At 47.7% G+C, this 71,151-nt stretch overlaps 4 protein-coding genes across 9 annotated transcripts; 2 read left to right on the forward strand and 2 right to left on the reverse strand.

Moving 5' to 3' along the window:
• Positions 1 to 17,662: 17,662 nt before the first annotated feature.
• LOC125536722 (translation initiation factor IF-2-like) lies at positions 17,663 to 24,289 on the reverse strand. The gene is made up of 2 exons (XM_048699964.1): positions 23,587 to 24,289; positions 17,663 to 22,542 (listed from the first exon to the last, which is right to left on the reverse strand). Exons 1-2 carry the CDS (start codon positions 24,272 to 24,274, stop codon positions 22,517 to 22,519), a joined length of 714 nt encoding a protein of 237 aa, XP_048555921.1. The 5' UTR covers positions 24,275 to 24,289; the 3' UTR covers positions 17,663 to 22,516.
• Positions 24,290 to 24,364: 75 nt separating this feature from the next.
• On the forward strand, positions 24,365 to 34,366 carry LOC125536721. Of its 3 annotated transcripts, none has more exons than XM_048699963.1 (4): positions 24,365 to 24,921; positions 25,874 to 25,946; positions 32,554 to 32,610; positions 33,927 to 34,366. In XM_048699963.1, exons 1-4 carry the CDS (start codon positions 24,875 to 24,877, stop codon positions 34,182 to 34,184), a joined length of 435 nt encoding a protein of 144 aa, XP_048555920.1. In that variant the 5' UTR covers positions 24,365 to 24,874; the 3' UTR covers positions 34,185 to 34,366. The 3 variants fall into 3 exon arrangements, with proteins under 3 accessions (XP_048555920.1, XP_048555919.1, XP_048555918.1); XM_048699962.1 differs by lacking the exons at positions 32,554 to 32,610; positions 33,927 to 34,366 and adding exons at positions 25,394 to 25,671; positions 29,348 to 29,778 and having other exon boundaries at positions 25,874 to 29,072; XM_048699961.1 differs by lacking the exons at positions 32,554 to 32,610; positions 33,927 to 34,366 and adding an exon at positions 25,394 to 25,671 and having other exon boundaries at positions 25,874 to 29,778.
• Positions 34,367 to 35,279: 913 nt separating this feature from the next.
• LOC125536723 lies at positions 35,280 to 56,601 on the forward strand. Of its 4 annotated transcripts, XR_007295206.1 has the most exons (6): positions 35,280 to 35,802; positions 35,902 to 35,964; positions 37,470 to 37,583; positions 38,182 to 38,255; positions 38,346 to 38,602; positions 51,921 to 53,290. XR_007295206.1 is itself a non-coding variant. In XM_048699966.1 (4 exons), the coding sequence occupies exons 1-3, from the start codon at positions 37,425 to 37,427 to the stop codon at positions 38,557 to 38,559; spliced, it is 447 nt and encodes a 148-aa protein (XP_048555923.1). In that variant the 5' UTR covers positions 37,407 to 37,424; the 3' UTR covers positions 38,560 to 38,602; positions 56,542 to 56,601. The 4 variants fall into 4 exon arrangements, 3 of the variants coding, with proteins under 3 accessions (XP_048555923.1, XP_048555924.1, XP_048555922.1); XM_048699966.1 differs by lacking the exons at positions 35,280 to 35,802; positions 35,902 to 35,964; positions 51,921 to 53,290 and adding an exon at positions 56,542 to 56,601 and having other exon boundaries at positions 37,407 to 37,583; XM_048699967.1 differs by lacking the exons at positions 35,280 to 35,802; positions 35,902 to 35,964; positions 51,921 to 53,290 and adding an exon at positions 55,156 to 55,211 and having other exon boundaries at positions 37,407 to 37,583.
• LOC125536720 (phenylalanine ammonia-lyase-like) lies at positions 38,674 to 41,263 on the reverse strand. Its single transcript, XM_048699960.1, has one exon. It carries the CDS (start codon positions 41,018 to 41,020, stop codon positions 38,897 to 38,899), a length of 2,124 nt encoding a protein of 707 aa, XP_048555917.1. The 5' UTR covers positions 41,021 to 41,263; the 3' UTR covers positions 38,674 to 38,896.
• Positions 56,602 to 71,151: the final 14,550 nt, after the last annotated feature.

Here is a 71,151-nt window from a genome sequence, read left to right on the forward strand (position 1 = left end):
AATATGTCATTCACATATACTTATCAGAAATGTTGTAGTGCTCCCACTCACTTTCTTGTAAATACAGGCTTCACCGCAAGTCTGTAAAAAACTATATGCTTTGATCAACTTATCAAAGCGTATATTCCAACTCCGAGATGCTTGCACCAGTCCATAGATGGATCGCTGGAGCTTGCATATTTTGTTAGTACCTTTAGGATTGACAAAACCTTCTGGTTGCATCATATACAACTCTTCTTTAATAAATCCATTAAGGAATGCAGTTTTGTTTATCCATTTGCCAGATTTCGTAAAATGCGGTAATTGCTAACATGATTCGGACAGACTTAAGCATAGATATGAGTGAGAAACTCTCATCGTAGTCAACACCTTGAACTTGCCGAAAACCTTTTTGCGACAATTCTAGCTTTGTAGATAGTAACACTACTATCAGCGTCCGTCTTCCTCTTGAAGATCCATTTAATCTCAATGGCTCGTTGATCAATGGGCAAGTCAATCAAAGTCCATACTTTGTTCTCATACATGGATCTCATCTCAGATTTCATGGCCTCAAGCCATTTTGCGGAATCTGGGCTCATCATCGCTTCCTCATAGTTCGTAGTCTCGTCATGGTCAAGTAACATGACCTCCAGAACAGGATTACCGTACCACTCTGGTGCGGATCTTACTCTGGTTTACCTACGAGGTTCGGTAGTAACTTGATCTGAAGTTACATGATCATCATCATTAGCTTCCTCACTAATTGGTGTAGTAGTCACAGGAACAGATTTCTGTGATGAACTACTTTCCAATAAGGGAGCAGGTACAGTTACCTCATCAAGTTCTACTTTCCTCCCACTCACTTCTTTCGAGAGAAACTCCTTCTCTAGAAAGGATCCATTTTCAGCAATGAATATCTTGCCTTCGGATCTGTGATAGAAGGTGTACCCAACATTTTCTTTTGGGTATCCTATGAAGATGCACTTCTCCGATTTGGATTTGAGCTTATCAGGTTGAAACTTTTTCACATAAGCATTGCAACCTCAAACTTTAAAAAAGGACAGCTTAGGTTTCTTGCCAAACCATAGTTCATACGGTGTCGTCTCAACGGATTTAGATGGTGCCCTATTTAATGTGAATGTAGCTGTCTCTAATGCATAACCCCAAAACGATAGTGGTAAATCGATAAGAGACATTATAGATCGCACCATATCTAATAAAGTACGGTGACGATGTTCGGACACACCATTACACTATGGTGTTTCAGGTGGCGTGAGTAGTGAAACTATTTCACATTGTTTTAACTGAAGGCCAAACTCGTAACTCAAATATTTTACTTCTGCGATCATATCGTAGAAACTTTTATTTTTTGTTACGATGATTCTCCACTTCACTCTGAAATTCTTTAAACTTTTCAAATGTTTCAGACTTGTGTTTCATCAAGTAGATATACTCATATCTGCTCAGATCATCTGTGAAGATCAAAAAATAATGATACCTGCCGCGAGCCTCAATATTCATCAGATCACACACATCAGTATGTATGATTTCCAACAAATCTGTTTCTCGCTCCAATGTTCCGGAGAACGGAGTCTTAGTCATCTTGCCCATGAGGCATGGTTCGCAAGCATCAACTGATTCATAATCAAGTGATTCCAAAAGCCCATCAGCATGGATTTTCTTCATGCGCTTTACACTAATATGACCTAACCGGCAGTGCCACAAATAAGTTGCACTATCATTATTAACTTTGCATATTTTGGCTTCAATGTTATAAAAATGTGTATCACCACGATCGAGATCCAACAAACCATTTTCATTGGGTGTATGACCATAGAAGGTTTTATTCATGTAAATAGAACAACAATTATTCTCTAACTTACATGAATAACCGTATTGCAATAAACATGATCCAATCATATGCATGCTCAACGCAAACACTAAATAACATTTATTTTAGGTTTAACACTAATCCCGAAAGTATAGGGAGTGTGCGATGATGATCATATCAATCTTGGAACCATTTCCAATACACATCGTCACTTCACCCTTAACTAGTCTCTGTTCATTCTGCAACTCCCGTTTCGAGTTACTATTCTTAGCAACTGAACTAGTATCAAATACTAAGGGGTTGCTATAAACATTAGTAAAGTACACATCAATAACATGTATATCAAATATACCTATGTTCACTTTGCCATCCTTCTTATCCGTCAATTACTTGGGGTAGTTCCGCTTCCAATGACTAGTCCCTTTGCAGTAGAAGCACTCAATTTCAGGCTTAGGTCCAGACTTGGGTTTTTTTCACTTGAGCAGCAACTTGTTTGCCGTTCTTCTTGAATTTCCCCTTTCTTCCCTTTGTCCCTTTACTTGAAACTAGTGGTTTTACCATCAACACTTGATGTTTTTCTTGATTTCTACCTTCGTCGATTTCAGCATCACGAAGAGCTTGGGAATCGTTTTCGTTATCCCTTGCATATTATAGTTCATCACGAAGTTCTACTAACTTGGTGATGGTGACTAGAGAATTCTGTCAATCACTATTTTATCTGGAAGATTAACTCCCACTTGATTCAAGCGATTGTAGTACCCAGACAATCTAAGCACATGCTCACTGCTTGAGCTATTCTCCTCCATCTTTTAGCTATAGAACTTGTTGGAGACTTCATATCTCTCAACTCGGGTATTTACTTGAAATATTAACTTCAACTCCTGGAACATCTCATATGGTCCATGACGTTCAAAACGTCTTTGAAGTCCCTATTCTAAGCCGTTTAAGCATGGTGCACTAAACTATCAAGTAGTCATCATATTGAGCTAGCCAAACGTTCATAACATCTGCATCTGCTCCTGTAATAGGTTTGTCACCTAGCGGTGCATCAAGGACATAATACTTCTGTGCAGCAATGAGGATAAACCTCAGATCACGGATCCAATCCGCATCATTGCTACTAACATCTTTCAACTTAGTTTTCTCTAGGAACATATCAAAAATAAAACATGGGAGCTAAACGTGAGCTATTGATCTACAACATAGATATTCTAATACTACCAGGACTAAGTTCATGATAAATTTAAGTTCAATTAATCATATTACTTAAGAACTCCCACTTAGAAAGACATCCCTCTAATCTTCTAAGTGATCACGTGATCCAAATCAACTAAACCATAACCGATCATCACGTGAAATGGAGTAGTTTTCAATGGTGAACATCACTATGTTGATCATATCTACTATATGATTCACGCTCGACCTTTCGGTCTCAGTGTTCCGAGGCCATACTGCATATCCTAGGCTCGTCAAGTTTAACCTGAGTATTCTGCGTGTGCAAAACTGGCTTGCACCCATTGTAGATGGATGTAGAGCTTATCACACCCGATCATCACGTGGTGTCTGGGCACGACGAACTTTGGCAATGGTGCATACTCAGGGAGAACACTTTTTATCTTAAAATTTAGTGAGGGGTCATCTTATAATGCTACCGTCAATCAAAGCAAGATAAGATGCATAAAAGATAAACATCACATGCAATCAAAATATGTGACATGATATGGCCATCATCATCTTGTGCCTTTGATCTCCATCTCCAAAGCATCGTCATGATTTCCATCGTCACCGGCATGACACCATGATCTCCATCATCTTGATCTATATCAATGTGTCATCACATGGTCGTCTCGCCAACTATTGCTCTTGCAACTATTGCTAACGCATAGCGATAAAGTAAACCAATTATTTGGTGCTTGCATCTTATGCAATAAAGAGACAACCATAAGGCTTCGGCCAGTTGCCGATAACTTCAACAAAACATGATCATCTTATACAACAACTTATATCTCATCACATCTTGACCATATCACATCACAACATGCCCTGCAAAAACAAGTTAGGCGTCCTCTACTTTGTTGTTGCAAGTTTTACGTGGCTGCTATGGGCTTAGCAAGAACCGTTCTTACCTACGCATCAAAACCACAACGATAGTTTGTCAAGTTGGTGTTGTTTTAACCTTCGCAAGGACCGGGCATAGCCACACTCGGTTCAACTAAAGTTGGAGAAACTGACACCCGCTAGTCACCTGTGTGCATAGCACGGCGGTAAAACCAGTCTCGCGTAAGCGTACGCGTAATGTCGGTCCGGGCCGCTTCATCCAACAATACCGTCGAACCAAAGTGTGACATGTTGATAAGCAGTATGACTTATATCGCCCACAACTCACTTGTGTTCTACTCGTGCATATTACATCCACGCATAAAACCAGGCTCGGATGCCACTACTGGGGAACGTAGTAATTTCAAAAAAATTCCTACGCACACGCAAGATCATGGTCATGCATAGCAACGAGAGGGCAGAGTGTTGTCTACGTACCCTCGTAGATTGGCAACGGAAGCCTTGACACAACGTAGAGGAAGTAGTCGTACGTCTTCCCGATCCGACCGATCCAAGTACCGAACGTACGGCACCTCCGAGTTCTGCACACGTTCGACTCGGTGACGTCCCTCGAGCTCCGATCCAGCCGAGTGTTGAGGGAGAGTTTCATCAGCATGACGGCGTGATGACGGTGATGATGTTCTACCGACGCAGGGCTTCGCCTAAGCACCGCTACGATATGACCGAGGTGGACTATGGTGGAAGGGGGCACCGCACACGGCTAAGGAACGATCACGAAGATCAACTTGTGTGTCATGGGGTGCCCCCTTGCCCCGTATATAAAGGAGGGAGAGGGGGAGGTGCGGCCGGCCCTAGGGGTGCGCCTGGAGGAGTCCTACTCCCACCGGGAGTAGGACTCCCCCCTCTTGCCTTGTTGGAGAAGGAAAGGGGAAGGGGGAAAGAGGAAAGGGGGGCGCCGCCCCCCCTTCCTTGTCCTATTCGGAGAAGGGGGGAGGGAGCGCGCGGCCTGCCCTGGCCGGCCCTCCTCTTCTCCCTTAGGGCCCATGTAGGCCCATTAACCCCCGGGGGGGTTCCGGTAACCCCCCGGTGCTCCGGTAAAATCCCGATTTCACCCGAAACGTTTTCGATATCCAAATATAGGCTTCCAATATATCAATCTTTATGTCTCGGCCATTTCGAGACTCCTCGTCATGTCCATGATCACATCCGGGACTCCGAACAACCTTCGGTACATCAAAACACAAAAACCCTAATTACGATCGTCACCGAACTTTAAGCGTGCGGACCCTACGGGTTCGAGAACTGTGTAGACATGACCGAGACATGTCTCCGGTCAATAACCAATAGCGGAACCTGGATGCTCATATTGGCTCCTACATATTCTACGAAGATCTTTATCGGTCAGACCGCATAACAACATACGTTGTTCCCTTTGTCATTGATACGTCTCCAACGTATCTATAATTTATGATTGTTCCATGCTATATTATCTACTGTTTTGGGCAATATTGGGCTTTAATATACACTTTTATATTATTTTTGGGACTAACCTATTAACCGGAGGCCCAGCCCAGATTTGCTGTTTTATGCCTATTTCAGTGTTTTGAAGAAAAGGAATATCAGACGGAGTCGAAACGGAACGAAATCAACTGGAGAAGTTATTTTTGGAAGGAAACACACCCGATGAACTTGGACCCTATGTCAAGGAGGGAACGAGGTGCTCACGAGGGTGGGGGCGCCCCCCCTAGGGTGCGCCCCCCTGTCTCGTGGGACCCTCGTGGCTCCCCTGACGTACCTCCTGCACCCATATATACCCATGTGACCTAAAACTTCCAGAACGCAACATAGATCGGGAGTTCCGCCGCCAGAAGCCTCCGTAGCCACCAAAAACCAATCGGGACCCTGTTCCGGCACCCTGCCAGAGGGAGGAACCCTCACCGGTGGCCATCTTCATCATCCCGGTGCTCTCCATGACGAGGAGGGAGTAGTTCTCCCTCGGGGCTGAGGGTATGTACCAGTAGCTATGTGTTTGATCTCTCTCTCTCGTGTTCTTGAGATGATACGATCTTGATGTATCGCGAGCTTTGCTATTATATTTGGATCCTATGATGTTTCTTCCCCCCTCTACTCTCTTGTAATGAATCGAGTTTCCCCTTTGAAGTAATCTTATTGGATTGAGTCTTTAAAGACTTGAGAACACTTGATGTATGTCTTGCCGTGGATATCTGTGGTGACAATGGGATACCGCGTGCCACTTGATGTATGTTAAGGTGACCAACTTGCGGGTTCATGAACCTATGCATAGGGGTTGGCACACGTTTTCGTCGTGATTCTCCGGTAGATCTTTGGGGCACTCTTTGAGGTCCTTTGTGTTGGTTGAATAGATGAATCTGAGATTGTGTGATGCATATCGTATAATCATACCCACGGATACTTGAGGTGACATTGGAGTATCTAGGTGACATTAGGGTTTTGGTTGATTTGTATCTTAAGGTGTTATTCTAGTACGAACTCTAGGGATGTTTGTGACACTTATAGGAATAGCCCAACGGATTGATTGGAAAGAATAACTTTGAGGTGGTTTCGTACCCTACCATAATCTCTTCGTTCGTTCTCCGCTATTAGTGACTTGGGAGTGACTCTTTGTTGCATGTTGAGGGATAGTTTTATGATCCAATTATGTTAGTATTGTTGAGGGAACTTACACTAGCGAAAGTATGAACCCTAGGCCTTGTTTCCTATCATTGCAATACCGCTTACGCTCACTTTTATCACTTGCTACCTTGTTGTTTTTATTATTTCAGATTACAAAAACTATTATCTACTATCCATATACCACTTGTATCACCATCTCTTCGTCGAACTAGTGCACCTATACAAATTACCATTGTATTGGGTGTGTTGGGGACACAAGAGACTCTTTGTTATTTGGTTGCAGGGTTGCTTGAGAGAGACCATCTTCATCCTACACCTCCTACGGATTGATAAACCTTAGGTCATCCACTTGAGGGAAATTTGCTACTGTCCTACAAACATGTGCACTTGCAGGCCCAACAACTTCTACAAGAAGAAGGTTGTGTAGTAGACATCAAGCTCTTTTCTGGCGCCATTGCCGGGGAGGTTAGCTCTTGAAGGTATATCTTTAGATCTTGTAATCGAGTCTTTTAGTTTCTTGTTTTATCACTAGTTTAGTTTATAAAATAAAATTACAAAAAATGGAATTAAGTTTGTCTCATACGCTTCACCTTTATAATATCTTTCGTGAGTATGATGGAAAGGATAATTGTGCTCAAGTGCTAGAAGAAGAAATCTCTAAAATGTTTGGCACTAAATATTTGAATGATGAGCATGATTGCAATGTTGTTAGTACGAATTCTTTGAATATCCATGATGCTAATGATGATTGCACTAGTTATGATGAAAATGCCTCCTATAAACATGTCAATTTTTGTGGAGTAGACTGGGTTTGCAAGTACACACCAAATAGGGAAGATAGATATTGCAAGAGGCATAAGTATTTAGAAACTAAATTTTTGCAAGAAAGTCTTGATGTGAGTGCTGAAAATTTAAAATATCTTTACCGTACTTGTGAACTTTGCAATGAACATGGTCATTTAAATATCAAATGCAAATTGTTTCATGACCGATTCGTGTCCAAAAATTGTGATGACTTGATTTCCCTTGTGCATTATAATGAACTAACTTTGCTTTTGGGTTATGAAGAATTGAAACGTCAAACTAAGCATATTCCAGAATATAACCTTGAGAAATTCCTCGATATTGATCTAGAGAAGGTTTATATGTATTGTGCGGTGAATTGCATTGAAAATCCTTATATTGCCAATTACATAAAGAAAAGAAAACAAATATAGGATGAAGAGAATACTAATGAAAGGGAAGAGACTTCCCAATATCCTCCTATTATTTCTTATGATGAATCAGGTAACGAGGAGGAGCCTTCTATTCAACCAATATCATTAATAAGGAGCTCTAAAAAGAGGATTGAACTCACACATGATGTGAAGAAGAATAAAAGAAAAAGGAAGAGAGGTAAAAAGGTATCTCTCCCAAATAAAGTTGCTCCTATTATTGCTGTGCCTCATGAAAATAAAGATGATACACTTGATGATGATCTCGTTATGCCTATTGCTTGTTGTGATGATTATGATTGGGAAGATAATGATACTTCTTATGATCTTGAAAATCTTTTTGGCACTTGCTTGAAATAATATAATAATTGCTATACTATTGGTGCTATCCATGCTATTAATGATGAGAGTGATTATGCTTATGATACGAAAAGGCCCAAGCTTGGGGAAGCTATGTTTGATAAGGATGACATATTTGAGAATATATTTGCTGCAATTAATGTTTGTACCAAGCTTGGGGATGCTACGCTTAATGAATATTATATTTTTAGTCTCCCAAGTTTTGATATGCAAATTCATAATGATAATAACATGCCTCCTACTTATGATAATTATTGTGATGATACATATGCTATAAAAAGTAGTGAGGTTTATATTTATAAAACTTGTCATGATTATGGTTACCCCTTTTCTGAACATTACTCTTTTAATGTGGAAACAATTTATAGTATCCAAGTCTCTTATGATACTCCCACTATCTCGAATGAGAAGAATTTTGCTTATGTGGAGTGTAATAAAATTTCTATGCTTGTAGATCATGAAAAGAATGCTTTAGGTGATGGTTATATTGTTGAATTCATTCATGATGCTACTGAAAATTATTATGAGGGAGGAACATATGCTTGTAGGAATTGCAATAATATCAAGTTCCCTCTCTATGTGCTTAAAGTTTTGAAGTTATGCTTGTTTTACCTTCCTATGCAAGTTGATTCTTGTTCCCATAAGTTGTTTGCTCACAAAATCCCTATGCATAGGAATCATGTTAGACTTAAATGTGCTAGTCATATTATTCATGATTCTCTCTCAATTCTTATCTTTTATGTGAGCATCGTTGAAATCATCATGCCTAGCTAGGGGCATTAAACGATAGCGCTTGTTGGGAGGCAACCCAATTTTATTTTAGTTCCTTGATTTTTGTTCCTGTTTATTAATAAAGAATTCATCTAGCCTCTGTTTAGATGTGGTTTTATGCTTTTAATTAGTTTTTGTGCCAAGTAAAACCTTTGGGAAGACTTGGGGAAAGTCTTGTTGATCATGCTGTCAAAAACAGAAACTTTAGCGCTCACGAGAAGTGCTGCCATTTTTATTTGGAGAGTGACCTTTAGTTAATTATTTTTGAAGATGATTAATAGATAAATTCCTCAGGTCCAGAAATTTATTTGATAATTTTATGAGTTCCATAAGTATACGTTTAATCCAGATTACTACAGACTGTTCTGTTTTTGACAGATTCTGTTTTTTCATGTGTTATTTACTTATTTTGATGAATCTATGGCTAGTAAAAGAGTTTATAAACCATAGAGAAGTTGGAATATAGTAGTTTTAACACCAATATAAATAAAGAATGAGTTCATTACAATACCTTGAATTAGTGTTTTGTTTTCTTTCGCTAACGGAGCTTATGAGTTTTCTATTAAGTTTTGTGTTGTGAAGTTTACAAGTTTTGGGTAAAGATTTGATGGACTATGGAATAAGGAGTGGCAAGAGACTAAGCTTGGGGATTCCCAAGGCACCCCAAGGTAATATTCAAGGACAACTAAGAGCCTAAGCTTGGGGATGCCCCGGAAGGCATCCCCTCTTTCGTCTTCGTTCATCGGTAACTTTACTTGGAGCTATATTTTTATTCACCACATGATATGTGTTTTGCTTGGAGCGTCATGTCATTTTCTTTAGTTTTTCTTGCTGTTTGAATAAAATACCAAGATCTGAAGTTATTAAATGTTAGAGAGTCTTCACATAGTTGCATAATTATTCAACTACTCATTGATCTTCACTTATATCTTTCTGAGTAGTTTGTCATTTGCTCTAGTGCTTCACTTATATCTTTTAGAGCGTGGTGGTAGTTTTATTTTGAAGAAATATATGAACTCTCATGCTTCACTTATATTATTTTGAGAGTCTTAAATAGCATGGTAATTTGCTTAAAATCCTAATATGCTAGGTATACAAGATTAATAATAAAACTCTCTTATGAGTGTGTTGAATACTAAGAGAAGTTTGATACTTGATGATTTTTTTGAGATATGAGGATGTTAATATTAGAGTCATGCTAGTTGAGTAGTTGTGAATTTGAGAAATACTTGTGTTAGAGTTTGTGATTCCCGTAGCATGCACGTATGGTGAACCGTTATGTAACGAAGTCGGAGCATGATTTGTTTATTGATTGTCTTCCTTATGGGTGGCGGTCGGGGACGAGCGATGGTCTTTTCCTACCAATCTATCCCCTAGGAGCATGCGCGTAGTACTTTGTTTCGATAACTAATAGATTTTTGCAATAAGTATGTGAGTTCTTTATGACTAATGTTGAGTCCATGGATTATACACACTCTCACCCTTCCACTTTTGCTAGCCTCTCTAGTACCGTGCAACTTTCGCCGGTACCATAAACCTACCATATACCTTCCTCAAAACAGCCACTATACCTACCTATTATGGCATTTCCATAGCCATTCCGAGATATATTGCCATGCAACTTTCCACCGTTCCGTTATTATGACACACTCCATCATTGTCATATTGCTGTGCATGATCATGTAGTCAACATCGTATTTGTGGCAAAGCCACCGTTCATAATTCTTTCATACATGTCACTCATGCATCATCGCACATCCCGGTACACCGCCGGAGGCATTCATATAGAGTCATACTTTGTTCTAGTATCGAATTGTAATCATTGAGTTATAAATAAATAGAAGTGTGATGATCATCATTCAATAGAGCATTGTCCCAAATAAAATAATAATAATAAAAAAGATAAAGGCCATAAAAAGGCCAAAAAAATATATAGAAAGGCCAAAGAAAAAAAGAAGGCCCAAAAAATAAATAAATAAATAAGGGGCAATGCTACTATCCTTTTTCCACACTTGTGCTTCCAAGTAGCACCATGTTTTTCATATAGAGAGTCTCATATGTTGTCACTTTCATATACTAGTGGGAATTTTACATTATAGAACTTGGCTTGTATATTCCAATGATGGGCTTCCTCAAATTGCCCTAGGTCTTCGTGAGAAACCAAGTTGGATGCACACCCACTAGTTTCTTTTGTTGAGCTTTCATACATTTACAGCTCTAGTGCATCCGTTGCATGGCAATCCCTACTCACTCACATTGATATCTATTGATGGGCATCTCCATAGCCCGTTGATACGCCTAGTTGATGTGAGACTATCTTCTCCCTTTTTGTCTTCTCCACAACCACCATTCTATTCCACCTATAGTGCTATGTCCATGGCTCACGCTCATGTATTGCGTGAAGATTGAAAAAGTTTGAGAACATCAAAAGTATGAAACAATTGCTTGGCTTGTCATCGGGGTTGTGCATGATTTAAATATTTTGCGTGGTGAAGATGGAGCATAGCCAGACTATATGATTTTGTAGGGATAACATTCTTTGGCCATGTTATTTTGAGAAAACATAATTGCTTTGTTAGTATGCTTGAAGTATTATTATTTTTATGTCAATATGAACTTTTGTCTTGAATCTTATGGATCTGAATATTCATATCACAAGTAGGAAGAATTACATTGAAATTATGCCAAGTAGCACTCCGCATCAATTTTTTTTTCATTTACCTACTCGAGGACGAGCAGGAATTAAGCTTGGGGATGCTTGATACGTCTCCAACATATCTATAATTTTTGATTGCTCCATGATATATTATCTACTGTTTTGGGCAATATTGGGCTTTAATATCCACTTTTATATTATTTTTGGGACTAACCTATTAACCGGAGGCCCAGCCCAGATTTGCTGTTTTATGCCTATTTCAGTGTTTTGAAGAAAAGGAATATCAGACGGAGTCGAAACGGAATGAAATCAACTTGAGAAGTTATTTTTGGAAGGAAACACACCCAATGGACTTGGACCCTACGTCAAGGAAGGAACAAGGTGCTCACGAGGGTGGGGGGCGCCCCCTCCCTAGGGCGCGCCCCCTGTCTCGTGGGACCCTCGTGGCTCCCCTGACGTACCTCCTGCACCCATATATACCCATGTGACCTAAAACTTCCAGAACGCAACATAGATCGGGAGTTCCGCCACCAGAAGCCTCCGTAGCCACCAAAAACCAATCGGGACCCTGTTCCGGCACCCTACCGGAGGGGGGAACCCTCACCGGTGGGCATCTTCATCATCCCGGTGCTCTCCATGACGAGGAGGGAGTAGTTCTCCCTCGGGGCTGAGGGTATGTACCAGTAGCTATGTGTTTTATCTCTCTCTCTCTCTCTCTCTCGTGTTCTTGAGATGATACGATCTTGATGTATCGCGAGCTTTGCTATTATATTTGGATCCTATGATGTTTCTTCCCCCCTCTACTCTCTTGTAATGAATCGAGTTTCCCCTTTGAAGTAATCTTATTGGATTGAGTCTTTAAAGACTTGAGAACACTTGATGTATGTATTGCCGTGGATATCTGTGGTGACAATGGGATACCGCGTGCCACTTGATGTATGTTAAGGTGACCAACTTGCGGGTTCATGAACCTATGCATAGGGGTTGGCACACGTTTTCGTCGTGATTCTCCGGTAGATCTTTGGGGCACTCTTTGAAGTCCTTTGTGTTGGTTGAATATATGAATCTGAGATTGTGTGATGCATATCGTATAATCATACCCACGGATACTTGAGGTGACATTGGAGTATCTAGGTGACATTAGGGTTTTGGTTGATTTGTATCTTAAGGTGTTATTTTAGTACAAACTCTAGGGCTGTTTGTGACACTTATAGGAATAGCCCAACGGATTGATTGGAAAGAATAACTTTGAGGTGGTTTCGTACCCTACCATAATCTCTTCGTTCGTTCTCCGCTATTAGTGACTTGGGAGTGACTCTTTGTTGCATGTTGAGGGATAGTTTTATGATCCAATTATGTTAGTATTGTTGAGGGAACTTACACTAGCGAAAGTATGAACCCTAGGCCTTGTTTCCTATCATTGCAATACCGCTTACGCTCACTTTTATCACTCGCTGCCTTGCTATTTTTATTATTTCAGATTACAAAAACTATTATCTACTATCCATATACCACTTGTATCACCATCTCTTCGCCGAACCAGTGCACCTATACAAATTACCATTGTATTGGGTGTGTTGGGGACACAAGAGACTCTTTGTTATTTGGTTGCAGGGTTGCTTGAGAGAGACCATCTTCATCCTACGCCTCCTACGGATTGATAAACCTTAGGTCATCCACTTGAGGGAAATTTGCTACTGTACTACAAACTTGTGCACTTGCAGGCCCAACAACGTCTACAAGAAGAAGGTTGTGTAGTAGACATCAGTCATCGGTATGTTACTTGCCCGAGATTCGATCGTCGGTATCTCAATACCTAGTTCAATCTCGTTACCGGCAAGTCTCTTTACTCGTTCCGTAATACATCATCCCGCAACTAACTTATTAGTTGCAATGCTTGCAAGGCTTGAGTGATGTGCATTACCGAAAGGGCCCAGAGATACCTCTCCGACAATCGGAGTGACAAATCCTAATCTCGAAATACGCCAACCCAACAAGTACCTTCGTAGACATCTGTAGAGCACCTTTATAATCACCCAGTTACGTTGTGACGTTTGGTGGCACACAAAGTGTTCCTCCGGTAAACGGGAGTTGCATAATCTCATAGTCATAGGAACATGTATAAGTCATGAAGAAAGCAATAGCAACAAACTAAACGATCAAGTGCTATGCTAACGGAATGGGTCAAGTCAATCACGTCATTCTCTAATGATGTGACCCCGTTAATCAAATGACAACTCATGTCTATGTCTAGGAAACTTAACCATCTTTGATTCAACGAGCTAGTCAAGTAGAGGCATACTAGTGACATACTGTTTGTCTATGTATTCACACATGTATTATGTTTCCGGTTAATACAATTCTAGCATGAATAATAAACATTTATCATGATATAAGGAAATAAATAATAACTTTATTATTGCCTCTAGGGCATATTTCATTCAGCGACGGCGGGCGCGGCGTGCAGAGGCAGTTGCAGGCGCGGGTGAGCTCGACGGGGCACAGGGACGGGCGTGCACGGGCGAGGCACGGGCGCGATTGAGTTCGGCAGGCCGCAGGCGCGGCGGTCACCGGACTCCCGAACACGCGCCGGTCGCGGACGGCGACGCGGGGCTCCTTCCGTGCGGGCGCGGTGGCAGGAGCTCGGCGGGGCATGGGCGAGCGTGGTGCGGAGCATCACCCAACATGCACAATCGCAGGACCCTAGCAAGCGTGTACGCATTCGAGGCCCTGGCCGATGCTCGCGTATACGCACCTGATACGAAACGCAGCGAGCTGCTGTGTGCTAGCTAGCTAGCAAGTAAGCTAGCCCACGCTGGGCAGTTTGGCCATGTGGCCGCGATGAGCGACAGGACGAGCGCGGGCGGGGCGAGGCGTGGCGACCAGTGGCGGTGCACGGGTGGGTGCTGCAAGGAGCTGTGACGGCTGCTGGCGTGACCGCGAGCTAGCGTGATTGCAGCCACGCAGGAACAGCGGCAGGACCGAAGCAGGGCGCGGGCGGGCGGCCTCGACGAGCGAGCGTGAGCAGCCATGGCGGGTGCGGCGCGGCGACGAGATGCCAAGGCGAGCGCGGATGCAGCGGACGTTTTGGGATGCTCCGCCGCGTTGGGTGCCTCCAACAGAAACCAGACACACATGTCCGTTTTGATCCCATTGCCACCCAAACGGATGATATCCGGATAAAATGGACGTCTGTTTAGAGTCGTGCGCTGAAGTTTACTACTCCTGTCTTCCGGTTTCCAATGTCTCGCGCACACTCGGGGGCACACAATGCATATACTCGTCACTGCACTGCTGTGTCCGATGCGTCGCTTTCTCAAGTGAAAGAGTGAAGCCAAAGGGGTCAAGGCAACCCAAACAAGAGAGCATGGACGGAGGAGTCATCGCCACACCAGATGAAACAAAACAAGATGATGGTATCAACCCTTCTCGATCTTTTCTTTTGAGACAAACCCTTCGCTATATGAATAGCATCAATCGAGGCCGGCCAGTTTCTGCCAGGACAGGCCACCAAAACCGAAGGACCACAGATGCAACGCTGGTTGTTGTAGAGAGCGCAAATCCTTCTCAGCAGTGTTGTACTACGTTCCCCCGAGATACTATTGCTAGATTTTATGCGCCTCCTGAAGTACCCACATGGGGCTCTGATGCATGGGTGCTTAGGCTAGTCATAGTGGGAGTAACTTAGATAGTAACATAGCGCACTCCAAGAAAATTTTGCTTATGTGGCATGTAGTTAGGCCTCTTTTGGTTCATAGGATAGGATTATTATAGGAATAGGAATCTTATAGGAAATGAGATGACATGTATCTCAAATCCTATGAGTAGGAATAGGAAACAAGATGTCATTTGGTTGACACCAAAGGAATTTTTTCATTGAGTCTAGGCTCTTTTTTTATTTTCCTATGAAATGTGAAGGATAGGAACCAATCCTATGTAGGAATAGGAATCCATTCCTATGAACCAAAGGGCTCTAAAGGAAAAAATCCTATAAGAATCTTATCCTCTAGAATTCCTATGAAATTCCTCTAAACCAAAGGAGGCCATGAGGAGAGAGGTGTTTAGAGTAACATAATATGTTACTGTAACATAGCGCTTCCCGAGAAAGGATGTGTCTATAAGCTAATAAATGAAGCCATCTATGACACTACTACTATATTACTTTGCACTATGGAGATAGTAACTTAGACTAGTGTCATATGCATGACACTAGTATAAGTTACTCCCCCCTATGACCAGCCTTAGATGAGATGCTAAGCACATTAAATAGCTTAGCAACTATACTCCTCAATGCATAGGTGAGCTTGTTTCATTTAATGATTTAGCAACTAAAGATCTTCATGTATTGGTGGACTTCCTTCCTTTAAATGTTTTTCCTAAGTTCACGTGCTTAGCATTGTTTTTTTCTGGGGTCACCGCACTCATCTCTCTCCTCTTAAATAACTTGCCACATCAGATTTTTTGCCTACATGGAAGGCTTAGCACATGTATAAGGTGGAGCATTGGGAGGGGCCTCACACAGTTCCAAGACCATTCTCCTGCATGGATGCATGGACGGCACCTGCTACCCTAGCTAGACACGCGGGTCCGGTTCACATACAACATGTTTGGTTGCATGCATTAATTTTGGCTCGCTTGCATAGTTGCATTTGTGGCTCGATAGCAAACACACAAGCCTGACCTACAACATGTTTGGTTGCGTGCATTAATTTTGGCTCGCTTGCATAGTTGTATTTGCGGGCTGATGGAGATTTGTGAAGTTTCTTTTTTCTGGCAACTATAGAGTTTTTTTTTGCGGGATAAACTTCCGATCTATTCATCTTCAATCATGGCAGTACAACGAACACAAGAAATAAAAATTACATCCAGATCCATAGACCACCTAGCGACGACTACAAGCACTGAAGCGAGCCGAAGGCGCGCCGCTATCATCGCCCCTCCCTCACCGGAGCCGGGCAAACCTTGTTGTAGTAGACAGTCGGGAAGTCGTCGTGCTAAGGCCCCATAGAACCAATGCACCAGAACAGCAACAACCGCTGATGAAGAGTGTAGATAAGAAGGATCTAACCTGAAGACACACGAATAAAGACGAACGACGAACAGATCTGAGCAAATTCCACCGGAGACATACCTCCACACACCCACCGACGATGCTAAACGCATCACCGAAACGGGTGCTAGGCGGGGAGACTTTTATTTCATCTTCAGGGAGTCGCTGCCGTCTCGCCTTCTTGAGTAGGACACAAACCTTAATAAACCTTGGAAAAGATCTAAAAACGGAGCCCCCCACCGGCAAGGGCCGGGATCCACTCCGCCCCATGGCCCTAAGGCCATGGAAGACGGGGCGGACCGGCGCCGACGCCGGCGGGAGGTAAAGGAACCCTAGCTCTTTGCTTTTTGGGTATGCGGCGGCTGGCTAGGGCAACTATAGAGTTTGGTGAAGTAAGAACCCTTTGCTCGTGTTTTGGGGTTTTTGGCTGAGTTGATACACTACGTAATTTTTGTTTGCACACATTCAGCCTAATGTAGTATATCCCAATGTGGTGAGCTTATCTATCTAATTAGTCTTGTCATTGTATGTTATACTAGTGGACCCGTTGCACCAAATGGCGCAGAGATACGATAAACCCATGTTGGCGATGAAAAGAAAAACCATCGCTAAAGCCATATCCGCGATGACAAAAAAATTCATACTTTAGTCCCCTCTAAGAGGAAACAGGTAGAATGGTGTGTATGATGATATGAATATGCACGGCTTAACTTAATAGTATAGATTCCAATTTAAAACAAAAAAAATGCCTTGATAAGAATAATTAAGATAAAATTGCCTTTCAAAATATATACAATGAGTATTTCGAAAAGGTTTGTCTTTCTCGATAAAAATATGTTTTAGCAATCACTTAGGCGTAGTGTCCCATTTTAAACGATGATCGCTTTGAAAATTGTTGTATACACACACACACATTTTTATTTGGTGGTATAATTGATCCTTATGTATGAAAAGAAACACATATTTATGGTGTGTGTTAAAAAACGTAAAAGAAAGTACATGTCTTGTTGCTTAAAAACATATGCACGTCTTTTCTTTACTCCTTTATTAATTAGCTAAAATATTTTTCTTGAGACACATCTAAAATATATTTTTTTGAGAATCCGTACCCAGTTGATTAACTCAGAATATTGTCAGGGATACAGATTAAGTTTGGCTTCACAGCCAGCCAAACATGTCTACCAAAAGGTAAAGAAAGAGCAGCTTTAGCTAAGGAATGTGCTTCTAAATTTGAGTCTCTCTTCTCGTGCAAAACATCGGCCGAAGCAAAATCCTTCAAACTCCTCCTCAGCTCAAAGATGATTGCTTTAGAAGCTCCAAAATAATCAGACTTGAGGTGGATCACTGTATTCAGACAATCAGTAGCCACCACAATCCGAGTGCAGGCAAGATCCTTTGCTAGAGAAAGAGGCTCATTTGCTGCCATGGCCTCCAGAACCTCCGGCAAAATGAGTTCAGCAACAGAAACCGCAGACGCACCCAAAAAGTTACCTGAATCATCTCGGCAAATACTCCCTCCGTCCCGAAAAACATGTCGCAGGGTAGTACATTTGATTTTTTGCATTTTAGTCCTTCCACTTTCAAAACTCTAGAAATTAAGCCCCCATCTCCCTCCTCCCGTCGCCCGCGTCGCCAGGGCCAGCCGTCTCCAATCGCCAGGGCCAGCTGCCGCAGTTCCTGAGACACCGACGAGCCCACCCACGAACAAGACCTCCGCTGCCCACGAGGAGGATCTCCGCCGCCCGCCCACGAGGACTCTGCCGCCCGCCCAGGAGGAGGATCTCCGCCGGCCACCGACGAGCGGATCCTCCGCCGGCCACCGACGAGCGGGTCCTCCGGCGCCCACCGACGAGCGGGTCCTCCACCACCGACCGCCGCCGCGCTGGTCCACTCCGCCGCTCACTGCCGCCGCGCTGGTCGCCGTGCTGGTCCACTTTGGCTCGCCGGCTGGTTGAGGTGGTGGTGGCGGGCGACGCCTCTGCTGCCGACGCCCTCCGATCCCCGCCCCCGACCCCCGAGGCCTCCGGCTCTACCTCTGCTACTCCGCTCTGATCCTGCAGCTGATACATATTGAAATTGATCTGCAGCTCGCTTGTCAGTGCTCCTCTGTTGATACAGAGTGAAATTGATCCGCAGCTCGATATTCGTGTTGACCAGCAGCAGCAGAGCTCTAGTAGCAGCTGCCCTGTGCTTCTCTGGCCTGCTCCTTGTGTTGCCGCCAGAGCTCGTGTTCCTAAGGAAGGAAGAAGGTAAAATTCAGTTTAAATGTCAGGTTTCAGTAAAATTTACTGTCAATTTTCATGGTGAACTGATAGTCATCTGGTGAAATTGAATGTTTGTCTAGATCAATTATTGCTAGCATTGTGGAATTAGAGCAGATAAGCCAATTTTGAACATACGCAATCACTATACTTTGCTAACTGTGAAACTGTTATGTCAATGAGCATATGCAGTCACTAATCATATGCAAATTTGGAGTACTGCTGGAATTACTCTAGTTTGGAGTACTCTAGAAATCAAATTTGGAGTACTGCTGGAACATGTTTGCACTTTTTGTTTAATCTCTCTGCAGGACATGTGTAGGCAAGTGCCCTGTTTTACTCATTGTCAAAAAGTGCCCTATTTTACTCACTGCAAAGCAAGTAATCCTTCTGTCCTGTTTTACTCACTAGAGTAGATCTTCTCAACTGAGGTCCCTAATTAACTTGTCTAAGTACCTACACAAAATTCCCCATGGAGAAAAGGATCTAGCTCCTCCTACACATGTATAGATCAATCAGTTTAGTCCTAGTGTTGCTAGACTTTTGCACCCACACAGAATTGTAATACTCAGCATGGATGTTTTGCTGCCATGACTTGTGTTTGCAAATGTTTCAGCAAACATGATACTCCCTAGAATTCAGTTAAACTACTGCACAAAAAATTCAGTTATGAGCCTATCTGTGTAAATACATTCACAGGAATCTAGCTCATCTTGTGGGAAAATCTAGCCAACCTTGAGTAAAATCCACACCAAAAGAAGCAAGCAAGCAAGAAAGGATCAAGACATGGTCAAAATTCATTCAGTTAAGATACATACAGTAAAATCTGAGTTGGATATTGACAGAGTACAACTGAGTTGATCCAGACTCAAATCTGAGTTTTTAAATGCAAAATATGGATGAACATTGGTGATTACCACTACACTACATCCAATTGTATTGTGTTTGGAGCAAAGTGTTTGGCTACAAAAAATGGCTTATGGTTATGGTTAGAGCAAAGTGTTTGGCTGCCATGGCAGCATTTCTTGTTTGGCTACCGTGGCAACCAAACTAGAAATGGTGCCATGGCACCTATTTCTTGTTTGACTTGCATACTCATTTTGTGTGTGTGTATTCTTGTTATGGTACCATGGTGTACTCATCTTTTGTCATTGATGGCAGGAAACATAACTATGGATTTGAACTTGATGCCTCAAAAGGAAGAACATGAAACTATTGATTTGAACATGATGCCTCAAGAGGAAGACGATGAAGGTATTAATTTGAATTTGATGCCTTAAGAGGAGGAACCTCAAGTGGCAGAGAATGTAGTTATGGATTTGAACTTGATGCCTCAAGAGGAAGACGATGAAGATATGAATTGGATGCCTCAAGAAGATGAAGGGAAAGAGGATGAAGCTCAAGAGGAAGAGGATGAAGTTATGAATTGGATACTTCAAGAGAAGAGAAGAGAATTGTCAGATAAGGAGAGGCATGGTGTTTACTTCGCCTTGCTGGTAATCGAGCTCAGAGATGGGTCTGTTCAACCAGACGACAAGCTGCTAGTCTCAAACCTGTTGGACATAAGTGTACGATCTGTTGAAAGAATCTGGGAAGACGCCAAAAGGCAAATTGCCGATGGCAAAGAAGTAGATGTCTCAAGCAAGAAGCCGGGAAGATCTGGCCGAAAGAGAAAGGAGCTAAATCTAGAGAGGACCTCAACAATCCCACTGAATAAAAGAAGAACAATTCGATCTCTAGCACGGTCTCTAGGTGTGGCCCGATCGACCCTACATAAGAGGTTCCAGTTGAATGAGCTCAACCGCATCACAAGCACCGTGAAGCCTCACCTCAAGCTAGAGAACAAGCTTGCAAGATTGAAATTTTGTATGTCCATGGTCGATGACAATTCGATATCAACTTCTCATGCTATGTTAAAACCAATGACGAATATGGTTCACATCGATGAGAAGTGGTTTGACATGATGAGAGTGAAGAATAGTTACTATGTACTTCCAGGAGAACCTGAACCGAAGCGCACCGTGTCAAACACTCACAGCATTGGGAAGGTGATGTTCCTAACAGCCATTGCCAAGCCTCGATATAACAATGAGGGGGAGCTAACATTCGATGGGAAGATCGGCATTTGGGCATTTGTCGAAGAGACTGAGGCAAAGCGGACAAGTCAAAACAGAACAAAGGGAACAAAAGTGTTGACATGAGTGAAAGTAACTAGGCCTGTGTGCAGAGATTATCTAATCAATAAGGTTATCCCGGCAATTCAGGATAAGTGGCCTGACGATGATGAGGGAGCGACAATATTCATCCAACAGGATAACGCAAAGCCTCATGTCCTTCCCAATGATGTAGCTTTTCGAGAAGCTGTGGAACAAACTGATCTTGACATCCGATTGCTACAACAGCCCCCAAATAGCCCCGAGTTAAATTGTTTGGACCTCTGCTTCCATACCTCTCTCCAGTCTCTAACCGACTGCAGGTCACCTACAAACATCCAGGAACTGGTACAGGGTGTGGAAGAGGAATTCGAGAACTACGATCCCGACAAATTGCACAGAAGCTTTATCACATTAGAAGCAGTTATGTTTGAAGTTATGAAAGCCAAAGGAGGAAATCAATATAAGTTGCCCCACTTGCACAAGGATCGCGTTCAGAATGCTGGAATGGAAATAACCGGTGTATATTGCGACAGTCGGGTAGTTGTTGATACTAGGGCCGTTATAGAAGAAATGGAAATTGCAATAGGAAAAGAAAATGAAAGGAAAGAATTAGCTAGAGAAGGTAAAGGAAAGAAAAGTAAAGGGAAGGGAAGGGAAGAAGTGGCCAAAGAAAGGAAAAGAATGTAGTCAAGAGGGGACAAAGAGGACCTTATGTCATGTAGTCATGTGCTCCTTGTGTATGTCTTGTGTAATCTTGTGTCAAGAGGGGACAAAGATGCCCTTATGTCATGTGTAATCTTGTGTCAAGAGGGGACACAGAGGACCTTATGTCATGCCCTTGTGTATGCCTTGTCTAATCCTTGTATATAAACTAAAGGAAAGTTGTTCTAGGAAAGGGGGAGGCATTCTCATCTTGTCATCTTGACATAATTCATAGTAGTTCAAACAAGATCCACTCTACTGTAAAAATCAGATAACTACTGATTCTTGTGTACACCATTTAAAATGATTGCTATTGACTGAATTAGGTGAAATTTGTCAAACTGAAAATGGAAAATACACTTCTACTGTACTACAGTTTTGCAAACTGAAAATGCTCCAAGCAGATCTTAGTTTCAAAATGGAAAATATTCCAAGCAGGAGTACACTTCTCAGTTTTGTCAGTTAGTGATCAGGTATGAACCTAAGTTTTGTTAAATGGACAATTTGTTACAGTTTGATTAACTAAATTTTGATAGCTAGGGATCAGTTATGAACCTAACTTCTGTTAAATGGACAATTTGGCTGAATCTCTGGATCAAACTATAAATGCTCACATCAAGGAGAAAATTGACAGTTTTGACAGTAACTTCAGTCTGAATCTTAGCATCAAGTAGTTTCAGTACTCATCTCTGGATCTGAAATCTTGAACAGGAGCTCCAGGCGATGTCGGCCTTGAGGTGCTGGACGATGGTGCAGTGGCTGAACAGGAGTGGACGGCGTCTTCTACCTTCTGGCGACGGTGACACAGGGTGGACGGCGTCTTCTACCTTCTTGAAGAAGCCAATTGTCCTGTATAGAAAACAAAACCGAAATCAAAATCAATGCATGAATATGCTGTCAGTTATCAAAATCAAAATGTACTCCAGTTTAAAGTGTACACATGCACTAATTAAATTTCTAAGATGAAGCTAGTGTGGAATGTGCTGCTCGGAATTTACACTGAATGCATTTACACTGAATCTGTGAGAATTTACACTGAATGTGCTGCTCGGAATTTACACTGAATTTACACTGTATCTGTGAGAATTTACACTGAATGCATTTCTCTGAATGCACTGCTCGGAATTCAAATCTAGTCTGACTTTACACTGAAAAAAAGATTTACAGAAACCTTGTATGGAGTTAACTGAACCAAATTTCAAGCTGAGACTAGTTCACTGAAACCTGGACACTTTGAAAGGTTTGCACATGATCTTGGGACACTGGGTGGCCGGTACTTGTTTGTGATCAGAAATGATCCCCGAGAAGAAGTTAAAGCAAGATCATTAAGAATTTAATCTAGCACTTCCTTGATTTAGTTCAGATATGATGACGCTGCAGAATACTTTAGGAAAAAAACAGAGCACTTGATCTGCTTTTGCTTAACTTCACAAGGAAGATATAGCTGCATCACAACAACCAGTACCTAGGATATTTTACTAGTACCAGGAAATAAAGCCTCTATTTAAACTGGGATTCAACTCTCCGAACCAAATTTAGACCAGAACTATTAGTGGTGATAGGAGATGACCACAGAGGCTTTATGTCAAATATCTCAATTCAAAAAGGGAAAACCATGACTTGTTGCACTATTAGGGCCTGATGTGCAGATGCCCAAAAAACAAACATACATGACCACAAACATCTTTCAGAGTATTTTGTCAGGTTGTTGTAACATAGCTAGTTCAGATCAAAACATCTCACATTCATTAAAATTCAGTAGATCTTCAGTGTTATAAGCATGATTCAGCTTCATACATGCTGATACACAAATTTGCAGTTCAAACTTAATTTCATTTTCATCATATACTGGTAGGAAGAACAGCAGAAAGAAGAGCTTTCTCAGAACATTACCCTTGTCCCAGCCTGCTTGCAGTTTGTTGACAGCAAGTCTTGGGCGACAGAGTTCGGCCGAGCAGGCGAGCAGCACCGGGATTGGTCGGAGCAAAGGGCCAGAGCCGGCGCGGCGGGCGGCTACCCCCGGCTGGAGCAGGCGCGGAGCAGCACGTCCCTGGCGACCAGGCAGAGGGCCAGGGACGGCCGAGGAGCGCCGGAGCAGAGGGGCTAGGCGCAGTCCTTGCGGAGGGCATTCACCGGCGGCGGACGCGGCGTACTGGCAGGACCAGTTGCAGGGGGCAGGAGATGGGGTTGGTCGCTGGAGGCTGTGGAGATTGGCAGGGGCGCCGACCTCGGTTCCCTCCTCCTCTGGTGGCGCGTGGGTCGTCGAGCTTAAGCTGGGGAAATCAAAGATTTTTATGAGGAAGCGGGGAGCTTGGGGAGGCAGGCGAGCGGCAGCTGCGGCGCCGGAGCAGGAGGCAGCTGCGGCGAGGGAGAGAGGGAGCAGGGGAGCCGCGGCGGCGGGGAGCAGCGCAGCTGCGGCAGGGGAGCGGGGAAGCGACGGCGGCGGGGAGCAGCGCAGCTGGGGATTCTGTCGAAGGAGGACGACGAGGAGTGCGGGTTTGGTCGGGAGAAACCGAAGGTTTTTTTTTGTAAAATTGCCCTTACGACATGTTTTTGGGGACGGAGGGAGTATTAAAACCATTCAGCTGCGCATCAAGTACGCTAGCTCGCGATAGCCACGTCGGCGCTGGTCATTTTGCAAAAACGACCTCGTCTTTTCCGTATTCAACCCGCACTCCCCGACTCGTCCCTCTCACTCTGCTCCATTCACTCCCCTCGCCTCGCAGCCGCTGCCGCCACGCTCCTCTCAGCTCTCGCCTCTCCCCCCGCCTCTCCGCCGTTGCCGCCGCGGGGCTCCTCTCAGCTCTCGCCTCTCTCCTTTCCCCTTGCTGTGTCGCCTCCCCTCGGCGCCGCCGCCTCGCCTTGCCTCGGGTCTCCGTTCCACCTAATTTTTTTTTAACTTTTTGCTCCAAGCCAGCGACGAATCCCCGGATCTGGCGTCAGCGAGGAAGGATATGGTGGCTGCGAGGACGTACACGCCGGATCCGGGCCAGCACAACCACCAGATGGGGGCTGCGGCGGCTGGACACCTTCGAGGTGCTGCCGCGGGCAGGAGAATATCGCTGCAGCACCCTTCGCCGCTGCCAAGCTCCTGGCGCTGGTGGACGCGAGACCCTAAGTTGCCGTCCACCACGAGGTGCTGCTACGGGTAGGAGGAGCTGCTGCCGCACACCACTAAGTGATGCTACGGGCAGGCGGAGGTGTGACCACGACGACGTACCAGACAAGGTACCTGCTCCCTGTCCAATTTCTAGCAATCCAATTTTTTGTGTTAGTACTATGATTTGTGATGGCAAGGAGTGCTGTGGTTTTCTCTAGAGTATTGTACCATTTTTGATGGCAAGGAGTAATCTGTAGCTGTAGCAGTAAATCATTAGAAAATCTGGGCAAATCTGTAGCTTTTGCTCTAGAGTACTGCTCAAGGAGTACAAACTGCAACTACTCCAGCAGTACTCCCTGTATTGTGTTATTGTGTACGCAGGATTTAGATGTGTTGTACTCCTGCCCACTGTAAAATGATCCTCTAAATCATATAGACAGAAGTAGGAGTACTTGTCGAGGGAAATGATGATGGTGGTAAATGATCCTCTAAATCCTGCCCATTGCCAAATGATCATCTAAATCCTGTCCACCGTTAAATGTTGATGGTAACCACCTTGCTTGTTACTCCTTGCTGGAGTACTGTTAACTGAAAATACAGAACAAACAAACAAAATGCATTTGAAGTGGCGTGTCGTGGCCGTGCTGGGATGGTCGATCGATACCGCGCCGATCCGGTTCGACGGGGTCGTCGATGACGTGCTGTGGGAACAGGAGACCGGGCTCTGGTCCCGGCAGTCCGGGGCATGCTGCTGCTCGTGCAGCAGAATGACGGCCGCATCGGCGCGTCCGGGGAGAGTTGCGTCGACCTGGTGGGCAGGTGAATTCGTTCGACGGCGTGCAAGAGTTCTTCGCCCAATTCCACTACCCCAACGCACAGTACGCCCTCATCCCATCTCATCTCCTGCTTAACTGTTTTGCTACTTTTAATTATTCAGTGCTTTCATTTCACACGTATTGAATTATGCAATACTCCATGTGAAAATGGAATGGAGGGAGTACTAAATTTAGGATCAATTTTTCACTTCCTGCCAACAAGTGTGAATTATACTGACATGTCCTGAACTCTTTTGCTGGTCAGGAGAGGCGCAGTGAATGAGAATGTTGGCTTAGAAATTCAGAACATCCAAGAAGTGGTCGGGGGACTGGTTTTGTTAAGTGAACACGGTACAAAGTTAGTTCGGTTTATGATTTGGACGTGGTTTAATGTCATGAACCATCTGTTTTGTTTTTGTAATATCTTTTTTTCCTATCTAACAAGAGGTTGTTATTGTTCATTGCCCTGCATTGGATGGTTATGCAGTAAGCCAGTAAGATGCTTCTGTGAACAAGCAAACATTGATGTTTAGATCCTTTACAACAGTACATGTAAATATCATTTCACTTATTTGAAATTCCACACACCCAGTTCATATATATGAGGGTATCTTGAGAAGATCAGTTCTGCCACTGTTGTTGTTGGAGACAGAATTGAACGAGCTCTTCCTTTGTATCATCTTTCTTATATTGATTAGTGAATAGTTGTTGCTGCTTTTAGCCCTCGTTTTCGTGAGAACTTGTTCAGAGTGTAGAAAAGAAAATTATGTGGCTATAGAAGCATATATGCCATTCAGTAAAACATCAAAGAAAAATAACTTTGAAATCTATATATTTATTGACTGTGCACCTATTCCATCTTCCAAGTAACTTCTGTGGGGTCATCCTGATCAGAAGTTTATCCACCTAAAGAAAAATTAATTTTATCCGAACTTCATTTCATTTATTATGTTCTCTCACATTTTTTCATTGTATTTATACATGAGGATTTTTTTGTTTCTCTTGTTTATTTTGAAAGTGAGTACCAGTTTTGAATAGGCATTATCTTTGACCATTTGATAGTGAGTTGAAAGAATATTTTCTCATTTCCAAGTTCCTCGCTACCCCCTCTCATGTTTGAAGATTATTCTATTCCTTTTGTGAATTCTCTTCATGTCCTGAAGAGGAGGTTTCTGCACCCTATTATGCTTCATGTCCTTTATTCAAAAATTAGTTTGATGCCTGGCTGATTAGTGCTGAATCAGATCTAGCACAGAATTACATTTTACAGCACTACCATTATTTGTATGTTTATACAGTTGTTGAGTACCTTTGATTGAATCAGCAGATTGTCTCGTCTACCCTTTGTGTATTAGTTATCCTTATGGTGTTTTGATTGAATAGAAGCAGATCAGGAGCCTTTGTTGTTGGTCCACTCTAATCCCAACCCTTTGTATGATATTTTTGTCATCTAGATTTTTATAGATGGTTATGTTGTATGTTCATATTCATATGTTGGCTCGGAGATCCCTTTTGTGGCTTCTACTTTATCATGAAGATTGTCGACAAGGATTGAGAAGACATAATTGCTTACTAATTAGATTTCCATAGATGGTTATGTTGTATGTTCATATTCATATGTTGGCTCGCAGATCCCTTTTCTGGCTTCTACTTTATCATGAAGATTGTCGACAAGGATTGATAATGTTAGAGTTATAATATAAGTCATGTACCCCTTTGTATTTATCCCGTTGTATAAGGGGTTTCCTGCATATGTTCCACACCTGTACATGTATATATATATCGGCCTATGGCCTCATGGGAATACAAGTTGCTTATTTATAACATGGTATCAGAGCTAGGTCATTTTTTTTGCACGCTGCAACTCGTGCTATTGATCTCTTCTGGCTTATCTCGTTCCCGATCAAAGCCCTTCTCGATCTCCCGGAGTCTCCCGATTGGATCGATCTCGTCCGGCTCCTCGATCTCCCGTTCGGATCGCTCCCCAGCCGGCCCGATCGTCACCATCCCGCTCCTCGTTCTTCAGCTTGGATTGATCTCCAGCCGGCCTCGCTCCCCAGCCGGCCCGACCGTTCTCGTCTCGCTCGCAGTGGCAGGCTCGATCCCAGCCGGCCCCAATCGACGCAGCTCCCAGCCGGCCTGATCCCAGCCGGCCTGATCTGGTGTGGACACAGATCCCAGCCGGCCTGCTCTCCTGCTCCCGGCCCCAATCAACGCAGCTCCCGCCGGCCCTTGCCCCTGCGGTTCTTCAGCCGCCGACTGCCAGCTGCCCCTTGATCGATCTCTGCCCAAAAAAAACTGGTCTGCTGCATCGGGCTATGTTGTTGTTCCTCGCTGTCCAGTGATCTTTGATGGTACTAACTACACTGAGTTTACTGGCTTCATGCGCATTCACATGCGTGGCATCCGTCTTTGGGGTGTTCTTTCTGGCGAGGTCTGCTGTCCGCCACGTCCAGTTCCTCCGGTGGCCCCTACTCCGCCAACTCCATCGGTTCTTCCTACGGATGCTAATCAGGCCACCAAGGATGCGGCTAAGGTTGCTGATGAGGCTGCTGATCGTGCTTATGATGAGAGGGTTTTGGCTTATGAGGAGGCTCTTCAGACGTATCATGGTGCTCTGTCTGTTTACACCCAGTGGCTTGATGATGATGCTCGTGCTGCAGCTGTTCTCACTGCTAGTGTTCTGCCTCAGTTTGCTTCTGAATTTCTGGGTCTTTCTACTGTCTTTGAGATGTGGACCCGTCTTCGTGAGCGCTATCAGCCCTCTGGTGATGCCTTATACCTCTCTGTGATCCGTCAGGAGCATGCTCTTCAGCAGGGTGACTCTTCTGTTGATGACTTCTATGCACAGAGTTCTGCTATCTGGCGCCAGCTTGATTCTCTTCGTAGTGCTGGGTGTCGTACCTGCCCCTGTTGCCAGGCTGTCCAGGCCAATTTGGAGTTTCATCGCGTCTATGAGTTCTTGTCTCGGCTCCGTAAGGAGTTTGAGCCCCGGCGTGCTCAGTTGTTTGCTCGTGGCCGTATTTCTCTCATGGAGGCGCTTTCTGAGATTCGTGCTGAGGAGACTCGCTTACGTGGTGCTGGTTTGCTGGAGGTTCCCTCTGTGCTTGCTACTCGTGCTCCTACGCCACTTGCTCCACCGACCCCTTCTCGCTCGAGTGCTCCGCCGCTCTTGCCCACTCCTTCTGGAGGCTCAGGTCGCCCCCATCCACATTGCGCCTATTGCAACAATGATGGTCATCTTGAGTCTCAGTGCTACACGAAGAAGAAACACTTGCGCAAGGCTCGATCATCATCTTCCGGGACTTCGTCATCTACCTCGACAGCTTCAGCCATTGCTTTGACTGAGCAGGATATTCTGAGACTTAAGCGTCTGCTCGCGGCTTCAGGTTCTTCCTCGACGGGTACTGCCGGTTCTGTGACTGATGCTTCCCGCACTGAGCAATCACCCTCTACACAGTCAGGTACATCCCCCTGGGTTCTGGACTCTGGAGCTTCTTTTCATATGTCTTCTCATTCTTCCACTTTGTCCTCTCTTCGATCACTGGATTCTCCTATTCATGTCTTCACTGCTGATGGTACTCCACTTTCTGTTGCTAGTAGAGGCAATCTTACTACTCCTTATTCTGTTCCTGATGTTGCTCATGTTCCTTGACTTACCATGAATTTGTTTTCTGCTGGTCAACTTACGGATTCTGGTTGTCGCGTCATCCTTGACGTTGACTCTTGTTCTGTCCAGGACCGTCACACGCACACTCTGGTTGGGGCTGGCCCTCGCCGCCGTGATTCTCAGGGTCTTTGGGAGTTGGACTGGCTTCATGTTCCTTCTGCTGCCACCACCATCGCCAGTTCTTCCGCTTCTGTCGCCTCCGTCACTGGTTCCTTCCAGCAGTGGCATCATCGACTTGGTCATCTGTGTGGTTCTCGGTTGTCTTCTTTAGTTCGTCGAGGTCTTCTGGGGTCTGTCTCAGGAGATGTCTCTTTAGAGTGTCAGGGTTGTCATCTTGGCAAGCAGATTCAGTTACCATATTCACATAGTGAGTCAGTGTCTAAGCGTCCTTTCGATTTAGTCCATTCTGATGTATGGGGTCCGGCCCCTTTCGCTTCGAAAGGTGGTCATAAATACTATATTATTTTCATAGATGATTTCTCTCGTTACACATGGCTTTATTTCATGACTTCTCGTTCTGAGGTGTTGTCTATTTATAAGCGTTTTGCTGCCATGGTTCATACCCAGTTCTCTTCACCCATTCGTGTTTTTCGTGCTGAATCCGCTGGCGAGTATATCTCTAAGATGTTGCGTGGTGTTCTTGCTGAGCACGGGACTCTCTCTCAATTCTCTTGTCCTGGTGCTCATGCTCAGAATGGTGTGGCTGAGCGAAAGCATTGACATCTTCTTGAGACGGCTCGTGCATTGATGATTGCTGCCTCTCTCTCGCCTCATTTTTGGGCTGAGGCCGTCTCCACATCCACCTATCTTATCAATATACAGCCTTCCGCTGCTCTACAGGGTGGTGTTCCTTTCGAGCGACTTTTTGATCGTTCTCCCGATTATTCGATGCTTCGCTCGTTTGGTTGTGTTTGCTATGTTCTTCTTGCCCCTCGCGAACGCACCAAACTGACCGCTCAGTCTGTTGAGTGTGTCTTCTTAGGCTACAGTGATGAGCATAAGGGCTATCGTTGTTGGGATCCTATTGGTCGTCGGATGCATATCTCTCGAGATGTGACTTTTGAAGAGTCTCGTCCCTTCTACCCACGCCCATCTTCCTCGACTTTTTCAGTGCAGGATATCTCTTTCCTCACTTTTCCTGACTCACCTATCACTCCCGTCGAGACTGTACCTCTCCGTTCCACTTTCTCTCCTTCTCCACATCTAGTTGATTTGCAGCCACCATCATCCCCGGTCTCCTCGCCTCGCATGTCACCGGGTTCTCCACCTTCATCTCCGGTGACTTCCTCCCCGGTCTCCTCTCCCAGCCTGTCACCGGATTCTACACCTTCATCTCCGGTGACTTCTTCGTTGCCACCCCCTGATTCTACCTTGCCGATTCCTCCTTCTATTATTCCATCTTTTCCTCAGCATTACACTCGTCGTCCACGACCAGTTGATGCCTCTGTGGATGGGTCGTCATCTTCCTCTCAGCCTACCTATGGCTTGCGTTCTCGTCCTCGTCCGCCTGTTGATCGCTTTGGATTTCCCACCGCTGGTGCTGCTGTTCTTGAGCCGACCTCTTACCGACAGGCTGTTGTTCATCCTGAATGGCAGTTTGCGATGGCAGAGGAGATTGCTGCTCTTGAACGCACTGGTACCTGGGATCTTGTTTCTCTTCCTCCCGGAGTCCGTCCGATCACTTGTAAGTGGGTCTACAAGGTTAAGACTCGCTCCGATGGTTCTCTTGAGCGTCACAAAGCTCATCTTATGGCTCGTGGTTTTCAGCAGGAGCATGGTCATGATTATGACGAGACTTTTGCTCCTGTGGCTCATATGACCACTGTTCGTACACTTCTTGCCGTTGCCTCTGCACGCCACTGGTCTATATCTCAGCTTGATGTTAAGAATGCCTTTCTTAATGGCGAGCTGCGTGAGGAGGTGTACATGCAGCCACCACCTGGGTATTCTGTTCCTGATGGCATGGTATGTCGTCTTCGTCGCTCTCTCTATGGCCTTAAGCAAGCTCCCCGCGCCTGGTTTGAGCGCTTTGCTTCTGTGATCACTGCTGCTGGTTTTTTAGCCAGTGCTCATGATCCAGCATTGTTTATTCACCTTTCTCCTCGTGGACGGACTCTTCTTCTTCTTTATGTTGATGACATGATCATCACGGCGGATGACCCCGAGTATATTGCCTTTGTAAAGGCCTGTCTTAGTGAGCAGTTTCTTATGTCTGATCTTGGACCTCTTCGCTACTTTCTTGGGATTGAAGTCTCTTCTACCTCTGATGGCTTTTTTATCTCCCAGGAAAAGTATATCCAGGATCTTCTTGCTCGTGCTGCTCTTACTGACGAGCGCGTTGTTGAGACTCCTATGGAGCTCAATGTTCACCTCCGTGCTACTGATGGTGGTCCTCTCCCTGATCCGACGCGTTATCGTCATCTTGTTGGCAGTCTTGTCTATCTAGCTGTCACTCATCCGGACATCTCTTATCCGGTTCATATTCTGAGTCAGTTTGTCTCTGCCCCCACCTCGGTTCACTATAGTCATCTCCTTCGTGTTCTTCGATATCTTCGAGGCACGATCTCTCACCGTCTATTCTTTCCTCGCTCCAGTTCTTTACAGCTCCAGGCCTATTCGGATGCTACGTGGGCTAGTGATCCTTCCGATCGCCGTTCACTTTCTGCTTACTGTGTTTTTCTTGGTGGTTCTCTCATTGCCTGGAAGACGAAGAAACAGCTTGCAGTTTCCCGTTCGAGTGCCGAGGCTGAGTTGCGAGCAATGGCTCTTTTGACGAATAATTGCTTACTAATTGCTCGTGTGTTTTTCATCTCAGTGCTTCTCGGTGCCCTTCATAAAGAACTTTCTCCCCGGATTGTCTATCAAATCTCCAGTTGGAAATATCAGTCTACAGGCCCGTCTGATAAAATTAACCTTCAACAACCAACTGGATGATTAGCTGCTCCATCATGCTACATACGCCTCTTTGTTGAGTGTTTTTCCCCGTTTTCTTGGAGAGTGCTACCTTTGCAATGGTTTGGCCATAAATCTGTTGTCCGCACAAGTAGTACTGCTAATTTGCCCTTTTTAATGACGATTTATGCTTTCGTACGCAAGTATTTTATTTGCAGTTTTGCATTAGCCAAATACTGAACTTCAGTGGGGGACATTCACTGTTTTTCAGATTTGATGGAGAAACAAAAAATATGCCGCCAATCTGCGTAATTTTATAACCGTTCTCGTCATCTGAGTAACATCCGAAATGGCTAATCTGATCGGTTTTGCTGCTTGTGTAGAACCGACGACAAGCTTGTTGGCGGGCATCTGGCAGGATCGGTGAACATCCTCTACATGTACAATACCAGCTTAGGCAATTATTAGAACCCTGTCAGTTAGTTAAGCTCTTGTGATCATTGAAAGGGAGGGGGGATTAAGGTGTTTCCATCAACAACCATTTATTGGTCGAGTGGACTCAGAACTGGTTTCGTACTGAAAAATCAGGGTTGGCATCATGATAACAAGCATGGTCACCTTAAGTCTCAACTCTGAGCCTCCTCTTGGAAAAAATGTCCACATTCCAAACAAGTCCATTTACAGACTCTAAGCCTCCTCTATGAGCACCAAGTAGACACTCTCTTTGCTATGTTTTGGCACAAAGAGCCAGACATCAAGTACTACGTGTGCACAATCAACAAGACATTTGTCAAACCAGGCCAGCGCATGGTATGCTCAAATGCACAGCCTATTCAATGTTTACTAACTTCATAATGTAGCAAGTTGTATCTCCATACCACACAACTCCCACTTTTTATTGTTTTTTAACAGAAAAGATGCTCATTTATTCTAACCGAGTATCTGTGCTTTTAACCTTATCTTTTCAACACCACTACTAATGCTTTAGTGCCATCCGCACACTGTATATGAAAATGATTAATTTGCCTTGTGTAAGCCCAATTTTCTTTCATCGCCATTCTTTACCACTCTCATACTTAGTTATACTCAATCAGATTCATTGAACTCGCTTTTACAATATTACTTGTTTTTTCTTAGAGCTCTATAATCTACTGTAGTCGACCATTCAATTACAAGCACATCTATTTTTAGTTCTTCATCTTCCTTTACTACTTCACTCTTTTCATGAGCTTCACCAGCCATTTTACAGAATATAAAGTGTTGTTTTCTTATGCATTTTAATTACCTTTACAGCTGTAACTTTGTGATGATACAAACGAAAGTTGCACATATTTTCCTATTTATACTATTGTTCTATCCATGCTTAAAATATAACAAATCACATTCTGTTCATACTACTTAACAGTCAGCAGTTTACTTATGTTACAAATACCAATTATATTCCCTTTCTCACCTGATCAACACCTGATCTGTTGTTATTTTTCTCCTTACCAATTTTTCATTCGTTTGTTCTCTGTTCATACACTAAGCTGTACATACTCAAATCGTCAATTGCACACCAGAAATATTGACTTCTCTTTGCTCTTTCATGAGCCATTTTACTTGACCATTCAGAATGTTGGGTCCTCAAGACGTGTAGTGAATAACAGTACTTTGCTAACACCATTAATATCATGAATATCCATAGAACACGCTCTTATCTTCCATATCACACAACAATTTCTGTCCATGTAAATAACTTACTTTCTTCTACCAGTATTTTCAGGTTAACTATACTGAAGAGAACTTGCAGGACTACATTGATCCAAACAATGATACACTCATGGTCAGACTTGCAGACCGCCATCTGCTCGCCGAATGTTGCATCATGCTAGGAATGGACAAAAGGGCCACTATAACCACCAACTGGCCTGAGTTTCGTCGCCGCGCCAACATTCGCGAGGGAGACATCTGTGCATTTCGTTTCAGGATAACTTCAAAGCGCCGCCTAGTCCTCACCGTGCACTGCCTCTAGATGCACCATCGAAGATGATGCAGCCCCTGTGTCAATATAATCTAGCACTAAGTACTCCTAATTATGTTATATCCTGTGATAACCTATCGGTTGCTTTTGGGTCCTCTTATCACATGCTTTTCAAGACACTAAACCTACGTTGCTGCTTATGTTAAGTGCACTATTGTCAGTCAGATGTTTCATGTTCAGATCCATAATGAGCTTTCTCTGTAAAGTATATATTTCTATTTTTGCTGCTAAGTTTCTTAGCTAAAGCAATCATCCCAAATGCTAATTAGAATAGAAAAGAGTGTTAAAGGGGCGAGTACAACCAGGCACCGCTCAGCTACCCCTCAAGAGGCGCGCCACGGGCGCGCCCCAACACCTAGTGATGTTATAATTCGATGTGAACCAAGGGCAATTCGCTCGAGTTCTGATTTATGAAATAGATGCCATCAGGAAGGTGATGCCTTCAATTCATCATGTTCTTTGCGTGCCTAATTATGCTCTCATCCTCTTTTGTTGTATTCACAGTGTTTTTTCTGGCCAATGGTTTGTGAATCTTTGCAAGAGGATTATCAGCCCCCCAGTGACATTTGTGAAAAAAATATCATTCAAAGCATGGTGTTCTTTGCTGTTATTGTTCCTAATTTAAAGGGGACTGAGATTTCTACCTAGGAAATTTTAGTGAGGTTACCTTCAAATGATCGGACATCTGAAATAAATCTATTACTAAGACAAAGACATTGTGTTGTTTTTCATAATTTTCTTGAACAGTTTTGGAAGAAGCAAGCATGCAATGTTGATGAAGCCCAGTCGTTGACACTCCGGTATGAACCGAGGGCAGACCATCTTGCCTCTGAAACTGATCTTACATGCAAAGCTCTTGAGCAGCGGCTGATCAATTTAATGTTGTGATAGTAATAAGAGTTGTCGGTACTTCTTCTTTCCTGTACTATAAATACAAACATACGTGCTACACTACTTTTGTACAAACTGTAATGGGTGTATAATGGATCTGAGCTCATAATTTCTCTGCTGCCTCTGTGTTTATATACATTCTTGCTTTCCAGCAAATATCAATCCACACACAAGTACAATCACTTTGTGGACACCAGCTCGTATAATCTTACTATTTCTAGGCTTATCCATCTCACTTATTGATACATATGAATAGCATTACTAGGAATGCTCATGTCCATGAGCAAATGAGTGAATGTCATAATGTGGACCAAACGAGCTAGCTCAATGGGCGGCAGCAAACCTTGCACCGCAGATGAACGCCTCAAGACGCGCGCAATGGCGCGCCCCAACCCCTAGTTGGCAAGCAAGAACCGGCCCGTGTGCACGGGCAACGCGAGGACACCAACGCCGCCTCCCCTACTGCGGCGCCGAGCTGTGGGGCAGCGCAGGGCGGCTCAGGTGTCTCGTCGCCACCGCCTCACTCTCCTCCGCCCGTTGATGAGCAGGCCGGGGGCGGAACCCGCAAAGCTGGGAAATCGAGCTCCGTGGCGAGGGAGGGCGGCTCCGGAGTCTCCTCGCCATCACGCCCCCCTGCTCCGCCCGTCGATGGGCAGGCCGAGGGCCGAATCTTCGAAGCCGGAGGATCGAGTTCCGCTGCTGCGCACGCCAGGAGCAGGTGATGGAGCGTCTCTTGCGCTTGATATGTCGCGATCTGCTGTGTTTTCTTTGCAGATATCCGATCTCGACTTAGCGATTCTTGGTTTCTGTCGAATAGGCTGGATTGCCGAAGGCCAAGAAGACGTTCTTGAGCAAGATAATCAGCTTCAGCAAGAACAAGGTATAGCCTGAATCTCGTGTTTCTTGATTACACTGATTCTTTGCTCTTCTTTGTGCATTCTTGTGCCAATTTTTGTGTTCGGGATGTGGAATTTGTGACCTCAGAGTTCGTGTGGAATGTTGGTAAAAGGGATGAAACTTTTGGGCGAATGTTGGGGCCAATCTGGTTTTATTATACGCGCAGATTAGGCAAATCCTGATTATTACTACGTGCTCTTCTTGTCATCTTGGAATATGGAGGCAAGTGAACAACCTCTCTGTGATTAGTCAAAAACTCGAATATGTTTAAGATTTGGGTGCTGGTGCCTGTATCCATTCATTCTTATATCGTGTGGTAGCATATTCATCGCAGTGTACAGCGTTGGAAAACACTGGGAACATGTCTTTGTTTTAGGCATGCATATCTTGATCAGTGCTCCTGTGAAATTTTAGTTAGAGGTCCTAAAGCCAAAGGTAAGAGGTTTTAATGTAAATGGATGGTGTTATAGGCATAGTTAATTCATATGATTATTCAGGGTTGCTTACCTGGACATGATTCCCGTAGATCATTGGTCATTCACATGCAAAATCACTGACCACCGCCCACAAAATAAATAATTAAATTCACTGACCACTTACTCTGATTTTGGTCTAAAAGCTGTGATGTTTGGTTGGTTGGTACCTGAAACCGTCTTGGAAGCCTCACAACATGATTCTTGTAAACAGTTGCTAAAGTAAGATGTTTTGGATTTTGCAGCATCAGTTGTGTGATACTATTATTAGATTCTTCAAAAACTCCATCTCTCATTCCCCTATTTTGTATTCTTAAATCCTGGCTGTGATGTTTTAGTCTGTACAATTACTTATAAGTTTGGCAAGTTATATATGGATCTTAACCACAGGCGTGGAATATGATTTCGTGGAATATGCTTCTTACTTTCTTGTCTGAATGCTTAATAGTATGTTAACTTTGCAATGTGATGGAACAATAGACCTTATACCCTTGAGTGTATGAAACATTGCACATATTTCTCTATTTTTTTACTCAACAACAGCCAATCAATGTCAATGAAGGTTTCTTACATTTATTAGTAGTTCCAACCAATTCCGGAGAACGTGCAAACGAGAAAAGCAGAAGCAAAACAAAATCTGGATCACGTTTTAGATCTGTTGCTGCACAACAAAATTTCCATCAGGCTTTAGATCTGTTATTTCCTAGTTCTAATCAGCATAAACTGAATCCTCTTATCTGCCTGCGCAGTGCAGGCAATTTATTTCGAGGGCTCCCTTGATTATTGTGCTGAACAGATTCGTGCAATTCATTTACATGAAAGAGTAGATCCTGTGAATGCGTTGGACTTTCGTGGTCTCTACTCAGACTTTAGGCCAGTGAAAATTGACGGGGAGTGTTTCTACAGGAGCTTCATAATTTCCTACCTTGAAATTGTCCTTCTCCCTATTCGTTAGTACACTATAGGATGCATGCTCCCTGATCTAACTATCTTTGTTTATGCCGATGTACGACAGGAGCAAGTTCTTGATAGGCAAGACACAAATGAGGAAGAATGCCTCCTTGCAGCTATTGAAGAGGTGGCTGACGAGGAACATGCACGTTTCTCTGAATTTTCTAGTAGCCACAAAGTAAGTTCCTGACTTTTTCCACAATTGTGTTTTTTCTTGGATAAACATATTCGTAAGGGACAATTCTCTTCAAGTTACTGTACATGTCAAAATGGATTCAGCTGTCTAACCATCATTGTTGTATCATTTGAAGGAGATGCACAATTGCTTAGCAGTAGTGACATGGCATTGCAGTTTACGCCCTGTTGACGCAAACTCAAGTCTGAAGCTTATTATAATATTACAACCTGAAACCCAACTTAACAAAAATGCACCTTAAGTTTATTTGTAAGGGATACTAGTGTGACAATGTAAACCGCAAGAGTATAATTCTATGCTTCATTGAACACTGAAATGCTTCAGACCTGCCGCTTCTCATGATGTAGCCATCTTAACATTCTGTTACTAAGTATTCATACTCTTTAACTATTTTATAGTACTCCTAGATTGTTAATAACTGAAGTTTTTCAGGCGATTTGTTACCCTAGTTATGTTTGTCAATATCTTGTTATTTAGTATCAATAGTGTATGTAAGCACTTTTGTAACCGACGGTATCGCCTTACAGAGCTGTATGGAATGGTTACCAAATGCGATACTTTAACTCACGGATTGTTTCAGGCATTTAAGGAGTTGATAAAGAAAGTAAAGAGCTGGAAGAAAAAATGCAGATTGATCCCCGTATTAACTGAGAGGTTTTTGATATGTTTGGTTTTCTGCAATTCCAGCCAAGTATTGTGGCCGAATGCCTTCCATCTCACTGACTTAATCTGCTTCTTTGTCAGATACCTTAAGCGGAAACTTCTCAAGTTCTTCAGCACTTACGATCGAACAGAAGATAGCGAGAAAACACTTCTCAACTTATCCTTCAAAGTCATCAACCTATCTTTCCTTCAGTTCATCCCAATTAATGTTTCTGACACATTTTTGGTGGTTAGTTCTTGTTTTCCTCAGGTTAGTAGCAGCTATCTGGTTATGCTCGCACATGGCGGACTATGAAGAGGTTATACCTGGACTTGGAGAAAATGACAGTGTGACAGATGTGAGTATCAGCATATCTTCCTTCACATCATGTCATCCTGAATTTCCGATCCATTAGTTTCAACGTGCTGATTCAGTAGTAGACTGGCTTCTTTCGACACTTTTCAAGAACATCAACATTTGTCATGAAAATTTGTGCCCTTTTGCTTACATCAGCACAGGCTCTAGTTTCTGCATGGCGCTACAAGTATTCGGAGAGCAAAAAAATGAAATCAAACAACAGTATTATCACTTTAGAAATTGTGGTGCCTTTCAGAGTTCTGAAGCACAGCATATCTTCTCTTCATCTCCTTGATTAGCAGATAGGCAAAGGCTCGCCGTTCCACTCCTTGAGGCATTCCAACAGCGCGTCGATGTGCTTACCCTGGTTCATGGCAATAAACACCTTGTCCACCTCCTCCCCAGGTGACCGCGTCTTCTCTCCGGTCAAGTACACCGTTCCCAGCTCCTCGCGCACGAACCGGTACAGTGGGTATGATCGGCAGTCAGTGATACGGTTCGGTTCTGCAGCAGTGCCATTCTCCACTGCACCTCTAGCAGCCTCAACCTCCTGAGGCAGTGTCGCGCAGAGCTCCTGCTCAAATTTGGCAACCTTGGCAAACACCGAGGTCTCCACATTGCGCTCAGCCTCACCGTTGGCCAGGGCGTGCTCCACCAGCACCGCGCGCATCTTCTTCATGAGAGGGTAGTTGGCGCTGCAAGGGTCGTCCGCGTATGCAAACACCGCCTCGCGGTCAATTGTTTGGAGCAGGTCCTTCTCACAAAAACGTGCGTTGTGGAGGCCACCCATGTCATTTGTGATCAGGGTCTTCCTGGCCACTCTTGTGACACAATTCTTGACGGCGTTCTTGACATTCTCCTCGAGGTGGCGCAGGTCGATGGCTTGGCACAGCGCAACCAAAAATGTAGAGGACATGAGCTTCAGAATGTCGATGGCCTCGGCAGTCTTCCGAGCCGAGATTAATCCGAGGGAGTTAACGTCTTGGTTGTGTTGCTCCGCACTCTGGACATGGTTGGTCACAGGGTTGCCCAAGAATTGGAGCTCCGAGCAGTATGAAGCCATGGCAATCTCGGCACCCTTGAAGCCATAGTCCAGGCTTGGGTTGCGGCCACCTGAGAGGTTGGAGGGCAAACCATTGTTATAGAAGTCATTCACTAGCTCCGAGAACTGGGCAAACATGAGCTTGCCGATCGCAGCAACGGCAAGCCTCGTGTTGTCCATCGACACACCGATGGGTGTGCCTTGGAAGTTGCCACCGTGGATTGCCTTTCCACGAGATACGTCAATGAGTGGGTTGTCATTGACGGAGTTGATCTCGCGCTCGATCGACTTCGTCGCTGCACGGATGACCTCAATTTGTGGCCCAAGCCATTGCGGCGATGTGCGGAGAGCATATCTGTCTTGCTTTGGCTTCATCAATGGGTCGAGCTCACCAAGCTTCTTTGCGAGCATCATGTAGGAGCTGCCCTCCAGGATGTGCTCCATGATTGCCGCGGCCTCGATCTGTCCAGGGTGGTGCTTCAGCTTGTGTGTCAGATGGTCAGTGTACTCTGGCTTGCCGTTCATCACTTCGCAGAACACGGCTGACAAAACTTCAGCAAGCACACCAAGGACATTCGCTTCAAAGAGAACAATGGACGCGAGTCCAGAGCCCACCGCCGTGCCATTAACCATAGCAAGGCCTTCCTTGGGTTGCAGCTCAAAGAAGCCATGCTGGATGCCCGCAATCTTAAATGCTTCAGCGGCATTAACCTTGGTGCCATCGGGAGCCACAGCCACGGCATTTGGGCGGCCGGTGACAAGTCCCGCGATGTAGGAGAGCGGGACGAGATCGCCGGAAGCGGTGATGGTGCCCCGGAGAGGCAGGCACGGTGTAACGTTGGCGTTGAGCAGTGTGGTGATGGTCTCGAGAATCTCGAAGCGGATGCCGGAGTACCCTTGGAGCAGGGTGTTGACGCGGACAAGCATCGCCGCGCGCGTGGTGGCCGCTGGCAGCACGTGACCATCGCTGCCGGTGCCGAACGCCCCGGCGTTAAGGAACCGGATGAGCTCCCTCTGCAGAGCACCGCCCTCCTTGGTCCTCCGATGGGAGGTGGCGCCGAAGCCGGTGGTGACGCCATAGCTGTCGGTGCCGTTCGCCATGCTGGTCATGACCCATTCGCTGCTCTCCTTGACGCGGCCGCGGGCGGACTCGTTGAGCTTCACCCTGGCACCGTCGGCCGCGGCCACCGCCGCGACCTGGGCGATGGTCAAGCTGGCGCCCTTCATAACCACCACCGGCCTGCGGTACTCCTCCACCATCCGCTTGACGGCGTCCAGATGGCTCCCTGACAGCTCCTCTGCCACCTTCCCCCAGTTGAGCGGGTCAGCACTCCGTGGCTGGGCCACGCAAATACCATCGCTGCCGTTGGCGGCCATTGGTTTGATCAACACTGTATCTTGAAGTCTCGATGGAGCTGTTGCGAGAGAGAAGGGCTCGAGTACAGAGTACAGACCGGTGGTCTTTACTGTGTCAGCTGGACTTTTGATGTGGCGACTGACTGATGAAATTGTGGAGCAGCCGTGAGAGAGAAGAGCTCGTTGGAGTAGGAGGTCGGGATGCTCTTCTTGGATGGGAATGGAGGAGAGGGAAGGATTTAAATAGGCAGTGGACTGCACGCAGGGTGGGTGGGGAACTGGGGATTGGTGTGGACTGTGACTGGGATGGTTGTGTTGACCGCCGGACTGGACTTGGCACAAAGGTTGGGTTGGTGGCCTCGTGCGTGCGGACTTTGAACAAGGCCAAGAAAGGCAGCCGCTGCGATGATGGGATACCGGTATAATATGCGGTGCAAATGTGCTGCACGCGGTTGCTGCGTGATGGTGATGGTTTTCGTCTGCCATTCTCAGGCCAACTCCACCACAAGACCCCATTTTGTCCGGCTCTGTCCGTTTGGGGTAAAATGGACAAACCACACGACCCAACGCGCAATGAACTAGACCCATCTTGTCCGTTTTATGTCCGTCTGACCCTATTTCCAGACCAAACTTGGGCTGGATTTGGGGCCAAAGCGGACAGAACCGGACGCGTTCTGCACCCTCTCCGTCCGCGCCCGTCCGGGGTGACCCCACTTGTCACCCACCCACCCCCACCACTCTCTCTCTCTCTCTTCCTTTTTCTCTCTCTCCGACGTACCCACGCACATCTGCATGCGACGGCGAGCATGTGAGGTCGGAGCGGAGCGCGTCGGCCCGAGTGGGGAGCGGCGTAGGCGAGGCGGGGCGGAGCGTGCGCTGCTGTCGGCCGGCGCGGCGTGCGCGCGAGCGGCCGGCGCGGCGTGCCCGAGCGCGAGGGCGGGGCGGAGCTGCTGCGGTGGAGCATGCGAGGCGGGACGGAGCGCGGAGCTCGCGGCGAGGCAGGGCGGAGCGCGCGCTACTGCCGGCTGGCGCGGCGTGCGGGCGAGCTGTGCGCGAGCGGCGGCCCGGCCAGCGCGGGCGGGGCGGAGCTGCTGCGGCTGCGCGGCCGGCGCGGCGTGCGGCTACGGCGCGACCACGCGGGCGGGGCGGAGCGGAGCGCAAGCGCGCGAGGCGGAGGGCAGAGGGCGCGAGCACGGCATGCGCGCGGGGGGTGGGCGGCTGGAGCGGGCGTGCCGGCGAGCGGGGCTGTTGCCAGGGCGCGCGCGGGCGTGTGGCGGGCGCGAGGCGCGGAGGCTCGGGCCGGCGCTGCGGCGCGCACGGCCACGGCGGGCGGCCAGGGCGCGCGCGTAGGCCGGCGCTTGCTACGAGCGCGGCGGTGGGAGGCGACGCGGGATGCGAGCTCGGCCACGGCGGGGCTGCCAGGGCGCGGGCACGGCGCTGCGGGACGACCACGGCGGGGCGCGGCTCGTCACAGCCTCGTCCATTGCACCGGCGTGGCGAGAGCATGAGCTCGCGGGCGGGAAGGCGCATGCGTGGGCTGCTGTGTTTCGTAGTAATTTCAAAAAAATTCCTACGCACACGCAAGATCATGGTGATGCATAGCAACGAGAGGGGAGAGTGTGATCTACGTACCCTTGTAGATCGACAACGGAAGCGTTTGGTTGATGTAGTCGTACGTCTCCACGGTCCGACCGATCAAGCACCGAAACTACGGCACCTCCGAGTTCTAGCACACGTTTAGCTCGATGACGATCCCCGGACTCCGATTCAGCAAAGTGTCGGGGAAGAGTTCCGTCAGCACGACGGCGTGGTGACGATCTTGATGCACTACCGTCGCAGGGCTTCGCCTAAGCACCGCTACAATATTATCGAGGACTATGGTGGAAGGGGGCACCGCACACGGCTAAGAATATGATCACGTGGATCAACTTGTGTGTCTAGGGGTGCCCCCTGCCCCCATATATAAAGGAGCAAGGGGAGGAGGCCGGCCGGCCCTATAGGCGCGCCAAGGAGGAGTCCTCCTCCTAATAGGAGTAGGACTCCTACTAGGAGGGGGAAAGAAGTGGGGAGGGAGAGGGAAAGGGGGGCGCCCCCCCCTCTCCTAGTCCAATTTGGACCAGGGGGAGGAGGCGCGTGGCCCACCTATGGCTGCCCCTCTCTCTTTCCACTAAGGCCCATATGGCCCATTACTTCTCCCGGGGGGTTCCGGTAACCCTCCGGCTCTCCGGTTTTCTTCGAAATCACCCGGAACACTTCCGGTGTCCGAATATAGCCGTCCAATATATCAATCTTTATGTCTCGATCATTTTGAGACTCCTCGTCATGTCCATGATCACATCCGGGACTCTGAACTAATTTCGGTACATCGAAACTCATAAACTCATAATATAACTGTCATCGAAACTTTAAGCGTGCGGACCCTACGGGTTCGAGAACAATGTAGACATGACCGAGACACGTCTCCGGTCAATAACCAATAGCGGAACCTGGATGCTCATATTGGCTCCTACATATTCTACGAAGATCTCTATCGGTCAGACCGCATAACAACATACGTTGTTCCCTTTGTCATCGGTATGTTACTTGCCCGAGATTCGATCGTCGGTATCTTAATACCTAGTTCAATCTCGTTACCGGCAAGTCTCTTTACTCGTTTCGTAATACATCATCTCGCAATTAACTCATTAGTTGCAATGCTTGCAAGGCTTATGTGATGTGCATTATCGAGAGGGCCCAGAGATACCTCTCCGACAATTGGAGCGACAAATCCTAATCTCGAAATACGCCAACCCAACATGTACCTTTGGAGACACCTGTAGAGCACCTTTATAATCACCCATTTACGTTGTGACGTTTGGTAGCACACAAAGTGTTTCTCCGGCAAACGAGAGTTGCATAATCTCATAGTCATAGGAACATGTATAAGTCATGAAGAAAGCAATAGCAACATACTAAACGATCGGGTGCTAAGCTAATGGAATGGGTCATGTCAATCAGATCATTCACCTAATGATGTGATCCCGTTAATCAAATAACAACTCTTTGTTTATGGTTAGGAAACATAACCATCTTTGATTAACGAGCTAGTCAAGTAGAGGCATACTAGTGACACTCTGTTTGTCTATGTATTCACACATGTATTATGTTTCCGGTTAATATAATTCTAGCATGAATAATAAACATTTATCATGATATAAGGAAATAAATAATAACTTTATTATTGCCTCTAGGGCATATTTCCTTCAGTCTCCCACTTGCACTAGAGTCAATAATCTAGATTACACAGTAATGATTCTAACACCCATGGAGCCTTGGTGCTGATCATGTTTTGCTCGTGGAAGAGGCTTAGTCAACGGGTCTGCATCATTCAGATCCGTATGTATCTTGCAAATCTCTATGTCTCCCACCTGGACTAGATCCCGGATGGAATTGAAGCGTCTCTTGATGTGCTTGGTTTTCTTGTGAAATCTGGATTCCTTTGCCAAGGCAATTGCACCAGTATTGTCACAAAAGATTTTCATTGGACCCGATGCACTAGGTATGACACCTAGATCGGATATGAACTCCTTCATCCAGACTCCTTCATTTGCTGCTTCCGAAGCAGCTATGTACTCCGCTTCACATGTAGATCCCGCTACAATGCTTTGTTTAGAACTGCACCAACTGATAGCTCCACCGTTTAATGTAAACACGTATCTGGTTTGTGATTTAGAATCGTCCAGATCAGTGTCAAAGCTTGCATCAACGTAACCTTTTACGATGAGCTCTTTGTCACCTCCATATATGAGAAACATATCCTTAGTCCTTTTCAGGTATTTCAGGATGTTCTTGACCGCTGTCCGGTGATCCACTCCTGGATCACTTTGGTACCTCCCTGCTAGACTTATAGCAAGGCACACATCAGGTCTGGTACACAGCATTGCATACATGATAGAGCCTATGGCTGAAGCATAGGGAACATCTTTCATTTTCTCTCTATCTTCTGCAGTGGTCGGGCATTAAGTCTTACTCAACTTCACACCTTGTAACACAGGAAAGAACCCTTTCTTTGCTTGATCCATTTTGAACTTCTTCAAAACTTTGTCAAGGTATGTGCTTTGTGAAAGTCCAATTAAGCGTCTTGATCTATCTCTATAGATCTTAATGCCTAATATGTAAGCAGCTTCACCGAGGTCTTTCATTGAAAAACTCTTATTCAAGTATCCCTTTATGCTATCCAGAAATTCTATATCATTTCCAATTAGTAATATGTCATCCACATATAATATCAGAAAGGCTACAGAGCTCCCACTCACTTGTAAATACAGACTTCTCCAAAAGTCTGTATAAAACCAAATGCTTTGATCACACTATCAAAGCGTTTATTCCAACTCCGAGAGGCTTGCACCAGTCCATAAATGGATCGCTGGAGCTTGCACACTTTGTTAGCTCCCTTTTGGATCGACAAAACCTTCTGGTTGCATCATATACAACTCTTCTTCCAGAAATCCATTCAGGAATGCAGTTTTGACATCCATCTGCCAAATTTCATAATCATAAAATGCGGCAATTGCTAACATGATTCGGACAGACTTAAGCATCGCTACGGGTGAGAAGGTCTCATCGTAGTCAATCCCTTGAACTTGCCGAAAACCTTTTGCGACAAGTCGAGCTTTGTAGACAGTAATATTACCGTCAGCGTCAGTCTTCTTCTTGAAGATCCAATTATTCTCAATTGCTTGCCGATCATCGGGCAAGTCAACCAAAGTCCATACTTTGTTCTCATACATGGATCCCATCTCAGATTTCATGGCTTCAAGCCATTTTGCGGAATCTGGGCTCACCATCGCTTCTTCATAGTTCGTAGGTTCATCATGATCTAGTAGCATGACTTCCAGAACAGGATTACCGTACCACTCTAGCGCGGATCTCACTCTGGTTGATCTACGAGGTTCAGTAGTATCTTGTTCTGAAATTTCATGATCATCATCATTAGCTTCCTCACTAACTGGTGTAGGTGTCACTGAAACAGTTTTCTGTGATGCACTACTTTCCAATAAGGGAGCAGGTACAGTTACCTCGTCAAGTTCTACTTTCCTCCCACTCACTTCTTTCGAGAGAAACTCCTTCTCTAGAAAGTTTCCGAATTTAGCAACAAAAGTCTTGCCCTCGGATCTGTGATAGAAGGTGTATCCAATAGTTTCCTTTGGATATCCTATGAAGACACATTTCTCCGATTTGGGTTCGAGCTTATCAGGTTGAAACTTTTTCACATAAGCATCGCAGCCCCAAACTTTCAGAAACGACAACTTTGGTTTCTTGCCAAATCACAGTTCATAAGGCGTCGTCTCAACGGATTTTGATGATGCCCTATTTAACGTGAATGCGGCCGTCTGTAGAGCGTATCCCCAAAACGATAGCGGTAAATCAGTAAGAGACATCATAGATCGCACCATATCTAGTAAAGTACGATTACGACGTTCGGACACACCATTACGCTGTGGTGTTCCGGGTGGCGTGAGTTGCGAAACTATTCCACAATTTTTCAAATGTACACCAAACTCGTAACTCAAATATTCTCCTCCACGATCAGATCGTAGAAACTTTATTTTCTTGTTACGATGATTTTCAACTTCACTCTGAAATTCTTTGAACTTTTCAAATGTTTCAGACTTATGTTTCATTAAGTAGATATACCCATATCTGCTTAAGTCATCTGTGAAGGTGAGAAAATAACGATATCCGCCACGAGCCTCAATATTCTTTGGACCACATACATCTGTATGTATGATTTCTAACAAACCTGTTGCTCTCTCCATAGTACTGGAGAACGGTGTTTTAGTCATCTTGCCCATGAGGCACGGTTCGCAAGTACCAAGTGATTCATAATCAAGTGGTTCCAAAAGTCCATCGGTATGGAGTTTCTTCATGCGCTTTATACCGATATGACCTAAAAGGCAGTGCCACAAATAAGTTGCACTATCATTATCAACTCTGCATCTTTTGGTTTCAACACTATGAATATGTGTGTCACTACTATCGAGATTCAACAAAAATAGACCACTCTTTAAGGGTGCATGACCATAAAAGATATTACTCATATAAATAGAACAACCATTATTCTTAGATTTAAATGAATAACCGTCTCGCATCAAACAAGATCCAGATATAATGTTCATGCTTAACGCTGGCACCAAATAACAATTATTTAGGTCTAATATTAATCCCGAAGGTAGATGTAGAGGTAGCGTGCCGACTGCGATCACATCGACTTTGGAACCGTTTCCCACGCGCATCGTCACCTCGTCCTTAGCCAATCTTCGCTTAATCCGTAGTCCCTGTTTCGATTTGCAAATATTAGCAACAGAACCAGTATCAAATACCCAGGTGCTACTGCGAGCATTAGTAAGGTACACATCAATAACATGTATATTACATATACCTTTGTTCACCTTGCCATCCTTCTTATCCGCCAAATACTTGGGGCAGTTCCGCTTCCAGTGACCAGTCTGCTTGCAGTAGAAGCACTCAGTTTCAGGCTTAGGTCCAGGTTTGGGTTTCTTCTCTTGAGTAGCAACTTGCTTGCTGTTCTTTTTGAAGTTCCCCTTCTTCTTCCCTTTGCCCTTTTTCTTGAAACTAGTGGTCTTGTTGACCATCAACACTTGATGCTCCTTCTTGATTTCTACCTCCGCAGCTTTCAGCATTGCGAAGAGCTCGAGAATAGTCTTATTCATCCCTTGCATATTATAGTTCATCACGAAGCTCTTGTAGCTTGGTGGCCGTGATTGGAGAATTCTGTCAATGACGCAATCATCTGGAAGATTAACTCCCAATTGAATCAAGTGATTATTATACCCAGACATTTTGAGTATATGCTCACTGACAGAACTGTTCTCCTCCATCTTGCAGCTATAGAACTTATTGGAGACTTCATATCTCTCAATCCGGGCATTTGCTTGAAATATTAACTTCAACTCCTGGAACATCTCATATGCTCCATGACGTTCAAAACGTCGTTGAAGTCCCGATTCTAAGCCGTAAAGCATGGCACACTGAACTATCGAGTAGTCATCAGCTTTGCTTTGCCAGGCGTTCATAACATCTGGTGTTGCTCCAGCAGCAGGCCTGGCACCCAGCGGTGCTTCCAGGACGTAATTCTTCTGTGCAGCAATGAGGATAATCCTCAAGTTACGAACCCACTCCGTGTAATTGCTACCATCATCTTTCAACTTTGCTTTCTCAAGGAACGCATTAAAATTCAACGGAACAACAACACGAGCCATCTATCTACAATCAAGCATAAACAAGCAAGATACTATCAGGTACTAAGTTTCATGATAAATTTAGGTTCAATTAATTTACTTAAAGAACTCCCACTTAGATAGACATCCCTCTAATCCTCTAAGTGATTACGTGATCCAAATCAACTAAACCATGTCCGATCATCACGTGAGATGGAGTAGTTTCATTGGTGAACATCATTATGTTGATCATATCTACTATATGATTCACGCTCGACCTTTCGGTCTCCGTGTTCCGAGGCCATATCTGTATATGCTTGGCTCGTCAAGTATAACCTGAGTATTCTGTGTGTGTAACTGTTTTGCACCCGTTGTATTTGAATGTAAAGCTTATCACACCCGATCATCACGTGGTGTCTCAGCACGAAGAACTTTCGCAACGGTGCATACTCAGGGAGAACACTTCTTGATAATCAGTGAGAGATCATCTTATAATGCTACCGTCAATCAAAGCAAGATAAGATGCATAAAAGATAAACATCACATGCAATCAATATAAGTGATATGATATGGCCATCATCATCTTGTGCTTGTGATCTCCATCTTCGAAGCATCGTCGTGATCACCATCGTCACCGGCGCGACACCTTGATCTCCATCGTAGCATCGTTGTCGTCTCGCCAATCTTATGCTTCCACGACTATCGCTACGCTTAGTGATAAAGTAAAGCATTACAGCGCGATTGCATTGCATACAATAAAGCGACAACCATATGGCTCCTGCCAGTTGCCGATAACTCGGTTACAAAACATGATCATCTCATACAATAAAATTTAGCATCATGTCTTGACCATATCACATCACAACATGCGCTGCAAAAACAAGTTAGACGTCCTCTACTTTGTTGTTGCAAGTTTTACGTGGCTGCTACAGGCTTAAGCAAGAACCAATCTTACCTACGCATCAAAACCACAACGATAGTTTGTCAAGTTGGTGCTGTTTTAACCTTCGCAAGGACCGGGCGTAGCCACACTCGGTTCAACTAAAGTTGGAGAAACTGTCACCCGCAAGCCACCTATGTGCAAAGCACGTCGGGAGAACCGGTCTCGCGTAAGCGTACGCGTAATGTCGGTCCGGGCCGCTTCGTCCAACAATACCGCCGAACCAAAGTATGACATGCTGGTAAGCAGTATGACTTATATCGCCCACAACTCACTTGTGTTCTACTCGTGCAAATAACATCAACATATAAAACCTAGGCTCGGATGCCATTGTTGGGTTTCGTAGTAATTTCAAAAAAATTCCTACGCACACGCAAGATCATGGTGATGCATAGCAACGAGAGGGGAGAGTGTGATCTACGTACCCTTGTAGATCGACAACGGAAGCGTTTGGTTGATGTAGTCGTACGTCTCCACGGTCCGACCGATCAAGCACCGAAACTACGGCACCTCCGAGTTCTAGCACACGTTTAGCTCGATGACGATCCCCGGACTCCGATTCAGCAAAGTGTCGGGGAAGAGTTCCGTCAGCACGACGGCGTGGTGACGATCTTGATGCACTACCGTCGCAGGGCTTCGCCTAAGCACCGCTACAATATTATCGAGGACTATGGTGGAAGGGGGCACCGCACACGGCTAAGAATATGATCACGTGGATCAACTTGTGTGTCTAGGGGTGCCCCCTGCCCCCATATATAAAGGAGCAAGGGGAGGAGGCCGGCCGGCCCTATAGGCGCGCCAAGGAGGAGTCCTCCTCCTAATAGGAGTAGGACTCCTACTAGGAGGGGGAAAGAAGTGGGGAGGGAGAGGGAAAGGGGGGCGCCCCCCCTCTCCTAGTCCAATTTGGACCAGGGGGAGGAGGCGCGTGGCCCACCTATGGCTGCCCCTCTCTCTTTCCACTAAGGCCCATATGGCCCATTACTTCTCCCGGGGGGTTCCGGTAACCCTCCGGCTCTCCGGTTTTCTTCGAAATCACCCGGAACACTTCCGGTGTCCGAATATAGCCGTCCAATATATCAATCTTTATGTCTCGACCATTTTGAGACTCCTCGTCATGTCCATGATCACATCCGGGACTCTGAACTAATTTCGGTACATCAAAACTCATAAACTCATAATATAACTGTCATCGAAACTTTAAGCGTGCGGACCCTACGGGTTCGAGAACAATGTAGACATGACCGAGACACGTCTCCGGTCAATAACCAATAGCGGAACCTGGATGCTCATATTGGCTCCTACATATTCTACGAAGATCTCTATCGGTCAGACCGCATAACAACATACGTTGTTCCCTTTGTCATCGGTATGTTACTTGCCCGAGATTCGATCGTCGGTATCTTAATACCTAGTTCAATCTCGTTACTGGCAAGTCTCTTTACTCGTGGATCAACTTGTGTGTCTAGGGGTGCCCCCTGCCCCCGTATATAAAGGAGCAAGGGGAGGAGGCCGGCCGCCCCTATAGGCGCGCCAAGGAGGAGTCCTCCTCCTAATAGGAGTAGGACTTCTACTAGGAGGGGGAAAGAAGTGGGGAGGGAGAGGGAAAGGGGGGCGCCGCCCCCCCTCTCCTAGTCCAATTCGGACCAGGGGGGGGAGGAGGCGCGCGGCCCACCTATGGCTGCCCCTCTCTCTTTCCACTAAGGCCCATATGGCCCATTACTTCTCCCGGGGGGTTCCGGTAACCCTCCGGCTCTCCGATTTTCTCCGAAATCACCCGGAACACTTCCGGTGTCCGAATATAGCCGTCCAATATATCAATCTTTATGTCTCGACCATTTTGAGACTCCTCGTCATGTCCGTGATCACATCCGGGACTCCGAACTAACTTCGGTACATCAAAACTCATAAACTCATAATATAACTGTCATCGAAACCTTAAGCGTGCGGACCCTACGGGTTCGAGAACAATGTAGACATGACCGAGACACGTCTCCGGTCAATAACCAATAGCGGAACCTGGATGCTCATATTGGCTCCTACATATTCTACGAAGATCTTTATCAGTCAGACCGCATAACAACATACATTGTTCCCTTTGTCATCGATATGTTACTTGCCCGAGATTCAATCGTCGGTATCTCAATACCTAGTTCAATCTTGTTACTGGCAAGTCTCTTTACTCGTTCCGTAATACATCATCTTGCAACTAACTTTATTAGTCGCAATGCTTGCAAGGCTTATGTGATGTGTATTACCGAGAGGGCCCAGAGATACCTCTCCGACATTCGGAGCGACAAATCCTAATCTCGAAATAAGCCAACCCAACATGTACCTTTGGAGACACCTGTAGAGCACCTTTATAATCACCCATTTACGTTGTGACGTTTGGTAGCACACAAAGTGTTCCTCCGGCAAACGGGAGTTGCATAATCTCATAGTCATAGGAACATGTATAAGTCATGAAGAAAGCAATAGCAACATAGTAAACGATCGGGTGCTAAGCTAATGGAATGGGTCATGTCAATCAGATCATTCACCTAATGATGTGATCCTGTTAATCAAATAACAACTCTTTGTTCATGGTTAGGAAACATAACCATCTTTGATTAACGAGCTAGTCAAGTAGAGGCATACTAGTGACACTCCGTTTGTCTATGTATTCACACATGTATTATGTTTCCGGTTAATATAATTCTAGCATGAATAATAAACATTTATCATGATATAAGGAAATAAATAATAACTTTATTATTGCCTCTAGGGCATATTTCCTTCATGGGCGTGTGGCCGAGGCGGACGCGAGGCAGACAGTTTGGGGTTAGCAGCCGCGTTGGGTGCCTCGAGCAAGAGCCGGACATGTGTGTCCATTTTAGTCCCCATTGCCACCTCAAAGGGACAAAAAACGGTTGAAGCGGACGTCCGTTTGGGGTCTTGCGGTGGAGTTGGCCTTAGGTCGCTGATTAACCATTCGGCGGCCATCTTTTGATCAAGTCTGGTTTGGAGATGAGCTCACATTACTGTTCTAGGCTGTTTTACAGTTATTAGGGGGCTGTTCGGCAGTCCACCAGCTCCCTGGATTTTAGGAATCTGGGGAGTGCCGATTCACTCACTCCGCAGTTTTGAACTAAAACTCCGTTAGCTCCGGGAGCAGCTGAGGGACTCCAAACAGTCCCTAGGTATGTCCTAGTCTGATTCTTGTATGATTAGGTGAGACTGGTTCTTTGCAAATGCATGGTACGTACTGTAGCGGAGCTCTGATGTACGACATGGCTTTTGACCATGACTTGAAGATATACCTGCAAAAAAAGACTCGAAGACGGCAAGTTCACACAGAAGACCTCTTATAGGTGTACGTATATTGTCAAAAAGAGCCTCCTCCCTTCCTCGTGCCGCCGCGCCTGTGAAGGCCGCGGCGAGGCCTTTCTCTCGACGCGATAGCCTCCTCTCGCCGACCAAGCCTCCCACGTGATTCAGCCACCGCCGGCGGCTGCTGATCGCGCCGGCGCGGATCCAGTTGTCCCGCCCTTCCCCTCCTCACCTCCCTTCCCTTCGGTCAGCCGGCTGCTGCCCGTCCCGCCCCTCCCCTCCTCAACTCACCTTCTGTAGACTATCCTACCCCCTCCCCAACCCTATGTAAATATCTAATGTAACTCTTCTAGACTACTATTTTGTGTCTGTGACTTTCTCTTATTAATTAAAGGTCAATGGGGGCTTCCCCTACTGTCCAGAGGTTTAAGAAAAATGGCAATTTGACTTTGGAACAAGACTTTCAAAGTCAATTTCGAATACTACTCCACTCCTGTTTTTCCGGTGCATCTCGCGAAGGATCTCATGAAGGATCAATACTGTGACGCTTGGATAATTAAGCTACAGTAACCCTCGACTAATGTTGCCACCTCACCACGATTACTGTTGATAATCTCGCGTTGATTCAAAACTCGTTCAAATTCAAATTTAAATAAAGTCAAACTAGAAGTTTTCAAACATTTAAAACTAAAATGTTCTAAACAAGTCAACTAAATCATAAGTAATTATGGTGGAGAATTCACATCTTTATAATATAATTAAAGGTTATATAATAAATAAAACAGTAGTTAAAACCACCAAATAAGGGCCTTTCAATTTTTATAAAATATTAAATTTTTTATTTTGGGATAAGAATTATTGTGGCAGTAGTATATTATAAACACTAATTTAGGTATTGTTTGTGTATTTTATAAAACAAAATTAAATAGAGAATAAAATAGAAAACTACTAATAGAAAAATAAGTAAAACAAAAAGTAAAACAAAATAGTAAAAAGGAAACACCCGGCCAACTGGGCCAACTTGGCCCAGCCGAACTGGCCCAACCACCCCCACCTACAAAGCCCCCCCATTCTCCTGTAACCCTATCCCCACCTCCACTTTTCCCACTCCCCGTGATCCCCTCGCTCCCTCTCCACTCCCCCCCTATCCAGATCGGGGCAGCGGACACCGGCGACCGCGCCGCCTCGCGCTCCGCCGCTGGCGCCCAACCCCAGCATCGCCCCGCCACCTCGTCGCCGTCCTCCTCACGGCCCCGTGCCCTCTCCCTCGTGGCCCGATGCCTGCTCGACGCCATCAACGTCGCTGCCACCTCGCGCCGTCGTCGGACCCGGCCGGAACACCTCCTCGACCCCGCACCTCCTCCTCGCCTCCCGTTGCCTAGTCCCTACACTGCTGGTGAGGCCACGGCCTCCCTCTCCTCTTCTCCCCCTTCCCTGTTGCATGCCGCCTTGCCGCGCCCGAGCTCGCGCGCGCTCACCGCGGCCTCGCCCCGCCCGGCGTGCCGTTGCGAATGCCCGCTGCCGTGCCAAGCCGCATGCCACCGCCCCGCAGTCGCCGCCGGCGCGCCGCGCTCGCAGCCGCCCGCTGCCGCGCCCTCAACCGCCCGCACCTCCTCCGGCCTTCTCTCTAGTCGCTCGTACCCACCGCCGCTGCCAACTGCGGCCCCGCGCCGATGCAGCCCCGCAACCTGTCGCGCGCCCTGGCCCCTGCCCGTGCTGCCGTCCGCCCCCACACGCGCCTGCCGCCGCACTGCTGCGGCCCGACCGCGGCCTCCGCTCGCTGGCCCTGCCGTCCACCGCTGCCGGCGCCGCCCTGTCCTCTCGCCCCGCCGCGCTTGCTCCGGCCAGCCGTGGCCGTCGGCCGCGCACCCCCCGCGGCCATCTCCTGTGACCGGCACTGGCGCCCTGGCGCGCCCCTTCGCTCGTGACCGTTCGGGCGGGTTCGCCCGCCCGTTACCCGCGCCCAAACCCGCTAGGCCTTCCCTGGGGCCAATGACAGGAGGGCTCCGCCTCCAGAACGCTTTTTTTAAATAATAATAGTTAATTAAATAATTAATTAACTTAATTAATTTTGATTAATTAAACTAAACAATTTATTAAACTAATTAATCATAATTAGATTAATCTAATAACTAATTAAGCTAACTACTGTTAGTTAATTAATCAACCAATGACAGTGGGGCCCACCCCTAATTAATCCCGATTAGGTTAATTATAAATGGTTAATCAAAATATGTCACTGACCAGTGGGACCCACTGGTCAGGTTGACCAGTCAACCCTGTTGACTGCTGATGTCATGCTGACGTCAGCAAGCTCTGTTTTGGATAATGTTGAATTAAAATAATTAAATAAATCTTAAAAATGATTTAAATCTTTTAAAATTAATATAAAATAAACCGTAGCTTGGATGGAAAAACTTTGTACATGAAAGTTGCTGAGAACGACGAGACGAATCCGGATACGCAGCCCGTTCGTTCGCCACGCATCCCTAGCATAGCTAACACGCAACTTTTTCCCTCCAATTCATCTGTCCGAAAACGCGAAACACCGGGGATACTTTCTCGGATGTTTCCCCCCTTCACCGGTATCACCTCATACCGCGTTAGGGCACCCCTAGCATCTCTACTTGTCATGTCATGCATCTGTTTGCATTGTATTCATTGTTTCTTCCCCCTCTTCTCTCCGGTAGACTACGAGGTTGAAGCTGCTGCTGGTGCCCCGATCGACTACGCTGTTGACGACCCCTCTTTCTTGCCAGAGCAACTAGGCAAGCCCCCCTGATCACCAGATATCGCCTACTCTTCTCTCTACTGCTTGCATTAGAGTAGTGTAGCATTTACTGCTTTCCGTTAATCATATTCTGATGCATAGCCAGTCATTGTTGTTACAACTGTTGATACCTTACTTGCAATCCTAAATGCTTAGTATAGGATGCTAGTTTATCATCAGTGGCCCTGCTTTCTTGTCCGTCTGCCATGCTATACTATCGGGCCGTGATCACTCGGGAGGTGATCACGGGTGTATACTTATATACGTATTATATGATACCTATGGTGACTAAAGTCGGGTCGGCTCGTAGAGTACCCGCGAGTGATTCACGGATTGGGTCCGAAAGGACGTTTGTCCGGACGGCCCTCTGAGTGAACCTTTGTGGCGGAGCGACATGAGGCAGGGTGAGACCACCTAGGAGAGAGGTGGGCCTGGCCCTGGTCGGCGTCCGCGGTTATTTCAAAATAACACGCTTAACGAGATTGGGGTATTTGATCTGAGTCTGGCTACTGGCCTATACGCACTAACCAACTACGCGGGAACAGTTATGGGCACTCGACGTCGTGGTATCAGCCGAAGCCTTCGTGACGTCAGCGATTGAGCGGCGCGTGCCGAGTTGGACTGGAATGCCTGCTCTTGTATAAGGGAGGCTAGGTCTGCTCACCGACCGCGTACGCAACATGCAGGTGTGCAATGGGCCCAGACCCCTGCGCCATAGGATTTAGACCGGCGTGTTGACCTCTCTGTTGTGCCTAGGTAGGGCTGCGACGTGTTGATCTTCCGAGGCCGGGCATGACCCAGGAAAGTGTGTCCGGACAAAGGGCATCGAGCGTGTTGGAAAATATGGTGCACCCCTGCAGGGAAGTTAATCTATTCGAATAGGCGTGATCTTCGGTAACATGATGACTTGGAGTTGTACCTTGACCTTATGACAACTAGAACCGGATACTTAATAAAACACACCCTTCCAAGTGCCAGATACAACCGGTGATCGCTCTCTCACAGGGCGACGAGGAGAGGATCATCGGGTAGGATTATGCTATGCGATGCTACTTGGTGAACTTACCATCTATTATGTTCTTCTGCTGCAAGATGGAGGTTACCAGAAGCGCAGTCTTCGATAGGACTAGCTATCCCCTTCTTATTTCGGCATTCTGCAGTTCAGTCCACATATGCTACCCCTTTTTCATTTGATACCAATGCATGCATATGTAGTGTAGCTCCTTGCTTGCGAGTACTTTAGATGAGTACTCACGGTTGCTTTGCTCTCCATTTCCCCCTTTCTATACCCGATTGCTGCGACCAGACGATGGAGTCCAGGAGCTAGACGCCACTGTCGATGACGACTGCTACTACTCAGGAGGTGCCTACTACTATGTGCAGGCCGCTGACGGCGACCAAGAGTAGTTTAGGAGGATCCCAGGCAGGAGGCATGCGCCTCTTTCGATTTGTATCCCAGTTTGTGCTAGCCTTCTTAAGGCAAAGTTGTCTAACTTATGTCTGTACTCAGATATTGTTGCTTCCGCTGACTCGTCCATGATCGAGCTCATGTATTCGAGCCCTCGAGGCCCTTGATTTTTAATATGATACTTGTATGACTTATTTTATTTATAGAGTTGTGTTATGATATCTTCCCGTGAGTCCCTGATCTTGATCGTACACGTTTGCATGTATGATTAGTGTATGGTTGAATCGGGGGCATCACAAGTTGGTATCAGAGTCGACTGCCTGTAGGAATCCCCTTCCACACTCCTTGGCCGAAGTTGACTCTAGTCATTGAAAAACTTTTACTAACATGGCTGTGTGTCTTACGGACCCACGTCGCCACTGGGTGGTATTAGGATCTTTTATTTCTCGTCCATACTCTGGGACTCTGATCACTCTTCTATTCGGGTTAAATGATTTTACTAAATCTGACTCTAGGTTCTCGTAACTACTTCTCCCGGAGAGCCCCTTACCACAGATGATCGCCTACTTCACCAGAAGATTTTGAAGATACTCTTCGATCATTCCCGAGACCCTTGTGCCCTCTGTGTCGGAGTAATGGGTCACGGGTAGGCTAACCCGAGGCCCAGAACCTTTCAAGACATCGGGGCTGGCTGCGCCCCTCAAGGCAGCAAGATGAAATGCCGCCTTCTGGTGGTCGGCTGAAGGAATAGTCGGCTGCCCGTAGACGGCCGAGTTCCAGAGGCCGACTTCAAGACCAGCCGACTCCTAGTTGGCGGCTTCTAGAGAAGCCGGCCCCTAGCAGTCGGCCCATGGCGCCAACAAAGCCCGCGCCCTCATCAAGAAAGACAAGACAGGGAGTGACTACAGTATAGACCATCCCCCTCCCCCCGATCCAGGGACGGGCGTGGCCACAGTGCACCGTACCGGCGGAGATCTCCGCCCGGCGCGGCACTGTTGCCACGCCACTCCTGACATCACCACAAGCAGGCGGGGTCCTGCTCCCACGATGGCCTGTCGGTACGACCCAAGTACGACGGGCCCCATCAATCAGCGAGAGCCTGGAAGACGGCTAGAGCCCCACCAGTCGGACCCGAGGGAGGTCGGCCCCCAGCAGTCGGCCCGCAGCAGTCGGCCCGCCCCTTCCTCGGGTCCCACGCGCCATTAACCAGACGAGACACAGAGTGGCTACAGTAATCGTCCGCCAGGCGGCGAAGCTGTAGCCACGATCCCCTGACCAAGCCTGCGTCATTAGTGTCATGGCTACAGTGATCAGCAGCCGACAAGACCCGAGAGCGGCGGAGGCGGCCTGTCGGCCCCGTACTTGACCAGTCGGCGGTGCCCCCCAAACGGCGGGCCCCAGCAGCCGGCGGACAAAGTGACTGACAGTCGGGCCCTACGCTCCGCTGGATTACCATTGTACCCCTGGGGGTAGGTCTATATAAACCCCCCAGGGCACCCATGCAAAGGGTTCCCAACCTGTTAGAACTAGACCAGCCCATAGAGGAAGGAGAGAGCTAGCCTTGCCTTCTCCTACCTCTAGCATATAGCTCAAGGAGCACCATTGTACTCACTTGCGCCTTAGTGATCATGCGGAGACCCCGCAGAGCAGGACTAGGGGTGTTATCTCCTAGGAGAGCCCCGAACCTGGGTAAAGTACGCCGGTGTTCGTGTCTACGCCTCATCCCGCTTCCCGGCACTGACGACGTTCTACTCGCTCCCACCATGATAAGCCATCCATTGGCATATGTCGCACCCAACCCCCGACATTTGGTGCCCATTGTGGGGCAAGGTGCACCGTCTCCCGGAGACCTGTTCTGGACGGGAACCCTGTTCCTTCCTGGCGAGCGCAGCCAGCCCGGCATGCCAGACGGCGTCTGCGCCGAGGCGCTACACAGTGCGGAGATCGCCTACGCAGCGAGCTGCCTCACCGATCTTGCTGGCAAGATTAGCCTGTCCGACGAGCCCGCGTCCAACGCGGGTACCGATGGCCCCGAAGGCTGCCTCGTGGGCCTCCTCGATCAACTCCACGTCGCCAGCGAGCCTGCTGCTGACTTGGAGTCGGTTGGCTCGACCGACCCGATGTTGGTCGACTCCGACACAGCTTTGCTTGACACGTTCCCCTCTCATGTGGTGGTCTACGACGAGCCGCTTCCTCGCGCAAAGAGCGGCGAAAGCGCTGTCACGGAGGTGCTAGTCATCGGCCACAGCGAGCACTCCGGCGAGGGTGCTCACGACCCGCTCGATGCGTCATTCCAAGACCTGACGGCGCCCATCCCATAAGACGCCAACGCCGAGATGCTGGAAGCACGCTGCATCCAGCTCATCGAGGGCGCTAGGAAGCTGGCCAGCATGAGACGCCTATCGAAGGCCTACCGGCGCGAGATGGACTGCTCTGTGGGCGGCACGCTGGCTCCCCTCGAGTCACCATGTATAGTGAAGAGGAGGCAGAAGAAGCACGACAAGACGACATCGACCTGCTGGAAGAGGGCCGGCTGCTGGCACTCAGCCGGTCCAGCATCTACCAGCAAGGTCTGCGCCGATACTACAACCGAAAGGTCAAGCCAAGATCCTTCAAAGAGGGAGATCCTGTGCTCCGACTGATCCAGCAAACAGCCGGCCAGCACAAACTCTCGGCATCTTGGGAAGGCCCCTTCATCATCAGCAAGGTGTTGGGTAACGACTCCTACTACCTCATCGATGCTCAGAAGCCTCGAGCACGCAAAAGAGACGACTCCGGCAGGGAGACAAAGCGTCCGTGGAATGTGAATCTCCTTCGAAGGTTTTACAGTTAAAAACAATATGTATCACGCCGACTTTTGTATTAAATACGAAGACTCCGGGTTCCCCGAGTAGAGCTCGGGGACTGCCCTTCTTTATCTATAAGACAAGTGTTACGTCTATCCTTTGTATCATTTCATAATCTGTCTGGCACCGGGTTCGACCAGTCGACCTGGGGACTTGCCGCCTTGTACTATGAAATGCTTCCTGCAGCTGGACAAGTAGTGTGTCGGCACCCTAGCTTTCTCCCGCCAAGAGGCCGCAGCTTGCTGAGCGGCTGTTCGGTCGGCAGGAGTCAAGGTGAAAAGGGCGCCTGCATGAAAAATGGTTAAGGACTTAAGGCATTTACATAGTCCAAGCCGGTTTCTCGCCTCACCAGCCGGTTGCCGAGCAACCGGCTAGCCGGCTTCTACTTAACTTGCCAAGAAAACTCTAGCCGACTAAGTACTTGCCTTCCCAAAGTGGCTAAGTACTTGACCCAGCCACAGTCCGTAGAGCAGCTGTTCGACTGGCAAGACGGCAACCAAGAGAAGGCGGCAAAGGAAAAAGCTTAAAGAGTAGAAGGCAAGGAAAAGTAGAACTCGGATAAAATATTTACACATCAAAGGCCCCTGGCCGACATCCAGCATAAGTTTCAAAGTACACCCCGCGGGAGGAATTGTGCAAAGCTAACAAAGTTCATTGAGACTAATAAGCAGGGAAAAATAAAAAGTAAAGTGGCAGCCTAGGGATCGGCAGACGGGTTCGGTGGAGTGGTGGAGTCGGTGACGCCGGCTGGTCGGTTCCCGCTTGGTCCCCTTCAGCGGCAGCCGGCTCGTTGCTGGAGGCGCGATCGAGTTGGGGCTGGCCGTCCGCTCCCACCTCTGGCGCCTCCTCTTCGCCTTCCTCCTCGTCGTCTTCTCCCTCGTCACTAGAGTCGATCACCTCGGCCGAGTCTTCGCCCTCCTCCGGGTTCAGCCCAAACCACTCCGGCAGCGCCTCGGTGCCATCCTCAGCCGGCTCCGGGATGAAGACTCCGGTGTCGGTATACTCGGCGATGGCCGCCGCCTGCTTGACGAGTTCACCCTCCACCATCACCAGCTCCTCCTGGGCCTCCTGTCGGAACGTGTTCAACTGGGCTAGATCTAGCCCAGGGTACCACGCCTTGACGAACTCCAAATCCCAGCGCGCTTCGGCCCGGGCCGAGGAGCCCTTCCACGCCTCAAGGCGGCCAGCCGCCACCTCCAGCCAGTCGGTAGTCCGGCTGGGGGCGGGGCCGGCCTGTCAGGCCACAAGGCGGTGATCGCCTGGGCGCCGACACGTTGAAGGTGGCGCAGCATCCGATGGGCCGGCCGAAGACGGGCCTGGATGCTAAGAAGCTGCTCGCGAAGGGTGCGAGGGGCATTGGCGGCGATCTCTTCGCCCCCCGCCCTTCGTTCTTCGCGATCGGCCTCGATAGCCTGGTTGGTGGCACCAGATTGGCCTGGAAAGAAGTCTGACGGGATTAAGCAAGAGAGTCAGAACAAAGAGAAAGAAGCCGGCTTGACTAGAGGCCGGCGATGTAAAAGAAGAGTAAGGAAGGTTGCCTACCGTCAACCAAATCCTCGATTTCGCCAAAGCCGGCTGTCAGCATCGCCTCCTTGTCGGTCCAGGCGGAGCGTTCGATCTCGAACTCGGCAAGAAGACCCGCCTCCTTGTCCTCCGCCTCCTTTTGGGCCTTCTGGAGAAGCCCTGCCTGCTCTGCCAGCTGCATGGCCAGCTGGTTACATTCTCCAGCCAGCTTGCTGCAGTCCGTCTCTTTGGCATGCAACACGGCGTTGGCTTCACCCAGTTTCCTTTGAAGGATGGCGTTGGCTTCTGTGGAAGAAAGTAGAAGGGAAGGCGTCAGTTGCCAACAGAGAAGAGGCTAGAGTCACCGGGGAGATCCGGCCCGACTGTTCAGCAGTTGGCCCGAATCTCGGGGACTACAACCCGCGGGTGCGCCAACGCACCCCCACAGAGAAAGGAGTCATCAAAATCAACAGAAAGAAGAACAGTCGCCAGGAAGACCCGGCCCGACTGATCAGCAGCCGGCCCGGATCTCGGGGACTACAGCCCGCGGGTGCGCCAGCGCGCCCCCGCAGAGAGAAGAGGACTTGCTCCGGCTCTCCGACAAGTCGGCAACGCGTTGATCCAACTCCTGGACCCTGGAGTTGTAGGCGGCCGTGCGGAGGTTATGATAATCCTGCAGCAAGGATATCGGCTTTCAGAGCCTGCTAGTTAAAGTTCTACGCCGCCTCCTCAGCAGCCGCCCCGGAACTCGGGGACTACACCCAGTGGGTGCGCTGACGCGCCCCCACGAAGCAATACAAGAGTTAAAAACGAAAAAGCAAGAAGCATACCCGGATGGCCTCTCGCGATGCCAGATACGCCTTGTTGCAGTTCTTGATGGCATCGGCTTCGGCGCGAATTTGGTTTGAACATCCAGCATCGCCTTGTTCAGAGGGCCTGTCCCGCCGACCCGCACCCACCTAGTGGGCGCGGCGCTGGTCGCCTCGGTGTCCGGGATCGAGGAGCTCGCGGCGCCAGTCTTCAGCGAGCGTGGCGCCGAAGCCGCCTTTGCAAATCGGCGACGCGTCGGTGTGCTGACCTCAAGAGTCGAGCCCGTCGCCACCTCGTTTTCAGTCGGCGGCACCGGCGGGTCCGCCGGCTGCTCGCCTCGCACGCTCCCAGATGGCGGCGATGGAGGCACATTCACGTCCGGCATGGCGACGTCGCCGCCGTCCCTTTCCATGACCGGGTGCTCGCCCCGGTTTCCCCAGTCTGCGGCACGAACTCCGGAGGTGGCGGCGCGGAGTTCAGGGGAGTGATGAAAATCGCCGACTGGCGGCGCGTGGCTTCTTCAGCCTGCTTCTTCGCCGCGTCGGCGGCCTCGGCCTCCGCTAGTTTCTTCAGGGCGGCGGCCTCCGCCTTCTCGGCCTCCGCCTTCTCCAAGCGGGCGGCTTCCTGCTCTTCGCGCACTTCTCGCACGTTCCGCTCCCTTGCCCCCCGAAGGTCGGCGGCCGGATCGATCCGCTGAATGGTGGTGGAAGTCTCCGCCGACCTAACGATGGAGGCGGCGGCCGATTTCTCAAGAGAGAGCGGAGCCCTAGATCAAGGGAAACGAAGTGAAGAAACTCAGACAGAGTCAACAAGGAAAAAATGAAGGTACAAGATAAAGGTGGTACTTACGCGGAAACCAGCTGCGGCTTCTTCACCTCCTTGCGGAAGCGGATGGCCTTCGCGTCCGCTTCATCCTGCTTGGTCGCCGCGGCCGAGCCCTTGGGCTTCTTCGGCCGGCTGCCGAACAAGCTCGGCGCGGCCCTGCGCTTCTTTGTGCCGCCTTGGGCATCCGGCAAGGCAGACGAGCTCGCGCCCGGCTGGCCGGCTCCTGGCTGGTGGCGCAGGGCGACTTCTCTCGCATCATCATCAGGCCAGTCCTCGAGGCTGGCTCCGAGCCTCGGGCCGCCTGCTTCGCCGCCTCCTCCCTCGGCGTCGTCCTCCAAGGCCGCAGCCCCTAGATCGGGGTCGTCGACGTCGCTCTCCGCTCGGTCGGGGAGGAATTGGCGCTCTGGCCCCGCGACGCCGGCTGCCAGCTGGAGGAGGGGACTCTGTTCAAAGGCCGATTGGTCAGGCTGGACAGCACGAACTCGGCAACAAAGAGATAGAGAAAAAAGATAGACGACTTACAATAGGCGGGGGTTTGGCGCGTGAATACGGCTCCTTGCCAAACCGCCACTCTTCCGTGAGCTCGCGGTTCGCAAGGTAGTTCACCATGTGAGCTACATCTGCGTGAGGCATCTCCTTGGTGCACAGCCGACTCGGGTCCCGATGTCCACTCATCTGGCAGATCATGTGAGGGCGGCTCTGGAGCGGGAGCACTCGGCGCGCCACGAAGGTGGATAGCAAGTCGGGCCCGGTCAGGCCCTCCGACTGTGTCAGCACTCGGAGCCGCGCGATAGCGGCGGCTCTAGAGGGCGACATCGTCTTGGCCTGGTATGACCAGTTGGGCCGCCTCCCAGCCGGCGAGCCGGCTTCGTATGTCGGCAAGTTGACCCAGTCGCCCTTCGCGAAGACGCTCTTCACCTAGAAATACGACCGCTATCACATCTTCACCGACTTGATCAGCGGGATGGCGGGAAACGGGTTTTCGGCCACCGGCCTCCGCACCGCGATGAACGCGCCGCATTGAGCCGGCACGCCCGCAACAAGGGTGCCGAGCTTGATGTAGAAGAACTCCCCCCAGAGCTCGATGGTGGGGAGGACGGCAAGGAAGCCTTCGCACAAGGTGACGAAGGCGGACATCAGTACCACCGTGTTCGGGGTGAGGTGGTGCGGCTGGAGACCGTAGAACTCAAGGAAGGATCGGAAGAAGCTGCTCGCCGGCAGGCCGAGGCCGCGCAGGCAGTGCGAGCAGAAGACGACCCGCTTGCCCTCCTCCGGCACCGGCGAAATTTCCCTCCTCGGCGCGTCTGGCGGAGGAAGTCGATGTGGTCATCATGAACCTCGGAGCCATCCCATGCAACGGAGTGCGCCATGGGGGCGTGGGGTTGGAGGATGAGCTCATCGGAGACGAACCACCGGGACGCTCAACGTGGCTTGGGGGCGCTTCGACGAGACGAAGAAGAAGGAGGAAAGAATAGGGAGGAGTGACGCGCGTGCTCCGCTGCTCCCCCCTCCTCCCCCTACTTATAGGCCTACGGGCTGCGAAGCTGAGGGGGCGATCATGGGATTTACTGCACCCACGACCCCACGCCCCCACGTTTATCGCGCAAGATACTGCACGCAGTAACTTCGCGAGAACCCCAACCACCCACCTCGGCCGCAATGGATCCGCTCACGCGCCGAGGCGTGGTAGTGGCGGACCCCGCCCGTAGGCATGTCCCATCGCGGACGTGGGTTGGCAGACTGGCCCCGCCGCTCGGCGCCACGTGACATGACCACAACGGGCGGCGGCCTGGAGGCTTAGCTAGAACGCCACTTGGTTCCTGCCGACGTGTTTGAAGTTTGGATAAGTCAGACTGGGCGCGGCCGACTCCCGCCAGTCGCCCGGTAGAAGTCGGACGAAGCTCCACCTCAGGCACTCGAAGAAGAAAACTGCTGAGGCTCCTCGGCTGCTCAGCCGCGGCACCTCACCAGCTTCGGGGACTACTGCCGGAGTAATGGGCCACGGATAGGCTAACCCGAGGCCCAGAACCTTTCAAGACATCGGGGCTGGCTGCGCCCCTCAAGGCACCAAGATGAAGTGTCGCCTTCTGGTGACTGGCTGAAGGAATAGTCGGTTGCCCATAGACGGCCGAGTTCCAGAGGACGACTTCAAGACCAGCCGACTCCTAGTTGGCGGCTTCTAGAGAAGTCGGCCCCTAGCAGTCGACCCATGGCGCCAACAAAGCCTGCGCCCTCATCAAGAAAGACAAGACAGGGAGTGGCTACAGTATAGACCATCCCCCCCCCCCGATCCAGGGACGGGCGTGGCCATAGTGCACCGTACCGGCGGAGATCTCTGCCCGGCGCGGCACTGTTGCCACGCCACTCCTGACATCACCACAAGCAGGCGGGGCCCTGCTCCCACGACGGCCTGTCGGTACGACCCAAGGACGACGAGCCCCACCAATCAGCGAGAGCCCGGAAGACGGCTAGAGCCCCACCAATCGGACACGAGGGAGGTCGCCCCCCAGCAGTCAGCCCGCCCCTTCCTCGGGTCCCACGCGCCATTAACCAGACGAGACACAGAGTGGCTACAGTAATCGTCCGCCAAGCGGCGGAGCTGTAGCCACGATCCCCTGACCAAGCCCGCGTCATTAGTGTCACGGCTACAGTGATCAGCAGCCGACAAGACCCGAGAGCGGCGGAGGCGGCCTGTCGGCCCCGTACCTGACCAGTTGGCGGGGCCCACCAGGCGGCGGGGCCCACTAGGCGGCGGGCCCCAACAGCCGGCAGAGAAGCCGGCGGACAAAGAGACTAACAACCGGGCCCTATGCCCGGCTGGATTACCATTGTACCCCTGGGGGTAGGTCTATATAAACCCCCCCAGGGCACCCATGCAAAGGGTTCCCAACCTGTTAGAACTAGACCAGCCCATAGAGGAAGGAGAGAGCTAGCCTTGCCTTCTCCTACCTCTAGCATACAGCTCAAGGAGCACCATTGTACTCACTTGCGCCTTAGTGATCATGCGGTGACCCCGCAGAGCAGGACTAGGGGTGTTATCTCCTAGGAGAGCCCCGAACCTGGGTAAAGTACGCCGGCGTTCGTGTCTACGCCTCATCCCGCTTCCGGGCACCGGCAACGTTCTACTCGCTCCCACCATGATAAGCCATCCATTGGCATATGTCGCACCCAACCCCCGACACTCTGCCTTTTCAATTCCCTACTACCGATATATCCATATGGATGATGACATACACTTGTAGTTCATACAATTACTCTGAGTTTCTCTTGTTGTTACAAGATGCATCGAGTTGCTCTCAGACTTTTAAGAATCCCTTGTACCACTGCCTTGTAGTTCCTTGCCGCAGAAATACCCTTACGGATAATTCCTCAGACTTATCGAGTATCCACTCATTCACAGTTGTTCTTGTGTTCCGCAAAACACTTCGAAATACTATTTGATCTTTCGAAAATCCTCAACAACCTGTTGTTCTTGGAATTCTTGCATACTTGCATTCCAGTTAATTCCATTGGTCTAGCAATTTACTTTAAAAACCTTTGTGATTGTCATTCTGATCCTTTTGATACAACATGTGTGTGAATGCACACAATCATCAGTTGTTCCCTGGAATTTATCCTTCTGACTCAGACGTCATTTTAAACATGAGCTGGATCTCGACCAATCAAATTTTACCATCGATTGTACCCCTAAGGCTATTCAACTTATCCATCCCTAATGAGAGCATTGCTTCTGATCCCTTGTCTTGGAATTGATAATTCCTTTGCATTTGAATTTTGAGTTAGTCAGTTGTTTCTATAAACTGATCTCCTTGCATTCCTTCTTCCTCTGGTTGAGTACCGATGCTCACATCAGATCCCTTGTGGACCACCAGATCCTTTTTTGGATTTTATCCGACAACGTCCTTCTTATTCTATAAGCTTGTGAGCCTTTCCTCGGATACATAATGCCTTTGGTAAATTGTATCCTCTGCTTTCTCCAGCATGCTCTAGTATCGAGCTTGTGTTATTTATTCCTGAAATTGTGGTATATGCTTGTAACGCCCTTGATGCGGCTATAGCTCCCACGTGTCGAGGCACGACTTAGAGACATAACCGCATTGAAAGCAATGTCGCAAGTTAGGCAATCTTCACAACATGCCATGTAATATAGATAATAAAAGGGGAGATACATAGTTGGCTTACACTCGCCACGTCAATCAAAGTACATAAATATCATTACAACATTCAAACACTCATGGCCCGACTACGGCGCCAAAATAAAAGAACAACCCAACATGCGACACGGTCCCGATCGCCCCAACTGGGCACCACTACTGATCATCAGGGAAAGACACGTAGTATCAGCGTGAGTCCTCGTCGAACTCCCACTTGAGCTCAAGCGCGTCATCTGGAACGGAATCATTAGGCCCTGCATCTGGTTTGGAAGTAATTTGTGAGCCACAAGGACTCAGCAATCTCGCACCCTCGCGATCAAGACTATTCAAGCTTATAGGCAAGGCAAGGAAAATATGTGGAGCTGCAGCAAGCGACTAGCATATCTGGTGGCTATCCTGTTCGCAAAAGAGAGCGAGAAGAGGAGGCAAAGCGCGAGCAACTAGAGGGAATCCTGCGGCAAGCATTACTCCAACACCGTGTTCACTTCCCGGACTCCGCCGAGAAGAGACCATCACGGTAACTCACACAGTTGATACATTTTAATTAAATTAAGGTTCAAGTTATCTACAACCGGACATTAACAAATTCTCATCTGCCCATAACCGCGGGCACGGCTTTCGAAAGTTCAAATCCCTGTAGGGGAGTCCCAACTTAGCCCATGACAAGCTCTCACGGTCAATGAAGGAATAGACCTCCTCCCGAGACATTCCGATCAGACTCGGTATCCCGGTTCTTCAAGACACTTCGACAAGTTAAAACAAATCCAGCAACATCGCCCGAATGTGCCGACAAATCCCGATAGGAGCTGCACATATCTCGTTCTCAGGGCACACTCAGATTGTCCAAACTTCCGGTAGGCCAGCCCAGAGTTGCCCCTAGTGGCCACTGGCGGCTGACAAGGTGGACCAACACTCAGAGGAGCACTGGCCCGGGGGGGTTTAAATAAGATGACCCTCGGGCTCCGGAAACCCAAGGGAAAAAGAGGCTAGGTGGCAAATGGTAAAACCAAGGTTGGGCATTGCTGGAAAGGCTTTAATCAAGGCGAACTATCAAGGGGTTCCCATTATAACCCAACCGCGTAAGGAACGCAAAATCCGGGAACATAACACCGATATGACGGAAACTAGGGCGGCAAGAGTGGAACAAAACACTAGGCGAGAGGCCGTGCCGTCCACCCTTTACCAAGTATATAGATGCATTAAGATAACAAGGCAATATAATGATATCCCAACAAGTAAATAATGTTCCAACAAGGAACGGTCTCCAATCTTCACCTGCAACTAGCAACGCTATAAGAGGGGCTGAGCAAAGCGGTAACATAGCCAATCAACGGTTTGCTAGGACATGGTGGGTTAGAGGTTGAACATGGCAATTTGGGAGGCATGATAAGCAAGTGGTAGGCATCGTAGCATAGGCATAGCAAAAGAGCGAGCATCTAGCATAGCAAAGATAGTAGTGATTTCGAGGGTAAGATCATCTTGCCTGCAAAGTTGTCAGAGTTGACTGGATCCTCGAAAGCAAACTCAACGGGCTCCTCGTTAGCGAACTCGTCTCCCGGCTCTACCCAAACAAGACAAACAAGCAACAAGGACACAATCAACCACGTGCAAAGCTCAAACAATATGATGCAAACATGGTATGCTATGCGGGATGCGATATGTGATGCATATGCGAGATTTGATAAGGAATGGATGAACCTAGCCTCAACATGGAAATCCAAGTGTGCCACTGGAAAGATGAGATGAAATCGCTTGAAAACGATATAAAGATCACCGGAATCGGAGTTACGGTTTGAAAATGGCAAGCAATTCAAATATAACCACGTTCTGCGATTTACAGCAAGTAGCCATCTAAACGCAACAAGAAGAACATGCTACAGCACCCAATCATGACAACAAAATACATGGCAGGGATCCACCCATGATGCTTAACAAAAGACTAGCACTGAGCTACGGCCAATTCATCCATTAACAGGTTCAAACAAGCATGGCAAAAATGCATTTGGCAAACAGATTTCAGACTTAGTGAAATCAACACTTGTCTGGAATTTCAGATCAGATAGCACTCTTTGGAGCATGAAAACTATATTCTACAGGACCTGAACATGGCAAAGTAAAGCATGGCATGGAGATACTCAAAGAGCTTAACAAAAGTCCCTTAGTGACCCTGAGCCAAAAGGGATCAGAAAATACATTTGTAAGCACGTGAACATGGCAAAAACATAATCAGTTCTCAGACTTAGTGAAAACTGGAGCATGCTGAAACAGATATCAAGTAGGCATGTTTACGAGCTCGATGCACTCACTACAGAGCATGTCATGACAATCTAAGCATACACCCATCAAGAATACATATTATGCAAACTAGACATGGCAAGAACAATAGCATAGCATGCACGGATCAACTACAACATCCTCGGCAAAATCGCTAACAAGTAGACAATCTGCCCAGATTCATGAAATGGCAAAAGTAGAGCTCGATTGACTCAAGCTAGGGTGCTCCATGATTGCAAACAAAGACATGTATGGATAGAGCACTACAAGATTAACAAAACATCCTTACTAATCATCCTTAAAATAGGCACGGATCACTAGGAAACAACATGAACATATGGCATAATGAGATAAACAGACCAAGGACTTAGTGGAAATGCTAAGTCCCTGAAATCAGCATTAACGAATGCACCACTTTGCAAGCTTGTGCTAGTCACCACACACATCACAAAAATACATGGGTTGCACCTCTGGATAGATGGCAAAACATATAACAAAACTCATGAAGAGCTCAGGGGCATAAAATGCACACATTAATCATGGCAAAAATGACAAATATCTAATTGGAGCAGCAGATCTGACAATTATCTCAAATAGCACTCTTCCAACAGCATTTCGGGCATCAAGATGAACTCAAATGAAAATGATGCAATGAGATGAAATGATGTGCTCTCTGAGGCGAACATTTTGATATGCTAAACGTCCAAAACGGAGCTACGAAGAGAGAGTTTTGATGTATAGAGGAGAGGGGAAAGTCAACCATGCGAGATCTAGGGTTTACTGTAGCAGCCGGGTGCACGCGAACCGAGGCGGCGGATCTCGCCGGAATTGCTGCCGGGGAGGAGGGAGGTGACCGGATCCGGAGCGGGGCTCGCCGGAAGGGGGCCTCGGGGCCGCGGGGAGGCGCCGGCGACGAGGTGCTGGGGCGGCGCCGTGGTGCGGCGGGGTCGGCGGCGGAGCAACGCAGGCGGCGAGCGGGCGAAGGGCAGCGGCGGAGCACGTCGGCGGCGGGCGGCGCAGCGAGCTGGGCGGCGGGGCGGAGGAGAGCCGGGCGCGGTCGGGCGGCGCGAGAAGCCGGGCCGGGAGGGCCCGCGGCGAGCTCGGCGGGCCTGCGGCGGAGGAGATGCGGCCGGACCAATGGGACGGTGACACGTGGCGGCGGTGGGGCAAGTCGGACACGTCCGGCCCGGTTCGGACGCGTCCGGCGGCGCGGGGAAGATGGATCTAGGGTTTCGGGGAAGGGGAAACGGGAATTTCGGAGGGGTGTATTTATAGGCATAGAGGGAGCTAGGAGTGTCCAAAAGAGGTGCGGTTTTCGGCCACGCGATCGTGATCGAACACTCTAGATGATGGAGAGGGTTATGGTGGGTTTTGGGCCAACTTGGAGGGGTGTTGGGCTGCAACACACACGAGGCCTTTTCGGTCACTCGGTTAACCGTTGGAGCATCAAACGAAGTCCAAATGGTACGAAACTTGATAGGCGGTCTACCAGTAGTAAACCAAGGCCGCTTGGCAAGTCTTGGTCCAATCCGGAAATGTTTAATCCCCACACACGAAAGAAAGGTAGAAATGACCATCGGAGGAGAACGGAGCGCCGGAATGCAAAACGGACAACGGGGAAAATGCTCGAATGCATGAGACGAACACGTATGCAAATGTAATGCACATGATGACATGATATGAGATGCATGACAACGACAACACACACGGAGACAAAAACCCGAACCCGAGAAAATAAAATAACTTAAGGCCGGAAACGGCAAGAGTTGGATTACATATTGGGAAAATTATATCCGGGGTGTTACAATGCTCCTAAGATGCCTCGATGGGTTGAACCTATGCCTTCCCCAAACCGTATGAACCCGAAAGTTTTCGCGAGTCATACTCTTCTATTGTTTCGCCAGATAAAATTTCTACACTACAGCCTCATCAAAAGCGAGAAGTAAAATGAAAGGTTATGCATTGAAGAAGTGGGAGTCAACCTTGAACTTTGTGTTCATGCCCATGGACACGATGTATATCCTATCATGGAAGCTTCCTGTAATAATAACTATCCCTTTGATATAATATCATTTGGTATCTGTGAATTGATCCTT

The sequence above is a fragment of the Triticum urartu genome, chromosome 2 (genome assembly GCF_003073215.2).
Source record: "Triticum urartu cultivar G1812 chromosome 2, Tu2.1, whole genome shotgun sequence".
NCBI classification, from domain to species: Eukaryota; Viridiplantae; Streptophyta; class Magnoliopsida; order Poales; family Poaceae; genus Triticum; species Triticum urartu.

Coding starts and splice junctions, on each gene's coding strand:
- LOC125536721 (XM_048699961.1), top strand. CDS start 27,992: ATGCGCATTCACATGCGTGGCATCCGTCTTTGGGGTGTTCTTTCTGGC.
- LOC125536722 (XM_048699964.1), bottom strand. CDS start 24,274: ATGGTTTTAATACTCCCTCCGTCCCCAAAAACATGTCGTAAGGGCAAT. Junction 22,543..23,586: donor GCAAGCAGGCTGGGACAAGG/GTAATGTTCTGA, acceptor TTTTCTATACAG/GACAATTGGCTTCTTCAAGA.
- LOC125536720 (XM_048699960.1), bottom strand. CDS start 41,020: ATGGCCGCCAACGGCAGCGATGGTATTTGCGTGGCCCAGCCACGGAGT.
- LOC125536723 (XM_048699966.1), top strand. CDS start 37,425: ATGCTCCCTGATCTAACTATCTTTGTTTATGCCGATGTACGACAGGAG. Junction 37,584..38,181: donor AATTTTCTAGTAGCCACAAA/GTAAGTTCCTGA, acceptor GGATTGTTTCAG/GCATTTAAGGAGTTGATAAA. Junction 38,256..38,345: donor ATCCCCGTATTAACTGAGAG/GTTTTTGATATG, acceptor CTTCTTTGTCAG/ATACCTTAAGCGGAAACTTC.